The sequence below is a fragment of the Ochotona curzoniae genome, unplaced genomic scaffold (assembly GCF_017591425.1).
Source record: "Ochotona curzoniae isolate NIBS_2020 unplaced genomic scaffold, NIBS_Ocur_1.0 contig_3432, whole genome shotgun sequence".
Taxonomy (NCBI): domain Eukaryota; kingdom Metazoa; phylum Chordata; class Mammalia; order Lagomorpha; family Ochotonidae; genus Ochotona; species Ochotona curzoniae.
In genome coordinates, this window is record NW_024465859.1 from 4,843,209 (window position 1) to 4,915,297 (window position 72,089).

Consider the following 72,089-nt stretch of genomic DNA (forward strand, 5'->3'; position numbering starts at 1 on the left):
AAGGAAAAGATCCTGAAATGTGCACATGAAAAAAATCAGATGACATATAAAGGAATGCCAATTAAACTCACAGGAGATCTCTCACAGGAAACTCTACAGGCAAGAAGAGAATGGAGTGACATATTCAAGATTCTAAAAGAAAAAAATTGTCGGCCTAGGATAACATATCCAGCAAAGCTTTCTTTTGCCTTTGAAAATGAAATCAAATTCTTCCAGCGTAAAGAAAAGTTAAAAGAGTTTGCCTCTTCCAAACCAGCCCTACAAATGATCCTTCAAGATGTTCTCTTGACAGAGAAGAGGAATAGCACCCACCAAAACTAAAGGCAAATGCGAAGAGCATCCCAGTAAAATGACAACAGAAGACTAAACCAATGAACAACCCATTCCTAAAATGACAGGACTAAATTACCACCATACATATTAAACTCTGAATGTAAATGGCTTAAGCTCAATCAAATGTCTTAGATTAGTAGACTGGATTAAAAAACAAAACCCATCTGTTTATTGTCTAGAAGAGACACATTTCACTAACAAACATCAGCAGAAACTGTATCACATGGGTTTTGTTGTTTTCTGTTAGTTTCATCTCTTCAAAACACTTTCTTCTGATTAAATCATTCAATGACTCGTAGATCATACAGCAGCATCATTTTCTTCGAGAAGGTTCTTGATTTTCATTTCTTCAGCTACACGTTAGTTATTTAGTAGCATGTTATTTAACTTCACGGTGTTATCAATTTCTTTTTTCTCCCTGATGTTGATTTTGTCATGTGGCTCCTCATTTAAGGGGATGTATAGTAGCTGTGTAATGGAGACTGTCATATCTAGTAACATGCCATTTAACTTTATGGCATTGCAAATTTCTATTTTTCTTTCTATTGTATTATGACTTTTCATTTAAGGGGATGTACAGTTAGCTTTCAAGTAACAGACAGTACATACTATTGGGATATGGATAAGAAGATCCTACAGAAACTGACAGGTTTTTAAAGATCTTTCTAAAAATGAGTCCTCTGAGATGAGTAGGTGGCAATCTGGCTGACACACCTATTCCTGCGTGACTGCTGTTAAAATATGACAGAATCAGGATGTGAATTTGTACTATGCTTTCCTAGAAGTATACAAATGAGTTACAGAAAGAAGATATACCTAGTATTTAAATGGAGCCATTTTTATCTCGAAATAACAGAAGAGTTGTTCACATGAAGCAGAACCTATTATTTGGGGCACACAAAGAAAATATGCTATTTTAATTGTACAGTTATCTCAGAATTAAGCTGAGGTCCATTCTACTTGGACTTGAGAACATGCAAATAATTATAAATTCATTGAATAGATCCAGAACAAAAGCTTCCATGCAGTCGGCAATCTTGAAATGTCTACAAGAAACTGTTGATGATTAAAAATGTGATTACATTGCATCTAAGGATTAAAAAGCAAAAGCTCAGAATTTATCCCCTTTTTTTCTTATGCTGACTTCAGATGAACTTTTTTTTATTTCAATGAGTAGATCACAATTTTTTTATTCCATATCAGGTATCCATAATAATTAATATATTAGAAATGTAAAGTAGAAAATGAGGAGGTTAACAAGAAGTTTGTTTAAAAAGAGGTAAGAGTGACATTTCAATGGTACAAAATAAAGATAATTCTAATAAGCCAGAACATTCGTAATCTGAAAGATGGACATGTCTTTAATAGTGTGGGGATACATGCAGAGACAGAGATTTTAATGTTGTATTTAGTATGGCTAGAATACAGACTATATGAAGGTGTGTAGTGAGATATGAGACTAGGAAAAGGAGAATTTCTGTGGATTAGTTTATGAAAGGTCATGGAATGTGGGTGAAGGGATGTTGATTAGTCAAAGAGTAAGCAAAAAATTACTTTCATATGATTAAGTGATGTGGGGATCAACCTGATTTCAAGGGCAAAATAGCTTCAAGTCAATTCATGTTGTTCTATAGAATTCACATTTGCAAGATCCTTGTGTCTCAACATAGTCACTGTCTAACAAATTATAATAAGGTTATAAATTTAGAATTTGGAGATTGCAAATCCAGAATTTGAAACTCATAATTTAGGAATATGCATCAAAAGCAGATAAAGTAGCGTGCTCATGAGAAATGGAATAGAAACATTTATAGAATAATTGAATGAAATTGAAATTAATTTAGTACAAAACATTTTGAAGTTTAAGTGGAAATTTTCAAGTATATGCATTTTCCATAAAAGTTAAAGACTCCTGATACAAGCACACAAATATAATGTCTAGAGAATGACAAAGAGCTCAAGAAAAAAAATTCTAACAGAATCCAGGAGGTATTCAAAATGTGAGAACAAGAATTGGATGTTGTGCTGCAGCCAATTAATACAGAAAACAAACAAATCATCACATTCACTTTTGTCAATAAGAGGTTAATGGGAAGCCTACACTTTTACCTCATCTGAGAACTGTTTAAACTTTCACAATCTCAGAGCAGAGAGAAAATATTTCCACTCTCTGATGTTCACATGTACTGTTGTCCACAGTTTCTAGTAATGGGTACATCAGCAGAGTTCCATAAGGAAATCTAATTTCTGACCCCACCTAGTCATGACAAGGATTCCTTCACCATATCAGAAGTCATGAAGACCCTCAGAAGAACATCTACACATAAAAGCAAAAAGAAATAATGTCAATCCCATCTGTCCTGAAAATTTGGGTAGAAACAGCAAAACATAAGGATTAGATAAGATCAAATCCTAGGTCACAACAAACTAAATTAAACATGTTGCACTAAAAATCTCTCATCATACAACATCCATGCGGGCATGTTTTTATAGCCAAAGCATTATACGCATGTCTAAAACCTAATAGAGCTTCAAGAAAATCAGATTGCTTGCTCCCTGAAAAGATTAATAAGGGGTATAAAAATACAAGCTAAAAACAGAAAAATCTGATTAAACTACTGTGTAGAAAAAAATCTGTCAGCAAATCAAAAGTAAATCAACCAGTTTAATTTTAAAAGGAGAAACAAGAATAAATGTTTAAGCAAGATATATAACAATAGAAAATAAGCATATAAAATATATTGAATATATTTACATCATTAATGATGTGCAAATTAAAATGACAAATACATATACCTGCATATGGAAAGGATAAAGGATAAACTTTTTCTAAAGATAACACAAAGATACACTGCCAAAGACAGAGAAAATTGATAATGAATTATCTTTCTGGAAGTATAAAAAACATCACTTAGGAAAGTTCTTTCTTAATTTTTTACATTTTATTTTATTATTCATGATATATTTCCTTAGGTTCAGGCATTTCCCTTCTCCTTCCCCATATCCTTGCCTCTCCCACTAATTTATTACAATATTATAGTCCTTCACAATCAGTCATAAGTCCATCATTCTGCTATTTATGTGTATCCTGACATTGTGATATGGAAAATGGCAGAGTCCAGCATCTTACTGTCCATATATATTTAACCATTTCACTAGCAGGCTTTCTTTGATTTGGAATTAGAGATTCATACTGCATTGTATCTCACATCTGTATGTGATAGCCTCTACTATCCATTGCACAGTTACTATGCATTCCCTTAAGTGAAAAGCCATAAAACAAAGTCAACAACAGGAAGAAAAATAGGAAATCTGTAGAAGCATAACATTAAACAACATGGCAATGATAGACTGATGCGTCACTGAAGCAAATTCTTGAAGCAAATGATGCTACTGTATGACCTATGAGTCAGTGAGAAAATTAATAAGAAAATGAAACTTTAAAAAAAATAACAAAAATACAGAAATTATGAGATGTAACAAAAACAATAATTAAAAAGCTATTGACCATTTTTCATAATGGTTGTCTTATATTAGAGAGAACATATGATTTTTTTTTCTTTTAGGATTGACTTAATTTAATCAGCGTAATGGTCTCTAATTGGGATCATCTGGTTGCAAATGATAGCATTCGATTCTTTTTAATGACTGAGTAGTGTTCCATGGAATAGTTCTACCACAGTTTCTTTATCCACTCCTCCTTCAATGGTCATCTAAGTTATTTCCATGTCTTTGCTATTGTAGATAGTGCTGCTATAATTATAGGATTACAATGACCCAGCGTGATATTGTAGTGGCTAAATTCTCATCTCGCACATCTACAATCCCATATGGGCACTGGTTCATGTCCTAGCTGTCCTGCTTCCCATCCAGCTCCCTGCTTGTGGCTCAGAAAAGCAGTGTAGGCTGGTCCAAAGCTTTGGGACCCTGCATTCACTTGGGAAACCCAGAAGAAGCTCCTCTCTCCTGGCTTTGAATCAGCTCACCTCCAGTCACTGTGGCCACTTTTGTAGTGAGCCAGATGTTAAGAGATCTTTCTCTCTGCCTCTCATCCTGTCTGTATATCTGACTGTCGAGTAAAAATAAACAAATCTGCAAAAGATAGCATTTCATTTCCTTTGGATATATTCCCAGAAGCGGTATAGCTGGGTTAAATAACAAGTCTATTTTCAGGTCTCTTTACATTCTCCATACTGACTTGCATAGTGGTTGTACTTGCATACACTCCCACCGACAGTGAGGGAGGGTACCTTTCGCCACACATCCATGCCATCAGGTGTTGTTAGTGAAGTTCTCAGTGTAGGTCAATCTCACTGGAGCTGGGCAGACTCTTATCACAATTTTCATTTGTATTTTCTTTACAACCAGAGACCCAGAGAATTTTTCGTATGTCTATTAACCATTTAGATTTGTTTTGAAAATAGACTGTTCATTTCCTTCATGCATTCATCACAGGTTGTTGTTTTACTGTCATTGAGTGAAAACCAGACATACAATTGGTAAATCAATCACCTTCCCTAATATTTATTTCAGGGAAATGAAGATTTGAAGATGATAGCTGTTAAAAAAAATGATGATCATAAAGAACCATAGAAACTTTGTGTATAATTGTCAGTAACTTGAAATAACTCAGAAATTGTTCACTGCTTAAATAAACTGTGATATACCTACACCAGTATATGCCACTGAATTTCAAATGGAAAGAACTATTGATACACAATTTGAATAAATATCCAGGACATATATTGGTGAAAAAGACAATCTCAAATGATTACATATTAAGAACTCTATTTCTATGAAATTAATAAACCATAATGTTACAAACTAGACTACCAATTTAGTGGTTGCCAGGTGATAAGCATTAGGAAATGCAAGTTTGGAAAGCAAGGATATGGAAGAACTTCAAAAGGTTTGTGAAAACAGAACATACATATAATTCCGAATTATTTTCTTTTTAAAAAGAAAAGATTTATTTTTGTGATCTCACCACCTTCCTATAGCTCTTAACCCTTAATGACTTAATCAACTATGTAAAAATAATCAAAAATAAAATAATTTAAAAGTGCATTTATGTATTTATTTACTTGAAAGAGAGCAAGAGAGAATATTCTTCATCAAATAAAAGTCTTGCATTAATTAAAAATAAGGGAAAAGGGCCAGGCATGATTGCTCAGTGGCTAAATTCTCACCTTCATGTGTAGGAATGCAATTTGGGCATCAGTTTGTGTCCTAGCTGCCCCACTACCCACTTCTGGGTCCCTGCTTGTGGTCTGGTAAAGTAGTGGATGGTGGCCAAAAGCCTTGGGACACTGTACCAATTTGACAGACCCAGAGGAGACTCATGGCTTCTGGCTTCAAATCACCTCAGCTCTGGTCATTACAACCACTTTGGGAGTAACACTGGTATATACGCATATATATATATCTGCCTTACCAATAAAAAAATCTTAAAAGTGTAACATATGGAAAAAATGGTAAGAATCATGAGGAAGACATTATATGTTCAGGAAAATCTCTATTACCTTTAAATGTACTTTTGCCTTAACTTTGTTTTGAAGTAGTTTTCACATTTTACTTTTGCATTTGTCTGTATAACTGGTGTAAATAATATTTACTGAAGATGTGTTTGTATTTCATTTTATTTTTTTGAAATTTCCAAACAGTATATACTACTTTTAGGGTTGATTTTAGTACGATCTAGTAACATTTTAGAAGCTATTTGGTGTCTGCTGTGGATAGGCAGAAATAACCTGAATGGTTTTCATGATCAGTGCCTATTCTAAATTGAAACTCTCCAGGCTCCAATTTAAGCACATTACCTTTCTATCCTGCCTTGTCCTTTCTTACCACAGCTTCCATCACCAAATTCTGCAATCTCATTGAGGCTTTTTCCCCCTTAGTTCACCAATGTTGTGTAGATTGTCTCTTTCTGACAACACCCAAGTAAGTTTTCTGTTGTTTTTGTCTCTACTTTCAAAAATGTATCTCTTCTATTGTAGGGGGATGTGAGAAATTTAGAGCCTGCCAGATCAGATACTCTGAAAGCCAATGGAGCAGCAAAATTAAATGAAATAAGCCATGCATAAGAAGCAAAGTATTGATGGGAATTGCATTGAGTCTATTTGCAAGGCTAGCATAACTAGTCTTTATCTCTGACTGCATTTTATTATTATGTCATTAGTTGCTACAATATACTTACAAGAAACAGCGATTCCCAAACAACTAAATCAGAGTCTCTGTGACAGCTTCAGGGCATAGCAATTATTCGTAAAATTATTCAGAAAAAGAGATGCACAAGCAGAGTTAAACACAAGTACATGTTCTTAAGCATGAATGAGTATAAAAAGTACTTAAAATTATTTCTAACATTGTTTTCCAGGGGATTTCTAAAGGAATTTTGAAAAAAGTAAATACAAATTATATCACAATCATGAATCCTCATTTTAGCATTCCAGACCAATATTTCAGAAATATTCTTTTAGATAAATGTGCTTATATAATATCTATCATCAGGTGGTAGGCATTACACTACTCTGATATTTTTATGTTTAAAGAGGTAAAAACTTCAGCAAATTTTGTATATTTTAGATGTATAGATGAAGATCTCAGATTAATTGTGATTGTGGTGAGTAGAGTACACATCTAAAAATCTTTATTTTTGCGTTGCATTCTGTAATCACTATATGAGGCTGTCAGGCTAATTGAAGAAAAGCAAAGCTTTTCTAATTTTAGTATCTGTGCTGCCGAAGTGAGCACAAAAAAAAAAAAAGCACAAAATGTATTTTGCCTCACTGAAACACTGATGAAGAGGAAGCAACTAATGAAGTTAGAGGTAGCCTTACAGTTTCAGAATTCAATGACTGTCAGATGCTTCTATATATAAGATATTCCTTTAGGAGACAGGCATAGAGTAGGGCCCTGAAATCTAAAACATCATCAGAAATAAGACTTCTCATACTCTCTTAAAAATGTTTTATACTCAGATTTTAAGAAAATGGGCAATGATTACATACTTCACAATAATGTTATTATTTGTCACAAAAGTCATACAGTAAAAATACAGTAAAACTTCAATATTAAATATTTATGAACCATAGACAAAGGTCTTAATTTAATGTCAGGTGTTTCATTTATTCTGATAAATTTGCTAAGATTCCCCATGATTCCTCTAGCCTCTTTAAAGAATATAAGAATTAGTCTTGGTCTTTTGATTCTTTTAAATAGAAAATTTGAAAGAGATCGTCAAACACTTAGGGAAATATTAAATTTTCACTTTGAAGTATGTTTAAATTACTTTAGAATGACTTGCTATTTTGGTGGTTTAGCTTAACTGATAACACTGAAATTAAATGAAGAAACAAAAGAACATACCTCCCCCCATCCCATTTCCTCTAGCTTGTAAATGTGCCTCATATTATCTAAAAGCATATCTACAATTAAGTAAATAGCCCATTTTATTTTAACTTTGGGATTAAAACTCAGTTCTCACTTTAAATGGATTTTGTGAGGTTTCTTGCTCCTAGAGATAAAAAACAGTTATTTTTTCTTAGTGCACTGAAGAAATAAAAAGCAACAATAGCTTTGACTTAGCCCAGAGAGCTCTGCTCCACTTTCTGTTGTTACACTTGCTTGCTTATCCTTGAAAATGGATGAGTTTCATTCAAAAGAATAGTATTATCTTGGTACAAGGGGACAAAAGAATGTGCAGAAAATGATAAGTTCTGGAGCAGGAAAAGCTTTTTTCTAGATTTTTAAAGTAAAATTGGATTTGTGCATATATCTATAAAATCTTTGTATTTATTTAATTTTATTCTGTTATGATTTGTTTTCATACTTATTGGGTGGCATACATGAAGCCACAATACATTTCCTGCAGAAATAAAAAGAAGACCCTAGACCAGATTCACTTTGGTTCCTTGGGTAGAGATCAGTTACCATCACTACTTGGAGCAACTTTATCTCACTGTCTGGTCAAATTAGTGCCAAAACATTATACTGTTATAATTATCATTTTTCAAGAAATAGCATCAGCTATTAGCTGCAGATACCATAAAGCTGTTATCAGTTTCAAATTCTGTGGTTCCACTGTCTATTGTCTCACTGGATAAAACACCTGAATGTGTAGCATGCCATGATTTTATTCTAATTTTGAATTTATATTAGAATTTATGATTCATTTACTAATTTGAGGACATAGCGTAGGAGATGTACTAAAATGTGTAGGAAACTCCTCTGTTAGGACACAGTCTCTGCAAGTGAGCACAAAGAACCAAGACTAGAAAAATTCCACACCATGCAAGGTTACAGTACTCACTGACATATGAACGCATCAGGTCTGAGTGCAGGCCAGGCTAAGCCAGTTCATAGCACCCACTGGCAGATCTGAGAACCAGGAGGAAGAACAGGCCTGTTGGGCCACAACACAAGCCAGTTCACATTAGGGGTGGGACTAGTAGCAGTGCACCCTTAGAAAGGTTCAAGCATCCACCAGTGTGAGCTGGACCTGGGGGCAAAGCATGCTGGGCCAGGGTGTAGACCCTGCTGGTGATCGTCAGCATGATGCAAGACATTGGTATGGTTGGTAAGATCTGAGAGTAAAGAGAAATATGTAGTTATATTAAAGTGTTTAGCTCCAGTAATGTGAGTTCTGTGCATATTGTTTAACAACACTGTACTCTAAAGTTTTCTGCAGCTGATGATTTATGACAAAGGTACCAAAAATATATACTGGAGAAAAGACATCTTTAATAAATGATGTAGCATCGAATAGATACCAATATGTAGAAGATTGAATTGGATTCTATAACCAGCACAGCATTAAAAAAAAAAAACTCGGATCAATATTCTAAATCAACATATGAAGCTAGAAAAAGAAAGCAAACAGAAAACAGTGCATAATATTGACAAAGGCAGTGGATATCTCAATGAAAGCTAAAAGTAGAAGTAACAAAAGAAAAACAACAAATGATTTTACATTAGAATAATCTACCTCTATATAACAGAAGAAAAATCATCAGGGCAAAGAGACAATTGCCCAAGAAGCAGAAAATATATGCAAACCATTTTTTAAATGGATAATATTTAGATTATAGAGAGAAGCCAGAGAAATCAGCAGTGGGAAGACACATAGTTTGCATAAGAAACAGACAAAAGATTGAGTAGAAATTGAGCAAACAAGAAATACAAGTTATCAATAGATATCATTAGATAGCAAGGAATTTTTTAAAAATTTATTTATTAATTGAGAGTTATGGAGCAGAAACAGAAATCTTCAGTCTGCTAGTTCACTCTCCAAATGGTTATAATGGTCAGTGCTGAGCGATCCTGACAACCTCTTAACAGGAGGTCATATGCACAAAGTAGGAGGGGCCCCTAGCACAGAGCAGGGGGACAAGAGGAGGCTTGTATGCCAACCCTGGGAACTACCGGATCCACACCAAAGACTATCAGTATGAGCACCAAGGACTACATCCCAACTGCCAAGGAGACCATGGGGAACTGGAATGCCTTCGGAGGCCAAGACCTCTGAGGTCATCTACCCCCGTTTGGATCTACCACGTGGGATGGAAGAAGCCCAAACCCTCCCTTGCAGGATGCAAGGTCATCAGAACAGTAAGCTTCCTTCAGTACTAGGGAGAGGAGCTTCCCCTGGTCCTTAGTTTCAACTTTGGATGCTCACCCTATCTTGCAATGACCATCAGGGTCGCTTTGCAGCCCCCCACCCCAAAACACACTATACACACACACACACACACACACACACACACACACACACAAAATGGAATAGACAGAGAACAACAAGGGAAGCTTGGAACCAGACAGGAAATGGTCAGCATGGCCTCACACATGCCTTACTAGGTAGGACACAAAGATTAGTTTCTCCTCACTAAGGTATTGAAGATTTCTCTGCACACCCCTCCTAAAGTTGATCCGCACTGCAACTGTTGACATAAGCCTTGTTAGAGTTATAAGCCAGTTTAGACTATCCCAAAATCTGCCAAGTTCAGCAAAATTAAGCTTCAATACTATAAACTGCTGAATGTTAAATGAAAATAGTCACAATACAGCTGAAGAGTAACCTATACCCATTTTAAGGTGTATAGCAGCCGGTTCTGTGTATAAATTAAAATTGAAATGTCAATGAACTGGTCACAGGATGTGGTTAAGAACTGCATTTTTTAACGTATTTGTTACTCAATACCATGTCGGGCCCGGCGCGGTGGCGCAAGTGGTTAAAGGTCCTCGCCTCGCACGCCCGGGATCCCATATGGGTGCCGGTTCTAATCCCGGCAGCCCCGCTTCCCTTCCAGCTCCCTGCCTGTGGCCTGGGAAAGCAGTCGAGGACCGCCCAAAGCTTTGGGAACCTGCACCCGCGTGGGAGACCCAGAAGAGGCTCCTGGCTTCGGATCGGCATAGCATTGGCCATTGTGCTCACTTGGGGAGTGAATCATCAGACGGAAGATCTTCCTCTCTGTCTCTCCTCTCTGTATATCCACCTTTCCAATGAAAAAATAATAAAAAAATAAATCTTTACTCAATACCATGTCAAATAATTCCATAATATTGTAAATTGATGTTGATGTTATGTTGTGGCTTTTCATTGGACAGGATGATATTGTGCCAGCTCTGCTTTCAGACCAGAGATGGTCTTCCCAAGCAACCGTTGAATTTATCTGAACAATGAGATGCTGGACTCCATGCTTGCAATGAAAGAATTTTGACTGAATTTGAACTGTAATACTGCAATGGGGTAGAGTGATCCACCATCAGTGGAGAGTATGGGAAAGGGTTGGGGAATCCCAGAGCCTATGAGACAGTGTCACATAATGCAATGTAATCAAGAAAAGATAATATTAAAAAATAAAAATAGTAATGGTCAGTGCTGGCCAGCTGGAAACCAGAGTCCAAAACCAGGAGCTCAAATCTTCTCCCCAGTCTCCCAAATGGATTCAAGGTTCCATGCACTTAGGCAATCTTCTATTACTTTCCTAGATGTATTAGCAGGGGGTCAGATTGGAGCATCCAGGACACAAATTAGCTCCCACATGTGATGCTGACAGCATAGGCATGGGCTCTACTAGATAAGTCACAGCGTGGTATCAAGTGAAAGTCTAAGCAAAATCACATGATTTCATCTCAGTTCAGTTACCAAAATTATGGCAACAATGATAGTGAGCATATGAAGAACTCTTACACTTTGTATGTGGCCATGTGACTCAGAGCAATCATAACTGAAAATAGAATAGATATTACTAAAAACGAAACAAAACAAAACAAAACATACCACCATGTAAACCTGTGTTACTGCTCGATATAATCAAAGAGAATGAGACAGTAGATGAAAAACTTCCTGTATTCTTGTGTTCATCATAATACTATTTACAATGACCAAGACATGGAATAACTGTGTATATTAGCATATGAATGGATAAAGAAATATGAGATGTTTATTCATTCATAAAAGGAATTAAATTATGCCATTTGCTGCAAAAATGATAGAACTATATTATTTAAATTAAATAAGCCGGACACAAAAAGAGAAACACCACCTGTTCCCTTTTATCTGCATAATCTAAGAAATATAGAGAGGACCTGCTCTTAGATTAAAAATTATTAGAGGGAGGGTAAAAAGTGTTGTGTGGAGTTGCATGACAGGAACCATAACAGAGCCAATTAGAAGCAGTGTGTCTAAGTTCTCTACATTATTGTGAAGTGACCATAGTTGAAAACAATGTGTTACGTTTTGTACAAAGAAATGGAATAGAGAAGCTAATAGGCTCCAAATCCAAAGAAAGAGTAAGAAAACGGAAAATTAGTTGATTGATTTTATTATCTGATACCATGTGTGCATGTAAAATAAATTACACTGAACCATTTAAAAAATTATGTAGTCTGATATATGGGAAACCTCTTGCAAAATATGAGATCAATTACCCCTTCAATACTGTTTTTACTACATCTCATGAATTTGATTTTTTTTCATTCATTCAACAGAAGTTTCACTTTTGTTATTGATTTCCTCACTGACTCATAGGTCACACAGTAGCATCATTTGCTTCAAGAAGATCTTTGATTTTGTTTTTCATTTCCTTAGTGATATTAGGTGGCACATTAGTTCACTATGTCATAAATTTTCTATTTTTCTCTCTGTTGTTCATGTTGCTTTAAGCCTTTTAAGGGTAATTATAATAACTGTGTAGTAGAGACTATCACACACAGATGTGAAGATACAATACAGTGCACATCTCTGCTTTTAAATCAAGGATGAACTCCCAATGAAACTGTTGAATGTATCTTGACAGTAAGATGCTGAATTCTCTACCATTGTCCATGCCCCACAATGTCAAGATAAACTTAAATAGCAGCATGATGTACTTAGGACTGATTGTGAAGGGCTATGCTATTGTAATGGCATGCGGGACGTTAGTGGGGAAGCAGAGATTTGAGGAAGGAGAAGGGAAATCCTGGGGCCTGTGCAAGTGTACATTGAATGATAACATAAATTAATTAAAATGAAGAGTAAAAATAAATTTGGTGAAAATTATGACGATTATATGCTAAAAATAGGAGAAAATGCGGATATTTAAAAATTTTAAAGTGGGTACATCTTCTATTATATATTTCTATCATATGTATAAAACTTATAATAATGATAAAGGCATAAGTAACAGTAAATTAAAATGAATAATAATAAATTTTGGGGAGGAGTTGATACATATGTTTATGTTATGCTTATTTAGATTAGGTAAAATAGACAAATACAACAAGACCAACCATCACCTCTGCAAAAGTGCTCGTTCAGGCAAGGCTCTTACAACACTGAGAGCCTCTGGCTTATTTAATGCTATTGTCTCTTCAAGGGTGTGCTGACCTCAGTAACTTTAGCTTTGCCTGCTTGAGGTATTACTGTTCTTAGCCTGAACAGATTGCTACCAGTGACCACCTTGCTGTTACACACATATCATGCCTTCTTACGCACTCACTTTAACAATAAAACCCTGTTGTGCCTCCCCCTCGACGCACTATCCTGTGAGGTAGTGACTGCCTTGCTCCATAATAAACTTACATTTTCTTTGAAAGATCAAAGAATTTGCGTTCTGATTCTCAACATACACTTATGGTAATGGTTTCATAGATATGTACTTATCTCCAAACTTATCAAATTGCGTAGGCTAATGTTATTGAGCTTTTGCTATGTTGAAAGCATTGATTTGACAAAGCAGCTAGACAAAGGCAATGTTACAAACAGGGTTAGGAACCATATTAGCAACTCTTATTGATTACAAAGTGAGAAAATAGTTATCCAAAAGTGTCTCTTGGCAATTCAAAATTGGAAAAGGAAAGATGAACTTCTGTTCCAGGCACTCCTATTTGATTATTAGCTTTTTGGCAGACTTTTTGCACAATAGGAACATCTTAAAATGAAGTGATGACAGATCTTGATAGAATTGCATGCTTACTCTGAAGAGGCCTGTGTGATCAAGTCCTTCAGGTTCTGCAGGATCCTGGAAATATTCCTGCACATTTTTCTACATTGCACTTGATTTTGTCAGCTGCAGTGATTCTGTACTGCTCAATTATAACATGGTAAATTCTACTTTCTGCTTTTGCAAAGAAAAAAATAGTGACTGTAAATAGAAACGTGTATGGAAATCTGTTTAAAGATATCAGACAAAGTCAGTGTTTTCTAATATAAAAACTAATGAAAAACAGTTCTCACCACTGCCACTGAATTATTGTGAATTTGTCTGGTTTTATTGAACAAATTCACAGGAAATGTGGCAGATGACTTAAACGATTTTCTCTTGTCTTTTTTACTTCTCCTCTTTTTCCATTCCCTTTCCTTCTGATTCCATATATTGATACAGAGAAGATACTGTTGACATGTTTACAAAACCTAAAAATAATTAATTAATAAACTAACTCATTAAAATATTCACAATTGGGCATGCACAGTGGTGCAGCAAGCTAATTCTCTGTCTGCAGTGGCAGCATCACATATGAGAGCCAGATTATGTGCTGGCAGCTCCACTGTGATCTAGTTCCCTGACTGTGCTGTGGAAAAGCAGCCAAGAGTGACTCAAGTGCTTGGATCCCTGGACTGATGTGAGAGACCTAGAAGAAGTTTCTGGCTCACAGACATTTGGAAAGTGAATCAAGACAGATCCTTTTTTCTTTCTCCACTTCTCTTATAAAAATCTGCTTTTCAAGTAAAAAAATGAAATAAATCTTTTTAAAATGGTCATAAGAAGATTTCCATGAGTTAAGAGAATTGTGACATGGTGTTTTATATGACACATAGTTAGAAAGCCCAAATCTTTTATTTAGAAATAATATTTCATACTTAAAAAGGGTTCCAAATTATCATATATAAAATTAGTACTGCAGTATACAAATAACCAAAACTGAGTTGAACAGACAGTTGCTTTTTGTTTGTTTCTGTGGTCGCTGGATATTTTAACTTCTTTCAAAAAGGATGGGAGGAAGATTGCCTTAAAACACTTTTGCTAAAGAATGATAAAATTAAATGGGAATAGCAAAACTGTCTAGAGGATGTTTAGGGATTATTATCTTCCAAAGTGTTCCTGTGATGTTACCACGTCTTGCCCTATTTCAATCCAATTCTAAAGTAAGTAATTATGAATGGATATTTAATATTTTCTGTCAGCTTCAGAAACACGCATACATCTTATTTAATCATAACAACCCTAAAAGACATGAACTATAATTACCCCTCATTTACCAACAGAACAGAGATTGAGGGCGTAAATAACTTGTCAAGCTCACAAAACTAAACAAAATACTAGAAGCTTCAGACGGGGACAAATCTTTATTTAGATGCTTTGTAAGTTTTTCATTATACTATGCTACAAAGCACATGGTGAGTTAATTTCCTGGCACTTTTATGAAAAAGTTCATGAAAATAAACATCATGAAAAAATTGAAATTCAATAAAAGTCATTAAATTATCATTTTATTAATTTTATGAATTCTTTGAAGTCCTTCAAACAAAGTCTGTACCTCCAAGACCATAAAGACAGAAACATAGCAAGCTCTAAAATCTCACACATATTACTTTAAATAGCAGAGGATATTCATCAGATTTGCAACACTACATTGAAGCATATTAGTTATTTAAACCAATTAAATCACTTCCCAAAGCTCAACCTTTAAATTCCACAATTTAAGATTCTGTTTTCTTCATATTGTTGATCACACACTTTGGGAACTAATTTCCTCATTTTTATATTGTAAAAGTCTATATGGCCAAAGATATTTCCTATGTTAGGTATTAGATATTACCAGCCAAATTATTGTTATATAACTCTCTACGTTGAATCACACATTAGTGTTTGTGTTTAAACTATCCTTAGTAGCTTTCCACTTGCAAATCAGTTCCTTGCTAATTTGCTGGGAAATTAGCACAAGATAACCCACATTCTGAGAACTCTGCCACCTATAGGGGAGGTCGAGAAGGAGTTTCTGAGTTTTGATCAGCCAGACACAGAACTGACCATTGTGGCCATTTGGGGGGAAAAAAATAGTGAAAGTAAGCTTTCTCTATATATTTAAATTTCCCCATATCTCTCTCTCCATGTTACTCTATGAGTCTGCCTTTTAAATATATTTTTAAAATTATAGCAATTATATGCAATTCTAAATTCCCTATAAAACCACAAAGAACATAGAATAACCAGAGCTGTGATGATGATAATGATTACTATTATCATTATCGTTGTTATTAAGTGGAGGAATCTCATCACTATACTTCAAAGGATGCTACAAACATCATGGTACTGGCAAAAAAAACCTGACAGATCAACATAAAGTTATAGAGAGTCCCCAAGTTAATAATTCTCAATCAGCCAACAGATTATGATAGAGGAATCAATAGCATACATTTGAGAAGTGATATCTTGTCAAGAAATGGTGCTGAAAAAACTGGATTCACAAATATAGAGTAAAATGAAACCTCTCACCATAAAAAAAGAACCTCAAATGGTATCAAAAAACCTGAATGTAAGACCAATTTAAATGAAATTGCTACAAGAAAACTTAGAAAAAAATACTTGTGTAACACATACATACCACAAAAGCAAAACCAAACCAATGAGATTATATTAAACACAGGTAAAAAAAATGAAAGAAATCCCAACACTAGAAACAATGAATAAAAAGCCATTCAGCCAAAAGGCAAAGAATATTGTCAGGTTGTTCATCTAACAAAAGATTCATAGTTAGAATATATCTGAAATTTTTAAAAATTAGTAACAATGACAAAATACCTCCACAATCAAAATACCTCCACAATCAATGAGGAAATGAAAATTTAATTAACAGTTCTTTAAGAAATTTAAATGTTTAACAAATACATAAACATTAAGTATCATAAGCAAATTCATTTACTCTTTTTTTTAAAGATTTTTATTTATTTTTATTGGAAAGTCAGATATGCAGAGAGGAGGAAAGACAAAGAGGAAGATCTTCTGTCTGCTGATTCACTCCACAAGTGATCACAACAGTCAAAGCTTAGTTGATCTGAATCCAGGAGCCCAGGAACTTCCTCCAAGTCATCCGCACGAGTGCAGGGTCCCCAAGACTTTGTGCCATTCTTGACTGCTTTCCCAGGACATAAGCAGGGAGCTGGATGGAAAGGGGGGTGGCCAGGACTTGAACCAGTGCCCATACGGGATCTCAGTGCTTGCAAGGCGAGGACTTTAGACTACCGCGCTAGCCCGAATTCATTTACTCTTTTTCTTTTTTTTTTTTTTTAAGATTTTAAAAAATTTATTTGATTCTTATTGGAAAGTCAGATATACAGAGAGGAGGAGAGATAGAAAGATAGATCTGTTGTCAGATGATTCACTCCCCAAGTGAGTGCGATGCCTGATGCTGTGCCGATCCGAAGTGGAACTGCCGGGATTAGAACTGGTGCCCATTTGGGATCCCAGCACATTCAAGATTAAGACTTTAGCCACTAGGCCACGCCACCAGGCCCAAATTCATTTACTCTTCAGAGAGATAATTAGTCTGTGATTTTCATCTGTAATCTCTTTCATGGTATTTAGTATTTTATTGACGTTACAAAATTAGTCTGGAAATGTTATGCTTGTTTCTACTTTTGACTAGTGTTTTAGACATGATAAAAAGGCTCTTAAATATTTGAACCTAGGCTTTCTTTTCATTTTGTTGTGTGTATGTGTTTTTGAAGTTTATCAATCATTGCTTAAATTTATTTTTTATACACTTATTCAGACTTTCTATCTTTATTTCATTTGTGTGTGATTTTGTTCCACAGTATTTTTCAAGAAAGCATCTCATTTCACCTGTTAACAAATTTATTGACGTAACATTTTGGTAACATCGGTAACATTCCTTCTTTACCTTTTTAACTTTGCGATTTCTTTCATTTCTCATAATATTTTATTTCTGATTTAGTAATTCATCTCATTTTTTTATAATTTAACCTTGTAAGAGGATTATCAATATTACTGATATCTTTAAAGATTAAAATTTCATTTTGCAGATTTTTCTTCTTAATTTCTCCTTATCTTCCAGAATCCAAGGGAATATTTTTTCCAATATTCAGTATGATATTTTATTCAAGTTCTTGAAGTCAGTAAATCTCACAGAAGTAGGAGCATCACAGTGACTGGTTACCATAGGAGTTTTAATAGCTAGAGTTATTTACATTAAGCCTTTTGAAATGACTCAGTAATAGCTTACATTTCATTGACTAAGCAGGGGTAAAATCAGAGATTTGTAATTGGGAGATTCTGCTTCAACCAGCAAGGGAGTCTGGTTTGTTTGCTTTTATTTCCTGCTTATTTCATTTTTTGTTGCTTTCCTCTCTCACTCTTTCCAAGGTGAGTGACAATGTCCAAGTTGAGTGATAGTGGAGTGCCCCAGAAACCTACTTATCTCTCAGATCTAAGAAAGGTTGGCTTTGCAGTTGTTTTTGCTGTTTTTACTTATTTAAATGTTTTTAGGATATAGTGATTATTTAGAATTTTTCACATGTTATATCAGAAACAGGTGATTTCTGATAATTTTCTTAATGATTTTTCAAGCAATATAGCTTTGAACTTTTAATCTCTGGTGTTGATAATGGTTTTAAAAGATATTAAAGTTCGAGTTACATTCACTTTGAAAGAAAAATAATGTGGGAGAGAGTTTATATAATCTGGAAAGTCTCAATCTTATCAAAGAGAACATTAAATGTATTTTAAAACAGTGTATTTTGAAACAAATCATGATGGCATAAGAACACACTTCTGTTTCATTCTATCTAGATATGCTGTTCAGAGACAATTTCAGAGCATCTGTTACTAAAACTTAGGTAAGAGATGCATCTCTCTTTAACTATTCCAGGAATGCCAATTCTTGGGTTGCTGAATATGTAATCAACAGGTATTATATCTTGAAAGACTGTTATTTCCCAAGGATTGTTCTGAAAAATATATTCAGCAAAACTGACTATTTGACCTATTTAGCTACGTATTCAGCTATTCTATCTCCTTTCTAAAGTCTTTTAATTTGAGAAAGTATGTAACAAATTTTCAAAGAACTATTTAAAGTCAGAATGGCAGAGAAAGAAGGAGAAACACACAGAGAGAATTCTTCCATCTGTTGGTTCACTTTCCAGATGACCACAAATGCCAATGCTGTTTCAAGTCAAAAAACCAGGAGCCAAGAGATTCATCCAGGTCTCCTACAGTGAGGCAAGGGGCATAAACACTTGGGCCATTTTCTGTTGCTTTTCCAGACCATTAGCAAGGAGCTGGATTGGCAACAGAGCATGCTGCACAGAAACTGTTGTCCACAGGGGTGCTGGCATAACAGGCAATAGCTTTGCCTATATGACAAGTGATGGCCCTATAACAAGTCTTAATGATGTTTTCATTTTACAAGAGGCTTAGGAGTCTTGTCATTGGTATTGCTGACCAATATCCTGAGAAGAATAAGACTCATATCTAAAAATTTACTATGATATTCTAATAAGAACCTAGTATATGGATAAGTAAGCAGAAAGGATCCAAAGGTGTCTACACTGTGAAGAAAGCCTACATGTGACATGGATATTGTGAATAATAGAAACTGAGCACTGAGGTACAAGTGAATTCCTGATAAATTTAGGGTACTTACAAAATAAGAAATCTCACAGAATAATGCTGCCAACAAGCAAAATCTCTGATGAAGCAATATTTATATAACCATTCTGACAATCACGTCAGCATCAGCTCTAAGTGAGTCTACGGAGCCAAGCCAATTTCAGCTAGGAAAACCTTTATATTTATTTAGTTGCTCATCTTCTGACTGAATTACCTGTCTGCAACTGATTCACAGAATTTTATTTCTATACTAATTGGAGGAAAGACTACACCAAGCTCTGCCAGTAACTGAACAAAGACGAGACAGAAAGAGGAGAGAAAGATGGAAAGAAGAGAAAAGGATCACTACCCCTCAAATAGTTTCACTGTCCATGTGACAAAAGTCTCTGTAATATTTTCCTCACCTTAACTAAACTTTAGACAAGCATTTTCCTAGGCCTTTCATATCCTTTGGTTAGCGCATTATTTCAGAAAATTTGACATTGTAAATTCTAGGTCTGCCCCCTTTGAGATGTAAATCTTTTGAAAAGTTCCTTTCAGTTTTACAGGCTAGGGATATCTTTTTCAGTAAAAGATTGACAGCTATCTTTTGGTATGTAATCATCAAGGAAGACAGCACTGCTAACTGCCAGTGTCTGAGAGAGGAAGAGTGACTTTGATGTATAGCTTGCTACAAGTTGTAAAACTTCATGTTGTCTGGAAGATATGAAAACTTTACTTTTCCTCTGGGTAAAATCAGTCAGCAAGTATAGATGAACTTTGATCCTTACAGACCTGTCCTAGAAAATTCCTCTCCTTTATTTCAGCAGATCTGAACCCATGTTGAGTTTGGCTTATCTCCCCAGGTGGAAAAGTTCAGCATCAAATTGGCTCTTCCTGTGCAGTTTTCCATTTCAACTTACAACCATCTTTACACTTATTCAATAGATGCTGCATGAATGCATTAATTAATAATTTCATTGTATTACAGCTTAATACTGCAGGAAATCCAATAAATATTTTATAACTGAATCAGAAAAGTCAGGCACAAAATGTTGCCTTTACATATAAAATATGTAAGAATGACTAAAAATATTTAAAAGGATCTAAATCTTCTATGCTACATTCAAAATATCCCTATCAAAGGGGGTCACTTAATTGTTCATCAGTTCCTGTACATACCTAAACAGTGACTACTTTAAGCCAATTGTGACTAGTTGGATTAATATTGTTTGGCAGACACATTTATGAAGCTGTTATCCAAACAACTGAATTCAAACTATTCAAACTCAGCCAACTGTGAAATAAAAGAAATAATATTAGAACCGATGTCTACTATTAACCTGGTAAAGGATGTCTTACAGAGCTTTTTCTGCTCCTAGATCTAACATTAAATTGAATTAGTAATTTTCAAGATTTATGCTTACAAGTCTCCTCTAAGCAGTCATTGCTGGTTGGCTCATATTCCTCAGGTCATTCAGCAAACTATTGACATCAAAAATAGCATAAAAGTCAGCTAGTCAGAAGGGTAGCTTGAACATATGTCAATCAATCAGAACAGATATTACAAGAATCATGGGTTACCTTACAAATTAGTATTTAGCATTGGTATTTAGTGACCATAAAGTATTTAGTGATCATGAAGTAAGGGCACCATGCAAATTAGCATTGGTATTTAGTGACCATGAAGTAAGGTGGGCCATTGATGACAAGTTTGAATAAAGCAGAGAGTCTACAGAAAACACGACTAAAGCTTGCAGCAACAGTCCTCTGGAGAGGGACAGAGGTGATAACACAGGTCCATCCTGTTTTACTTGACACTCTTGAAGGCCTGGACATTCTGTCAGAACTGTAGCATGATAAAATATTTTCATTCTGTTTTTGATGAATCTTTGTCCCAAATCATCCAAGAATCATATCTTGTTTCTTCAGGAAATTTGCTACTATATAAGCAGAAATTGCGGAAAATTAAAGGGCATTTATTGTTGCTATTACACTGGTTGTATTTTAGAAAAACTTGGTTTATAGTAACTAGCAACCAATAGCAGGAGACCTTCAAACAGAAGTGAAGCTGATACAGAATCCTACAGGGAGTAGTAAGAATTTGTGGACAGGAGCACTCTTGGGTAACAGTGTGGTCACCCCTTCCACCTACAAGCAATAGCAAGAAGTTCAAATGCTAAACAAATGGTCAATATTTCCCCTACTATGACGTCACTTTGTGATTAGAGGCTTGGAGCTTCTTTCTTCTACTTTCTCATGAAATATACAAGGTTATTGTGAACTATATTATCCCCACTAATTTATTAATGCTAGTAATTACTCCAGCCATCTAACTAATTCAATATCCATTATCCAAACTCCCTCTTGGCCCATTCCTCCTCCCACATTGTAATAATCACCATTGTTTCTCAGATTTTCATTTTCTTAGCTTGCACATACGATGGAAAATATGTGATTTTTTTCTTTCTGGATCTATTTTTTCTTAAGCAACACTAATGTGTAAGGCACCAATGAAAGGACATTTCAAATTTCATTGCCCACAAGGGAGGGAGAGAGTGTGAAAGGAAGAAATAGCAAGAGAGAGAAAGAGACAGAGAGACAGAGAGAACTTTCTGTACTATACTAAGAACATTGTCCATCACAGAGATTTGTGACAAATGTCAGGGTAACATATTCAGCCAGAAGGCAGTTGTAACCAAGGTACCAATAGTATCAAGTCAAATACTTATGTTTTATTTATTACCTCATATATTTTTTTTAAATCTGACACCATCAATAATTCAGATTTAATAACTAACTTCCTGATTATAATTTTCTGCAGCTTTGTTTTTTCTATCATGGTTTTGTTTGTTGGTTTGCTTTTATCGATAGATAGATAGATAGATAGATAGATAGATAGATAGATAGATAGAGATATAGATATAGATATATATCTGTGCAATACCTGGAGTTTTGAAAGCACTGGATACTTAGTGCACATCAGCTTAGGAGAAGACATCAACTCTACAGTCAATTTCCAACTAAATCATGAGCATGAGGTTAGTACACAGTCATTCTGTGTTACAAATGTGGTCTTCATTTTTCTTTCCCAAAGTAGTCTGTCATTTGGAAGACATCTTCTGGGTTTGTCAATAACTCCAAAGGAAACAAACACATGTGTCATTTTTTCTATCTTAGTTGCAGTAAAAAAAAAAAAATGTGGTATCACTTTCTCTGATACATCCACAGGTTTCCTTTAACTGAAATGTCTTTAATTCTGCAATTTCCTAAGTATGATGGGCATAAATACAGTTAGTGACAATAGAAAGAAGTGTAAATGTCCAATAATCATATTCATTATGAAGGAAAACTTAAAAACATCATCTCTCCACATTGAAGTATGACTCTTCAGTATCAAGCATCTGTCACCTCTAAATATTAAAGAGTTAATTTTCTCCTGTATTCCTCAAATGATAGCTTCTCTTCTTGTTTTCCTTCCCCTTCTGCTTCTCCAACTTCTCCAATAAATCAGATACCCAAATTTTGGATGAGCAATGACCTGCATTATTCTCCAAATTTTGTTTTAAAGTAACCAGCTCTACATCCTTTCCAACTAAACTGTGAACATGTGATGTGTTTGGAGTCATTTTGTTTTCACACATGTGATCCATACTTATCCATTTCCACTCTTGTACAAAATTCTGAAAAAATCAGTAGGTTCAGTTCCTGTCTGATGTATATTCACTTGAAAGGCTTAATGCCGATGGGCTCATGGTTATATCCTCAAATAAATACCCTCTATATGGGTTGTTCAATTATAACAACACTGGGATTCTAATTACCAGAGTTCAAGGTTTCTCTCACAGCCAAAGACAAGCAGCTACCAGCACACTCTAGACCACAGATTCAGCATTCACCCAGGAGAATTCTCTGAGGGGCTTCCTATCTCTCTGACCATCTGAGAGATCTCATCCAACTTGTCATCCTCTTAGGCTTCAGTGTATACCTTATTAACTTTTCAATTTTTGCAGAAAGTACATGACCCAATGACAAAATGCAGAGTAGGGCAAGAGCTGAACACTTGCTGTCAAATACTCAGGCAGCATAGTGGAGTGTTATTTGTTCCTAAAGGTTTTAATTGTATGAAATCCACTTGTTTATATTTCAAATATATCTATAGTTGATATTCACAGGAAATACAATTTATATTTTATGTTCATATAAAAATAGTGAAAGCAATTGATTTTTAAGTGGTGTACAATTCTATTATGGAAGGAGAAAGTAGCAGATCCTGTACTTTGAATTTCTATCTACTTAAGCCAGAAGGAGGGTAGGTCCGGGGCCCATCCACCACCCTCATTGGGCGGTGAAGGAGATTGGGAAGGGGCTCAACATTGGGCCTGGGAGTTTAAACTTCCTACCGGCTGTGGGTTGGTTCTAGGACAGGGCCTGGGAGCTCTGGGGTTTGGGTTCTTTGAATCGCTGCTTAGGTAGCTCCAGGTTGAACCCACTGTGCTTCTGGGATGTGAGTCAATCCTAAAGATTCCCAATGACAGCAGCTCTTCCTTTGAAGAACTTGTAATCACTTAACAATGCTAAGCACCGAACACCAGTCCATGCAAAAGCTAAGGCTAGGGGCTTGTCCAGCAGGATATGCTATTACCTGACGTGATGATGGATCAGCTGGTGAGTCACACTAGGCAGGGCCATGACATTAACTAGCACTTGAGAACCATATCCGGGGGTGGATTCCGTGGGGAATGTGTGGGCCATACACTGTAGAAATTTTAGCCCCACTGGTTAGCTCAATAGCTTGGGTGGTAATGGACTAAGCTAGGTGTGACCAAGGAGCTTGCCACCAATCACAGGCAAAGGAACCCACAACAGCCTGGACTGGTCAAAGCAGCAGCACCCGAATGTGCATCCTGAATAGGGTGTGGGCTGCAACATTCACCATCTCAAACATGGCCAAATGGAAGGCCAGACTGCGCTGGGCACTGACCTAAAATCCATTGGCATGTATGAGAACTGGGTTGGGGAGTGGATCAAGTGGAAACTCCCCTGGTGAGTCATAGCTCCCACTGGTGAACATGTGGTCTAGACCTGGGGGTTAGACAAGCTGGGCAAAGTAGCTCCAATGGCTGGCCATTATGTAAATTGGTAATGGAGCATGATGTACTGGGCAGGACCGAGCAAGCCTTGGCCTACAAGCAAAACTAGAAACCTGCATGAAACACAGGTCATGCTGAGCTAGGCTCTTGCACCTACTGGTCTATGTCAGTCAGGGACTCTAAGCCACAGTGTCTAAGGCAGAAGCCAGGACAGGTGAGGGACTGAGCTAAACTGAGTCAGACCAACCACTGGCATGCGCATGGTCTATTGCTGGGAACAGGTTGGGGATCTAAGAGGACACCCTAGCTGGGTTGAGGTTCCCACCAAGTCATGCACAAGCTGGAATGAAGGCTGTGTTCTGATCAGGAAACGTTTATAGTCTCCCTTGGCATAAGTGTGGACCGGGACTGGATGCAACAGGCCAGGCCAGACCCCAACACCATCTGGTTTCCTGGAGGACCAGAGTAGATGTGGGATGGACTAGGTTAGGTCTCAACCCCTACTGAGCCACATGTGAGCCATATGTGGGTAGGGATGAGCCATGGCTGGGCTGAAACATCCAACAGCAAGAACGAGATTGGGTTGAAGGACAGTCAGGAAAAGCCACTGTTCCTACTAAGACAGGAGGCGAACTGATTAAGGCTGGCTCATGGAACCCCTGGTATGGGCAAAATCTGGCATTTGGAGGGGTTCTGAGGGAGGAGCCTAGGCAACTCTTCTGGCAGGACACAGTCCCGGCAGGTAAGCGCAAGAATCATGATAGGAAACAGCCCAGAATAAGCCTTGGAAAGTTTCCCACTGGCATACATTTGTCATGGGTTGGGGGAAGACCAGGCTGAATCAGTTCATGTCATCTACTGGCAAATCCAAACACCAGAACAAAGTGTGGGTTGAGCTAGGTTTGGTTGCAACAAAAACCAGTGCACAATATGGAATGCCAAGGTGAGGTTGCCTGTACCGGCTTTGACCACAGCACCCAACCAGCACGCGTGAGAACCAGGAAGGGAGGGGGCAGAGCTGGCAGGGGGAAAAAGGGAGGTCCCCTTGCCGGACAGCTACTCCCACTGGAGAGTGTTAGCAGGGATTGGGGCAGACCAGACTAAGCAGGGCTATAACACCTGTGCTACTCATGTGGACCAGATCAGGGAAAAGCCAGGCTGGGCTGATTATTCTTACTGGTGCAAACAAAATTAGAGTAGGTGAGGGTTGTTTGGGCTTTGCTGAAGCATCAGCTGGCAGAAGCTGGCACTGGGGGCTAATTCTGTCAAGTCAAATGCCAGAATCACCTGAAGAGTGCATAATCCTGGAGTGAGGCAGCCTGGGAGGGAAATAGTGGGCTCCTCCCACTTGGGTTACCACTCCCAAAGGAGGGCACGAAAACTAGGACAGGGGCTGGGGTTGTTTAACAGTGAGGCACTCAATAACATCCATGAGGGCTGGATAGTCAAGCCTGGTTGGATGCAACTAAGCTTCAACACCCATTGACATGTATGAGAGCCAAATGGGATGTGGGGCAGACTGGACTAGTCAGCTACACATACTGGCAAACCAGGGTCGGGGTCGGGCCTGGTAGGGGTTATTGTATGTCGCTCTGACTAGGCTGCAGTTCCCACTGGTTTATGTGAGGGCCAAGTATGTGCTGGGCAGAACCAGGCTGGATTGCAACACCCACTGGTTGTAGTGGAAATCAGGTCTGAAAACAGAACCAACCCAGCAATTGCTACCACCAGCTGATTGGGGCAATCGACTGTGCTGGGCCCTGTGCTTGTTAGAATACACAAGAATCTGCTCTGGGAATACCTCAAACTTTCTTTGGAGATCTCCCCAATCGAAATGCCGGACTCAGAACCCTAACCATCAAAAGACAGAAAAAAGAACAAGTCAATCAAGCACCTCAGCTTTTTGTTGGCAGCGAAATACTGGGCATATGGAGACTCTATGGGGAACTGTGTCAATCAGTGGATACTTCAATGACCTCATCGTGCTTGGAGTGGCGAGATTGGCAGCAATTCATAACTGCTGAACTATCAAAACCACTTGAGCAAGTATCTCAGAGTATGCCCCACATCCAGGACTTGGGGTAGGTGGGAAATTGGGTGGGGTTTCTCCCTCAACATCCCCCTTTACATGAAGGAAACAATATGGAAATAATAGTCTTACCCACTTTCCTATAGCCCTTGTGCCTTTTTACCCTAATTAAGTATGTAAAGATTGTCAAAAATATAATTAAAAAGTTTCTAAAAATCAGAAGGAGCCATAATTACCGCTCCCTGACAACTAGATCATGTTACTTGAAATTCACTGCTCTATGGTAGAAATAATAATGCATTCAGATGTCAGCAATGCTAGACTCCAAATGATAGTATTTACATTTCATATTTATTTATTTCTATATCTACTCATTTATTTATACTTCTATTTGTTTGAAAATTTGAAGAACACAACCAAGAAAATAGAAGCCTCCCAACAATTAGATCATGCTTGCATGCCCACAGCAGTTTGGGGCAAGAAAGGTAAACTCCATGTGCTAGGAACTCAATCCTGACCTTCCACACAGATGATAAGTACGTAACTATCTAATCATCACCCGTTACCTCCTAAAATGCACAGTATTGGAAGCTAGTATATGGATTAGAGTTGAGCCTCAAACCCAGGCATTGCACTGCGTGGTATATGTATCAGAAACGGTACCTTATTCTTAACCACCTTCAAAAAATATACCACGTTGACTATCATCAGCAAGTATTTATCACCCAAATGATTCCAGTTTTATGGAGAGTATATATGCACCTGTCTTGCTAGATGCCTAAAATGGACACTAAAGAATGAATTAAGGAAATTAGAGGTAATTTTTTTTACTATGCAGTACTGTTTTTTCCAACATAAAATAATATTATGGTAAGAATGTGTTTTTGAAAGATATGCTTATTACAGTATTACTCATTCAATTGAGTCACCAAGTTAATTTGAAATGGCCCAGATTACATACTGTGAATGTGTTCACCCTGCCTTCGGTCATGACACCTTTTCACTGTACTTCTTTAGTCTCTCTGCCTGTCTCTCCTATTGAACTGTCAGCTTCAATTATTAATTGGTTAATATTTGCTTAGTGCCTATATGACTTATACTTATGTAGTAAATTCAAGAAAATTTGAAATTTGAAGCTAGTTATTTATTTGTCTGTGTCATGGGCTGGGAAGGTAATGCCTTCAATTTTCAGGCAAAGAGAACACATAGAAAAATTTCCTCACATTTACATTCAGAAATATCCAATTCTGATATCCCAATTCTCTTTTGTTTCATTATAATAGCATTTTTACCTGCCATATATCATGGAAGAGACTAAAGTTGACTTTTGGCACTTTAATAGTTGTGATTATTATGGTTTTCCTCAGGTTTATTGCACAAAACTTGGTAGAGCAAAGTTTCCTAATTTGAGTAACCTTGAACCAGTGTGTCCTCACATTGGCTCCAATTAAAATGATTTGTATTTTAAGACTCAGAGAGGACACAATTTGAGTGGAATCCTACTGCAAAATAAAATAATAAGATATAATTTCTTATTAAAATAAAAGGGAGATGGAGGTATATCATAAAAAGCTACCAACTATTTTGTTTTTAAGACTTACTTGCAGTCTAGGTAACTCGTGAGTTCTAAAGAGGCTGCATCTCAAAGCATTCCATAGTGGTGAGCCAGGAGTGGAAGACCAGATGCCTAATTCTGGAGTCCTAAGCATGCAACATCAAGCTGGTCTAGGAGCAACAACGCAAGGACCTCAGTGGTCCCAGGCAGGTCTCACCTGCGATGCACAAAAGTACCCAGCTGGTAATGACATCCTGGTGGCTGATGCTGGGGCCTTAGACAGACTATATCAACATGCTGCCTGGCAGTGGGCATGTCAGGGGCCTAGTTCTGCACAGGCTGTACCTATGTTGCACCATGGAGTTTGGCCAGGGCCTTGAAGCTGGGGGCCTGCTGGAGGTGGGTGTGGAGGCTGCTGATGGCCTTCGGCAGGCCAGATGCCTGAGGGGTCCTGGATAGACCAAGTCCACTATCAATAAAACACTACTCTGGAAAAAAACAGGTACATCACAGATTCCAGGCAATTACCAGCAGAGAATTGAGGCCGGGGTCTTAGAATTTGGTGCAGGGAGTAGTTTTGGCTTTCAGCATTGCCAAGAAAAACCCAGGCTTTCATGGGACCCTTTAGTCCTAGAAAGTAACAGAAGCCTCAGGCACCACAGATCTGAGACTTCAATATTTCTACTTCTCATAAATTATTTCATCTGATATATTTGAAAGCACAGTTATTCCTTGTAATTATATGGCCATAGATTTCATATAATCTTTAATTTAAAGGACAATTTTTCTGGTAACTCTTGGTCTATCCAGTTAGAGTTTTTATAGGTTGCAATAGTATCGGGATATGTTTGTGACACAAAATTCCAAGATGTAAACTTAATGCACCAACACATTACAGTTATTACGAATCAATTTTCTGAAAAGTGTTTAACACCCCAAACAAACAAGTTTTTGTTAATTAAATTTAAAATGCAAATTTAACAATGATATTTAATGACATCTAGCAGTTTATGAAACTTGTGGAAATTCTACAAGAAATGAAAATTTATTCATAATTTATGTGCAATTGGAAATGTGATTATGCATTCTACTATCGCATTGTCAATGACAGGCATCTGAGGGCCTGAACATAACACTGTAGGTATTGTTGTCCAATAATCGTGTATTGATTCCTAAAGCACATGCTTATTTTTCAGCAGACTTTACATACACAACACAGATTCAGACACGAAATTGCTAAAAATGCCAAGACAGTAGCAGGTCATCTAGTCATGGCTGGGTTCCCTGTGAGAATAGCATCTAAAATTATAAAGCCAATCATGAACTTAACTACAGGATTCAGAAGAATCAAATGATAGCAGATTATTAGAACTCATCAGAAAGTTTAGCAGAGTTGAAAGATGTAAATACATAAAGGTCAACAGTAGCTGAATACTGACAATAATGGTTGAGAAACAGCTTGCAAGCTCAGTACCATTCACACTACTCACAAAATTTTAAATATCTTTGGATGGATTTAACCAAACATGTGAAGATTTCTACAATAAACATTTTTAAATACTAAGGAAAGAAAGAGAAGACATATAAAATGGAAAAAATATGTTCATGGATTAAAAAGATATATATTATTCAAATGTTCATGACATTTACCAAAAGGTGTTTTATGACATGATCTCAATAAAAATGTCAAAGGCATTTTCCTTAAATCTATTTTAAAAATGATGTTAACATTGACATTGAAATGCAATATTCTCCAAATAACTAAAATTATCATAAATAGTAAAAATAAAAAGTTGAAAACATCACAATATTAGATTTTAAGATATATTTCGGGGAAGCTATAGTTAAAGCAACTTGGAACTGGCACAAAAACAGACAAGTAGAAAAATGGAACAGATTAGAAACATATAAGATTTATTCATGTGTCTTCAATGCTCTCTAATCAAAAAATGGGCAAAAATTCACTCTTTCTAGAAAGGATAGTGTCTTTAAAACACTGTGTTAAGAAAATTGTATCTCCATAAATAACAGTATGGAACACGATTCCAGGTCAGGACTGGCTAAGGAGTATTTATTGAAGAACTCAAAGAGGCACATGATTTTCAGGAAAAGATGATTATGCACACAACAAAACAAGAAAGAAACGAATGAAAACTAGCAGTTAACATATAACAATTTGCCAATTTGATTGATACAAGCCATCTATACTGGTGTACCCCATAAAAATGTAGGTATGTCAAGTTAATAGAAAATTTAAGTATATATAATAATGATGAAATAATAATATGTCCCAAGCTGTAGACAACTTCCTAATTTATCTTGTTCCTAGGCATGTATTACACTACTGGGAGTAAAGCAGTCATTCTGCATCTGATTAGTGCCAAATTTGTGTCAACTATACCAATGTGCCAGCACAGATGTGCATTCTGTTTTTTGTTGTTTGTTGGTTGGTTGGTTTTTAAGATATGTGGAGAAGATGAAGAGTGCTGAGCTGACACATACACCCTGGTCCCCAGGCAGGTAAGGTTGAAAATTGCACAGATAAGGGGATCCTGGAACATGTTTTAGCAAGGAGCAGCTGAGGTCATGTTTGACAGAGAAGGAATGACTTTTAGGAACTTCCAATGACAAGGCCACTGCACTTGTAGGTAGGTGAGGGAACTGAAGTGGAGTCATTTTAGAGGAGAAACTGGATGGCAGGTCTGGGTCAGGCCAAAGATCTGCTAACATGAGAGACCTTGGCTAGTCTAAGTAACACCATCTACTGCCCACTGGTGCATGTGAAAGCTGGGGCAGGAAAGCCTGCATGGTAGGGGCCAGGCTACACTCCTTGCCAGGAGGATAGGAGCAGGAGTGGGCCACATCAGGCAGGACTGCTATACCCACCAGAATGTAAGGAATTGGATCTAGAAAAAGGTTCTGTAGGGGACTTATGGAATCACCTCTGTGAGACTGTAGCATCTGTTGGTTTGTCCAAGAGGTGAAGGTGATGATGGGCCAAGCCAGACTGGATTGCAAAATCAACATGTCAGGCTAGATCTCAGTATTTGTGGTAGGTGCAAGATCCAGGACTGGGAGTGGATATGATAAGAGAACAGTAAGTGCTTCTTTGCTGGTCTACAGCTTCTACTGGTGAGCCTGAGAGTTAGTACTGGGGTGGATCAGGCTGAACTAAGCTGTAATCCCCATGAGTGTGAATGAGAGCCAGATGGGATGCAGGAAAGACTGTGCTAGGCCACAGCCAGGGTTGGGGGAGGACTTGAGCAGATTCCTGGGAGTAACCCCAACTAGGCTGTGAAACCTGCTTGTGTGCTTGAAGACTGGGTCTGCGATGGGGTAAGGTAGACTAGGCTGTAGCACTCATCAATTCACATAAGAACGGGAAATAGGGCAGAACTATCCAGGGAGCTATATCCACAGGTATGTGTGTTGGCTGGTGAAGGTGACAGACAGAACCTGACCATGCACTAGCTGATGCATACAAGAGTCAAATCTGAGGTCATCCCAAGTAAGGTTTCTTAAAGCAGTCCCCAATTGGTCAAACTGTGGCCACAGGGAAAATCACAAGATATCTGGGGAACACATGCTGAATCATTTTCAGCAGACAGCATGTCCAGATGCACATGAGGAACATGACATTCAGTTCATCTAGGCCAGCAGAGGATAGCATATGCCTCATCAAAGGATGAAGAAATAACAGCTTCAATAACTCCTCGGGCCAAGCTTTACAACAAGCAGCTCTATCTCTGCATGCACACTGAGGTGGGTTTGGTCAGCCAACAGATCTTGGAAAGACTTTCTTAACCTTGATTTAATGAAGTTGATGGTGTCTCAAAACTATCAAAGCCACTCAAGTAATACACTCAGAACATTATTCTCCACTTTGGGCTCTCTAAGGTGTCAAAAGCCTGTCCCCCATTCTCGGATATTGATCTAACACAAGAAGTGGCACCCTGCCCTCCTCAGTCTCCCCAGGATACCAGGAGAATAAAAAGAAAAGAACTAAACATTTTTCACACCTACCTACCCACCTCCTTATCTCCACTCTCCCCACTCTAATCTTAGGCCTACCTGGGCCTGCATTCGTCTCAACTATGTAAACTATTTTAAAAATAATCTTAAAAACAAGAGAATATTTTGCTGTTTCTTTTCAATAATGGACTAAAGTTTCCACTATAGCAATTACTTAAGAAAAATAATTAAGATAGAACGCTACAGAAGTAGCAAAGAGGAACAGCAGGGAACCGCAGGGAGAGGTCCGTGAAGCTCCCTGGGACAGTGTGGAGCCAAAAAGATCCACACAACTCGGAAGAACAACGAGAACGGAGCAGGGCAAAGGTAGAGAAACCGACATCCCACTCCAGACCTGCTGAGTCACTTTTGAAAACGGCCTGAAGGGAGACGCGGCCAGCTTGGAGACAGGGAAATCGGAGGGATCTTCGCTGGCGGAGAGCAGCAGAGGCAGACTGCAACAGCCGGACTTTTGTTGAGCAAAGGATTAACATAACAGCCTCTGCATTCCTTAACACCTGCTGAGGTTTCAGCCTCCAAGAACTTGGGGCAGGCAGCCTGAAACTGTCGGGTCATGCCTTGGGAACTACGCACAGTGGTGTTAGTGGCTGAGGGGGCCCCGGGAAGGCGCCTCGGATGTTCCTGCGCTGAGGGGGCCGGTGCGTCTCGGTGCGCAGAGGCTGCTGGCGAGGGTCTGGAGACCCCCACACCCTACCTGGTGGGTGCGCGAGAACACCAGAAGGCCTCTGAACACTGCCCCGAGCGGGCTGGGCGGTCCCGCCTGCAGCAGCCGCCTCCACAGCGCAGCTGTCAGGTGCCAGGAGGGCTCTGAGTTTTGGGAAGTGTAGCGCTGTGTGTCCCTGACACGCAGGTACCACTCCCATAGTGTGAACTGCTCACTTCTCGCCTCCCACCCCGCAGTTCTGAGCGTGGGTGACCCACCAGGAGAGCTCTGAAAACTCCTGCACCACACTGACACGGTGTGAACCTGCTGTGAAATCATTATAACAGGGAGCCTGGGCCACTCCTCCGCTAAGGGCCTGTGTGGGGGAGCCACACGGGAGCAGGGGCTCTGAACACCCACACACCACGAGTGGTGGATTCACTGCACAAGAGCCACGCCTGGAAAGTGCCTCACCCACAGTCCCGTGTGTGGGAGACGCACCAGGTGGGCTCTGAAAAACCCTGCAGTCCCTGACACGGAGAACGCAGGGAGAAAGCACATAAGACCTTCTACGCCCTGCGGATTCCCGTGAAGGCGGCACACCGAGAGAGCGCCTCCATCCCTCCACGCCCTGGGGTGTCACACCTGTAGAAGAGGTGCCCAGAGTGTGCCTGGAATCCACTGGGCCCCCAAGGTGGTGCTCTACAGCCCCGGGCCCTGAGAACACACCAACGGTGCCTTGAAAATTACCACGCCCGGCAACACCACGCCTGCAGGCTCCAATCTCTACAGGAAAGCACCTGACAGCCCCTCAACACACGGGTCCATTTGCCTCACCAGAACACACCAACGCAATGGGAAAAACCACCAGAAAGAGTTGTGCTCCAGATGAAAGAGCCAGCACCCCACCAAACAAGGGCCAAAAGCCATTATCAATATCGGCAATACGAGATGAAGACATGGAAGTGTTACCAGCAAAGGAATTGATGAAAATAATGCTAAAATTTCTCAGAGACGTGGACACAAAGCTGGAAGACCTCCAGAACCGCATAATCACCGAAATACAACAAATCAAAACCAAACTGGATGCCCAAGATAATAAGATTGAAAGCCTCATCAACAGAATAAATGCGGCAGAGGAAAGGATCTCTGACACAGAAGACACACAAAATGAAGGTGCCCAGCGAATTAAACAGCTGGAGACAAACCTCAGCAAAACTAATAAAATGATGCAAGAGATGAAGGATTACCTTAGAAAATTGAATATTCGGATCATCGGCCTCCCCGAGGGAGTAGAAAGAGAATCTGGGATGCAAGCAGTGCTTGATGAAATTATACAGGAAAACTTCCAAAACACTTGGAACACGAATCCACCCCGCATACAGGATGGACAGAGAACTCCCAACAGACATGATCCAAAGAGATCTTCACCCAGACACACGGTGCTCAAGTTCTACTCCAATGAAGACAAAGAAGGAATCCTGAGACAAGTACGAAGTAGAGAAAAGATCACATACAGGGGAAAACCCATCAGAATCACTGCTGACTTCTCCGAAGAGACCCTACAAGCAAGGAGAGAATGGACAAAGATCTTCCAAGTCCTGAAACAAAACAACTGTCAACCAAAAATAATCTACCCAGCAAAGATCTCATTTGTATTTGAGAACGAAATCAGATACTTCAATAGCAAAGAAAAACTAGAAGAATATGTCTACACAAAACCAGCCCTGCAAAGTCTCCTTAGAAATGCACTAGTCCTGGACAAAAAGGAGGCAAATCACAAACAAAGTTGGCAAATAAGAAGGTCTCCAAACTAAAGGCCGCACAAACAAGACAATTACATAGGCAACAACACACACACAACACAAACACATGGCAGGGCAAAATTGCAACCTCTCAATTTTAACTCTCAACACAAATGGTCTAAATTCACCAATCAAAAGACAGAGATTAACAGAATGGATCATCAAACAAGACCCAACCATCTGTTGCCTACAAGAAACGCATCTAACCAGAAAGGATGCAAAGAAACTGAAAGTGAAGGGATGGAAAAAGATATTTCACGCTAATGGACGAGAAAAAAAAGCTGGGGTAGCTATCCTAATTTCAGACGAGATAGATTTCATTCTAACTAACATCAAAAGAGACAGGGAAGGCCATTTTATACTGATGAAAGGAATGATCCATCAAGAAGCAATCACCATCATTAATGTTTATGCACCGAATCTTAATGCACCTAGTTACGTAAAGCAATTACTTACAGACTTAATGGAAGACATAGACACCCGCACAATTCTTGTAGGCGATCTCAACACACCTCTAACAACAATGGACCAGTCTACGAAACAAAAACTCAACAAAGAAACAACAGAGCTCACACAAACAATAGAACAACTGGACTTAGTAGACATATATAGAACTTTTTATCCTAAGGCCACAGACTATACATTCTTCTCAGCGGTGCATGGCACCTTCTCCAGAATTGACCACATGATAGGACATAAAGCGAATCTAAACAACTTCCAAAACATTAGTATCATACCATGTACCCTCTCAGACCACCATGGGATGAAACTGGAAATCAACAACTCAAAACTCCCCAGGAAGTATAGGCACTCTTGGAAATTGAACAATATGCTATTAAACGAACATTGGGTCAGAGAAGAAATCAAAGATGAGATCAAAAAATTTATGGAAACCAATGAAAACTCTGATACAACATTCCAAAACTTGTGGGACACTGCCAAAGCAGTGCTACGAGGTAGATTCATCGCAATCGGAGCGCATGTCAAGGCCCAAGAAAGACGCCAAATACAGGAACTAACCTCACACCTCCAGGATCTGGAAAAACAGCAGCAGAAGAGTCCCACGCACAATAGGAAACAAGAAATCATCAAAACAAGGGAGGAGATAAACCAAATAGAAATCAAAAAAACTATACATAAAATCAACAAATCAAAAAGTTGGTTTTTTGAGAAAATAAACAAAATAGACACTCCACTGGCCCGATTGACCAAAAAAAAAAACAAGAGAAAGTGAGAATTAATAGCATTAAAGATGAAAAAGGCAACATAACAACAGACACTGCAATCATTAAGAAAATAATTAGAAATTACTACAAAGAACTGTACTCCCACAAATTTGAGGACCACCAAGAAATAGAAAAGTTCTTGGACTCCCACCACTTACCAAAACTCAGTCCGGAGGCAACTGCAGAATTAAATAAACCCATAACCGAGGTAGAGATTGAAACAGTCATCAAGGATCTCCCAACGAAAAAAAGCCCAGGCCCAGACGGCTTCACTACAGAATTCTACAAAACATTCCGAACAGAACTAACCCCAATCCTCTACAAGCTCTTCAAAACAATAGAGGAGGAAGCAACCCTCCCAAACTCATTCTATGAAGCCAACATCACCTTAATCCCAAAACCGGACAGAGAACCATCAGAGAAGGAAAACTACAGACCTATTTCTCTGATGAACATTGATGCTAAAATTCTCAACAAAATCCTAGCCAATAGAATTCAAAAAATCATCAGACAGATCATTCATCCGGACCAAGTAGGATTCATCCCTGGAATGCAGGGATGGTTCAACATTCGGAAATCCATAAATGTTATAAACCATATCCAAAAACAGCAAAACAAGAACCACATAATAGTTTCAATAGATGCAGAAAAAGCTTTCGACAAAATCCAACACCTCTTCATGCTAAAAACTCTAGCCAAAGTAGGCATAGATGGGAAAATCCACAACATAATCAAAGCAATTTATGAAAAACCCAACGCCAGTATCATACTGAATGGAGAAAAGCTAGAACCCTTCCCACTGAGATCTGGAACAAGACAAGGGTGCCCGCTATCACCACTGCTATTCAACATAGTCCTAGAGGTACTTGCAGAGGCCATAAGACAAGAAAAAGAAATCAAAGGCATACGTATAGGAAACGAAGAAGTCAAGCTTTCACTATATGCAGATGACATAATCCTATACATAGAAAAACCAGGAGACTCAATACAGAAACTGCTAGAACTTATACGAGAGTTTGGCAGAGTGGCGGGGTACAAAATTAACGAACGAAAATCAACAGCCATAGTGTACGCAAATAACACCAAGATGGAAGAAGATCTAACCAACAGGATACCATTCAAAATAGCAGAGAGAAGTATGAAGTATTTGGGAATAAATCTAACCAAAAGCGTAGGAGACCTATTCAAAGAAAACTACAAACTATTTAAAAAGGAAATTGAACAAAACCTCAAAAGATGGAATAACATCCTGTGCTCCTGGATAGGCAAAATCAATATCATTAAAATGTCTAAACTACCACAAGCAATATACATTTTCAACGCAATTCCAATCAAATTGCCCAAAACATTCTTCACGGAACTGGATACAATGATTCAAAAGTTCATCTGGAAACACAAAAAACCACGAATACCTAGAAACATCCTGAAAAATAAGAAGTTAGCAGGGGGAATCACAATCCTGGACCTCTGGACATACTATAGAGCAGTGGTTATCAAAACAGCCTGGTACTGGCACAAAGACAGAAAGGAAGATCAATGGAATAGAATAGAAGCACCAAAAGGGAACCCACACAAATACAGCCAATTAATCTTTGACAAAAAGACCAATGACAGCTCAAGCAAGTGGGAAGGCCTCTTTAGTAAATGTTGTTGGGACAACTGGCTGATAGCCTGTAGAAACAAAAAAATAGACCCACATCTATCACCATACACTAAGATCCAATCTACATGGATAAAAGACCTAAACCTACATCCAGAAACCTTCAAACTCTTGCAAGAAAATGTAGGAAATACCCTGCAAGACCTAGGAGTAGGTCCCGACTTTCTAAGAAGGACACCAAAAGCAATAGCAGTTGAGAACAGAATAAACAAATGGGACCTCATCAAACTAAGAAGCTTCTGTACAGCAAGGGAAACAATCAGCAAAGTAAAAAAGCAACCCACAGAGTGGGAGAAGATCTTTGCACACGATATAGGCGATAGGGGGCTAATTTCCAGGATATACAAAGAACTTCAAAACAACCAAAAAACCAAAGCAAACAAACCATTCAAGAAATGGGCACGGGAAATGGGCAAACATTTCACAAAGGAACAAGTCCAAATGGCAAACAAACATACGAAAAAATGTTCCAGCTCCCTAGCAATAAGGGAAATCCAAATTAAAACATCGATGAGGTACCACCTAACACCAGTAAGATTGGCCCACATAAACAAGAACACCAACTACGCTTGCTGGCGAGGATGCGGGGAAAAGGGAACCCTACTCCACTGCTGGTGGAGCTGCAAATTGGTACAGCCTTTATGGAAATCAGTATGGAGAACACTCAAACAACTCAAAATCTGCATACCATATGACCCAGCAATAGCACTCCTAGGAATATATCCAAAACACCTGTTTTACGACAAACCAACATGCATCCCTATGTTCATTGCAGCACAATCAGTAATTGCAAAAACATGGAAGCAACCGAAATGCCCATCAGCAGAAGATTGGATAAGAAAGCTTTGGTTCATCTACTCCATGGAATACTACTCGGCTATTAAAAAAAACAAAATGCAGTTCTTTGTGGCTAAATGGGCACAACTGGAAACTATAATGCTAAGGGAAATGAGCGAATCCCAAAAGATTAGATACCACATGTTTGCCTTGATTTAACCTGTAATTTTTTGTTTGGTTGTTTGTTATTTTTTGAACCTGTCATTGATACTGTCTCAACCCAGATGTTTCGAAGAAGGGAACTTGCATTATTTTTAACATATTGTTTACCCAATACTATGTCAATTAATTCCATAATGTTGTATATTGATACTGAGGCCTTGTTGGGGCTTTTAACTGACCGGATCTTTACTCTGTTAGACCTATCTTCAGACAATAGAAAGTCTCCCCAAGAGGCCACTGGACTTATCTGGACAATAAGACGCTGAACTTTATGCTAGGCATGTGTTTGCAAGCAATGAATCTCAACTGAACTTGAACTATGGTTATGCAACAAGGTGGAGGAATCCACCATGGGGGGAGGGGTATGGGAGGGGTGGGGGGAATCCCCAGCGCCTATAAAACTGTACTACATAATACAATGTAAGCAACAATAAAAAAAAAAAAAGAAAAATAATTAAAAAAAAAAAGGCTGCAAAAGAAAGAATAAATCACATGTGTTTACAACAACATTGTCTTATATAAAGCAAATCTTAAGGAAAACAAAGTAAATTAATGTAGCAAAATGCTTGTGTGATACAAGATAAATACTCAGGATTGGGCCCGGCGCAGTGGCGCAAGTGGTTAAAGGTCCTCACCTTGCACGCCCGGGATCCCATATGGGCGCCGGTTCTAATCCCAGCAGCCCTGCTTCCCTTCCAGCTCCCTGCCTGTGGCCCGGGAAAGCAGTCTAGGACAGCCCAAAGCTTTGGGACCCTGCACCCGCGTGGGAGACCCGGAAGAGTCTCCTGGCTTCAGATTGGCATAGCATCAGCCGTTGCGCTCACTTGGGGAGTGAATCATCGGACGGAAGATCTTCCTCTCTGTCTCTCCTCTCTGTATATCCGCCTTTCCAATAAAAAAAATAATAAAAATAAATCTTTAAAAAAAAAGACTCAGGATTCTATTTCTATACCCTACCAGTTAAAAATCAAAATAATCGAAATTATAAAGCATTTTTCTTTTCAATAGAATAGCATTAAAATAATTATATCATAAATTTATCAATGGAGATATTATCATTAAAAATGGATCAAACAATTGATATAAGTTAACAAATACATAAATTAATGAAAAGTCCCCCTTTTCATGAAAATACTCTCTAAATTGAGCTCAATTTACATATATTTAACTGGTATCACAATGATAGTTTATTTTTATACAGTAGCTGGCAAGCTTACCCTAAAATAGATATGACAGGAATACGATACTCAGACCAGTTCAAATAACAAAGGGAGATTCAATATTCATAATTTTTTCTGATTAATTTTTACATTTTTAATTTTTATTCATTTTCAACATATTCAGTGTGCTTTGTAGACATAATTCCAAGAAAATATTTCTTCCATCCTTCCCTTTCTTATTCTCTAGCCTCCTTCTTTCCCCTTTCTCTCTATTTTAGCTTTTGTGTTAAAATATTTTACCTTTACATGACATTAAAAGAACATACTATTTCATCAAATAAGAAGTTCAACAAGAAAGAAACCTTCATTTAGTGAACTGTAGATAAAAACTAATCAAAATAATTGAATGGATTAGCCAGATCCATTTGCTCCTTACATGTGGAAGATAAAATTTAAAAAGCAAATACAAAGAAAAAAGAAGGTAAAACAATTAAATAAGTTTATAAATATTGATGAAAACATAGTTTTGTAAAACTTTGTTCTCATACTTCTCTCAAATCAGTGGTTAAAAATATTATGCTAAGGGACTACTGCTGTGGCTCAATGTGCCTGGTTGCCTGTTCTATCAGCATCCCCTGCCTGAATGATGTTCCACAAACTCTGTTTCCAAAGAAGCATCCCATTAATCACCTAGAAAAACAATGGGGAATAGGCCAATGGTATGGGTCTCTGCACACAAGTCAGAGATCTCACCTGCTATGGCTCAGTTCTGGCAACTATGGCCATTTGGGGAGGTGAATTGGTGGATGGAAGATCTCTTGTCTATCTCTTTGTGATTCAATCTATCAAATAAATAAAAATCCATCCCTCTCATTTTATTTTAAAGAAACCTACAAAAGTGTGATATTACATAGTTTTAATGATCAGTGATTAAGATTCACTGTTTTGTGTGAAATGATCCCACTTCTTGATATGGATTATACACATGCACAAATTAATTAAGCATCATAAAATTTCAAGAATTGTCTCATGATAAACCACTAACAAAAAGTAAAAATAGGGCCCGGTGCAGTGACCTAGCAGCTAACATCCTCTCCTTGAATGCCCGCCCTGGGATCCCATATGGGCTCCGGTTCTAATCCCAGCAGCTCCACTTCCCATCCAGCTCCCTGCTTGTGGCCCAGGAAAGCAGTCAAAGACAGCCCAAAGCCTTGGGACCCTGCACCCGTGTGGGAGACCTGGAGGAAGACCCTGGCTCCTGGCTCTGGATCAGCACAGTACCGGCTGTTGCGCTCACTTGGGCAGTGAATCATGGAACAGAAGATCTTTCTCTCTGTCTCTCCTTCTCTCTGTATATCTGATCTTCCAATATAAATAAATAAAATATTTTTATTTAAGTATAAATATAACCTGCAAGATGGAGGAAAATATTTTCATTTGTATGCATCTGTTAAGGGATTTATTTATAGAATAGAGTTGCTAAAATTCCTTCAAAATAAATGCACATGCAAACACAAACAACACAATACAAAACTGGATGAAAGATCTTGGTAAAAAAAAAAATTCTTTCTCAAGTGATATGCAAAGGACAATAAGATGCTGAGAAGGAGTTAGCATTCAGAGAGAGAATTTGGCTTCGCCAACACTGCCTGGAATCCTACAGGCCCTGTAATCTTCCCCAGGCAACAGCTCTGCTTACACTGTCCAAATCAGCCCTTTCCCTAGACCCCATTTCCAGACAAACACTGCCCCAACCTCCTTCCATACTCTGATCAAGCTCCATTACTTGACCCCTCTGTGTAGCAGAAAATGGCTACTTTCATGTTTTCACTGCTTAGAATCCATATCAGTCCAAGATATCCAATATTGCTGCAAACTGATCCAGGCAATGACCTTTACATCATTATGATGTCAGTGCAATAAAATGAACAGGCCCACTCTGCCTGTGTCTCTATGCTCCTGCACCACGACACTTCCAAGATTTCCAACAAAGGGCAACAACATGACAGTATTCCAGCTGGATCCCAAACTTCATTCATTTTTGATATATTTTTAAGCACTCTTCTACACAATAGTCCATGTGCTTGCAAAGAAAATGAAGGGCTATTCAAGAACTTTGGTAAGTGTGGCTTTCTGAGGTGCCTGCAAGCATTGATTACTGAGTATAAGTTTTGTTCTGCATGGAAATAAGCCATGTTTCTGTGCTTTGCCTATGTTTTTTTCCCTGAATTACTTTTTTGTAAGGGAGGAAAGAAATTGGACCTGGCCAGCCCATAACTTAAAGGTGTATGAAAAAAAAAAAGTTTAACCATGTTAGTTATCATAAAAGGGAAAATCAAAGCTATGTTGCTATGCCATTTCATACCCACTATTGTAACTAAAGTAAAAAGAGCACAGACATTAGCAAGTGTTGGTAAGGATGCGAATGAACACATTAAACCCTGCTTACATTGCTGATCAGAATGTAAACTGCTGCAGCCAGTTAGGACAACATTGTGACAGTTTACGTATGATTATACATAGTTAGCATACAGATCTGTATTTCCAATGCCAAGTATGTGCATAAGATAAATGAAACCACATCCACATAAAAGTTTATGCATGAAGGGAGCACAATAGCATGATTCAAAATAATCAAACAAATGTTGAGCAACTGAGAAATGGATGGAGAAATGTAGTTGTTACAATGTAGTATTATTCCTTTTGAAACGTGAAACACTGTTAGATGCTGCAAAATTGCTAATCCTTGAAAATTTTGTAAATGAAAGAAGTTTTCATCAAAGACTGCACATTTTGTGACTCTTTTATCTGAAATATTCAATATACATAATAATTCTGTGGAAACAGAAAATAGACTACCGGTTGCCAGCAACTAGAAGGATGAAGGAAGGGCCAAGGATGAAAAAACTTCTTTGTGAGACAAAGAAAATATTTTATAATAAGATAGTAATATTGAGTGTAAAATCTTTGAATACATAAAAATGCAGTTTTTTAAACATTATAAACTACAAAGATAAATAAAAAATAAATCATGCTTCAGTAAATGTGTATGTACATCGTGTGTGTTTAATTGGTTGATTTTAGATATATGGTGTTAAACTATTGAACGACCTTGTAAAATTTTGTGGCACACTCAATGCAGCAGAGTCATTATAACTTAGAAAATATAACACAATTGCTGGTTATATAGTCAAGTGAGCAGTATAAAGCAAATATGGTGAATTTTGAGTGTGCTATTCTAGTCTTATTTTCTGAATGTTTTAATGAATGTAAAATTAATCAAGTGGAATCTTACAACATTTTTTCTCCTATTCTTTCTGATTTATGTTCTTTTTGCATAAAGTTATTAAATAAAACAGTAAAACAAATTGTTGAATAATCTTTGGCTCACATTAAAAGAAATTAAGATTTTTTATAATGAAAAATGATCTGTAAAAAGATTGTATCTTACTAGTTAATCACTAGGATTATGTGTGTTCACAAAATCTGAAAAAAATTTGAAAAACTAAAATATTTTTCCACACTTAATATGAATAGGAATCACAAGACTTGACACTAACAAAAATACTTTATTTCTTTCCAAATGTGAAGTTTCAGAATGTTGCTTCCCAGATCTACTTACTCTAATAACATCTCCTTGTGAAAACATAATTAACAGTAATCTTGGAATACCCTATGCACTGACCACATCGCATTCCTGCTTCCTAATATTCATTTCTCATTATGACTGTTTCTTATAGCCCATGTCTGCTTACTCTTCAAGCTCAGAAAGGTCTAAACTATAACCTGATTTACACTGAAATTTTCTATGGTCTTATTTCAGTACTTTGATGGAAATCATGAAGTACCCTTTCATTTTGGTGATCACAGAAGTGAGAAAGTGCAGTTGCAGTTCACCCTGGAGGGTGAATATCTTCTTAGAGTTAAATGTATAATTGCTTGCTATTTTCTGATTGCTATTGTAAGCAAATCTTAAATGAAAAAAAAAATACGATTTCCAGAGAGATTTCTACCAGCCCAACAATAGCAAACATCTTTAAAGTAGAAGAATTCACTTTTGACCTAGTCTTGTAACGTTTATTTAATTTTGAGGGTGTATTTGCACCCTTAGGTGTGAACAAACAATGTTTGTTATAATCAACCCAGCAGTGTAAGTATTCTAATTGTCTTCCAATAGTAGATTCAGTAATGTACCTGGATTCTCCCATTAGTCAGAAAGAATTTGGTTTTCTTGACTTCTTAGAGAATGTTAGCATTTAAGCTATTTTAGTATATTCCAATTAAAATACAAAGTGGAACTCTATTTTCAAAAAGGGTAAAAAGCTCTGCACTTACATTGTTAAAAATGTGTAATGGTTCAACAAATAGTTAAGGTCTTAATGGATTAGGCAACCTCTGAGAACACTGCAATGTTTATGTATATTTTCCAAGAAATTGTTTGTTGCACATAGTGTACAGATTCTGAAAATATCAGTGTGTTTCACTATCCCCAACTGGGAATCACTCTCAGAGAGCATTCTGATACATTACACTTGTGGATAAGTTGGTGGTGGTGATTTTCCTAAGAAATATTTCTGAACATGGTTTATTCTGTTGAAAGTCTACTGATTATGACTTTTACACATCAAAAAAAAAGACGGAAATATTGGATAGTAACAAGCAGAATAACTCACACCAATTATATACTGTAGTTTCAAGCAAAGGCAAATCACTTTAGTGAGCCATAAACTTCACGTCCATAAGAGGAGTTTGTAATGCTTGCTTCCAGAGTCATTTTGTGAAGGTATATTTTCATAGCAAATGCTCAACAAGACCATGAGTTCTGAGAAATAATTGCTTTTTCACATAGTATCATGTGTTAGAAGAATTCTTACAGTACTGAGCAATTGACAGTATGTGAAAACAATTTTAGCACACTTGGCACTTACAGTGGACAAGCTACGCTATTTGTGTTTTATCTAAGAGTGTCCCAGAAGAGAGAATTTCATAAAAAAAGTTGTTGACATTTTTATTTTAATATTTATTGGAAACTAAAAGAATGCTAATAATAATTACTATTTCCTTAGGTCACAGTAAATGGAGCATTCACACAAAATTGGGTACCTTGCAAATTGGACTAGACAAACACAGAATGGTTTTCACAGGCAGATAATGAGATAACACTAAAATGAGCCTCTGAGACATAAGAATTTCAAAAAATCTGTTTGATTTATGTAAATAAAGAGTATGAATATGATGACATATGTAAATAAAATTGTATAGTAATGTCTATGGCTACTATCATTAAAAAGTGTTATAAATACATCTGATGAGAAAATCAGTTACTTAGAAAATTGTCTATTTTATCTAGCAATTTGCATCAATAGATATTGAAAGTGAAAATTTGAATATTGAATGTGGAAATATTCTGGTGACCATTCTCATTGAACGCCATGCTGGTTTTTTTCCATGTCTGAAGTAGTTGATCCATATTAACATCTATATGGCTCCTTGGTTTTTGCCTTATTTGATTTTCACCAATAGAGGGCATCAACAATTACCAGAAAAAGCATAAAGTATGCAGTGTTTCTACAACTTTCTGGCTGTGAATCCACCTGGAAAACTGAATCAAAACCTGATAACCCTTTAATGAATGACCATGGCATCTTTCATATGCCCTTCCACAAGTATCAGTCTTTCTGTTCACATAGTTCCTTTCTTTAACCATGTATATATTAACCTATTATTATATCATATTATAATATTAACCATATAATATATATATATATATATATATACACACACACACACAATTTCCTCATATTAAGGACCCCTTGGTGTTGCACTGTCACCAGGGTGTATGTATAAATTGCCTACCTTGTTGCTAACTGTTCATTTGTCATAAATCCTGAATATCCCACAATTATACTACTATAACAGTGGTAGGCTTCTACCTTTACCTTATGCTTTGTTTAATTCTGAAACAGATTTCATTGAGTTAACCATGCTCCTCCTTCCCTTTTACTTGTCCTGAGTATTGCCACACCTATATTCTGTCTTAATGTAATCAAAATCTGTCTTAATGTAATCAAAATCTGTTACTGGAAGTCAATAAAATTTTGTAACTGTCTCCTAATACCTAAAACCTCATGACAAAAATACATTTTTCATGATCCGTTCTAGAATTTTAATTGCCTGAAAAAATAAGCAATCAATGAATATTTATTAATTGAATCAGAATCATATAAATATCTATTTGTAGTTCCATACAATGTTCTCAAGACATAAGACAGAAATTCATTGGTTTGTATTTCCAGAGATAAGTCGTCCGCATTTGCATGGCAGATAGTGGACAGGAGAGGGTTTTTGCTATGGTGACAAAGGACTAAAACACAGATACTGGTGAGTCCGTCAAAATCCAACTGTGAAAGAACTGAGTGTTAGAAGCTCCAATAAGAATAACTTACATATAATATTGAAGCCACTAAATCAGTTTTGTCTGAAGGTTAAATGATTAGTCATTTTTATAAATAAGGAATATCCAACTGTATAGAAAATAGCTTCTCATAGCTTTCTGCTAATGCACTCTGTGCCAAAATGCATGTTTTCTTTTAAATGTTGCAGATCTGGTTACTAAAATAAATTTTTTTTTAACAAGAACTGTCCTTTAATGTATCCTGGTGATTGTTGCTGCCTCATCAATTCTAACCCAAGCAAACCAATAGGTACCGTGGCCCAGCCCAGGTAATGTACCACAGACCTGGCCCTTATTCAAAACAGCTGGAACTGCAGCCTAATTAGGGCTAGCCCAATAACACCCACCATGCCTGCTCCTGACCCCAGTTTCTGCCCATGCCAGTATGTGCAGCAGACTGGTCTGGTCCTTGTTACATCCCAATCAGGCTCTTGTATACACCCATTGGCGTTATATCTTAGCTTAACCCACCCTAGCCCATGTTCCAGTCCACATATATGCTGATAGGTGCTGCTTCCTTGTCCAGCATTGACTACCTACAGATTAGGTTCACATACACACTAACAGGAGCTACAACCCAGCAGAGGAGTGTTCACAGTTTTTCTATTAGGCCAAGTCCCAGTCCTGGAATTTATACTTTCCAGAGAGTTCTGCAGTCTAGCCTAACACACCTTGCACCCTGCCCCAGTACTTCTAGCATATACTGCGGCAAAACCCAGTCAGTAAATATGTATCATGTCCAATGCATGTGCCAACAGATGCAGGGGCCTGGCCTAGCTCAGCGCACCCCCAAACTCACACACAGGATGATGGTTGCATCCCTGCCCCGTCCTGTGCACCTCCAATTCCAGCTCTCATGCTCACTAATGGGAGCAGTGGCCCAAAAGGGAAGTCCTTCACAGTCCCCCACCTTCTCCGATGAATCAAATTTGCTCCCAAGTGGGATCTTGCATATGCCAATGCTTGCTGAAGCCCAGACTGGCATAGCTCACTTTGTCTCTGCCCAGTCTACTTCCAGTCACAATTCATGCTGAGGGGTACTGCAGCCTACCCCACCCAGGCCAGTCCATGATCCTAACACTAAAGTGAATGGGCATTTTATCCCAATCCAATCTGGCGTGACTCTTACACATGACAATGGGTGTTGCAGACTGACCAGGTCACCAGTGCCCAGATGTGATCCACAAGTATGTTTATGGGTACTGTAGCCCAGCCTAACCTACACTGCTCCAACCTTGGTTCCTGCACTCACCTGCAGGGGCTGCATCTTAACGGGAGTTCCCCAAGCTCCCCTGTCAGACCGGTACCCTGTCATGGGTCTTGCACACTAGTGATATTTTCTCTCAATCTGGGTGGGCCCACCTTCATTCCTGACATTCACCAGTGAGTGGGTACTGTGACCCCAACAGACCATCCCACACCCATCCTGGCTCATCAATTTGTGTTTGGTTTAGCCTGACTTGGAACATCTTCTTTCCCTACTTTCACTGGCAGGTACTCTGGCCTTGTCAGGTAAAACCACACTTGTTATGGCTCTCACTGGTGCCAGCCTGGCACGATCTATTCCCTGTCTTGTTCCTCGTCATTGGATGATGCAGCCTGGCGTCCACTACAATCCCAACACGAGGTGGTAGGTGCTGTAGCCTAGTTTTACAGAGCCTGCCCCCATCTCTGGCTCTCATGTTAACCAATGGGTGTGATAACCTTGAGATTTACCAACTTTTTTTAAGATTTTAATATTATAAATAGTTCTAAGTTCTTGTTTTAGCTTTAAGTTTTTTTTTTTTTAAAGATGTATTTATTTTTTTTTTACTGGAAAATCAGATATACAGAGACTAGAAGAGACAGAAAGGAAGATCTCCCATCCATTTATTCACTCCCAAAGCAGCCGCAACAGGTATGGCTGAGCCATTTGAAGCCAGGAGCCCAGGTCCTCTTTCAGGTCTCCCACAGGGATGCACGGTCCCAAGGCTTTGTGCAGTCCTCATTGCTTCCCAGGCCACAAGCAGGGAGCTGGATGGGAAGCAGGGCCACTCGGATTAGAACCAGTTCCCATATAGGATCCTGGCGCATTCAAGATAAGGACTTTAGCCGCTAGGCTGTGGTGCTGGGCCCTAGCTCTGTTTTTAAATGACATCTTTGAACAAACATTTTTGCCTTGACCCTATGGTGTTACAGAGCCATGATCAGTATAAAATGTTGAAAAACTCTTTTCTAAAAAGAAATAATATTCACCCTAGAGCATCAGAGCTTATCCCATATTAATTGCCGAATGTATACAGTTTATTTAGCTGTATAAAATAGAACTATCTCTTGTACATCAGTTTGCAGAATATTTACTTCTGTTCTACTTGAATATACTAAAACTGAGAAAAAGATTTTTTGTAAGCTCTCTGCTTTAAGAGCCTGACCAAGGCTGAATGCTGTGAGATCAGGAGTAATCACTTCCCACGCATAAACAATTCGCTGTCAATTCCAGAATGTATTTTTCTTTATTACATGATTTCAAAGAAAATATTACTAGCCATCAACAAAACAGCTCAAATCACAGACTGAATTAAAATTAGATTTTATAATTTGTTTCAAGTTAAAAGTTTACCAAATTTGTGACAGAATTACTCACTTTCTTCTGATTTAAATAATAAAAAAAAGAGGCTGGCTGACAAATTCTTTGCTCATTTGAACAGAGAGGGAGTGACTTTTAATTAAACCCTACAATCTATCTTTCCAAACATATATCGAGCATGCATTTCAAGTTGAAATAAATTTTAGTAGAGTGCTTATCTGATTACTCTGCATGTACCCGACAAGAAAACTTAATGAATTTAAGCTTTTATTTCTTCACTGTCCTATCCTTAGTCCTCCTTCTGCAAGCTGCCTTGAACATTGTTCTTTGTAAAATTCTTATTTGGAAAACAATCTGTTTCATGCTCTGAAACTTTCACTAGGAATGATTTTAATGTTTTTTTTTATTGTTGCTTACATTGTATTATGTAGTACAGTTTTATAGGCGCTGGGGATTCCCCCCACCCCTCCCATACCCCTCCCCCCATGGTGGATTCCTCCACCTTGTTGCATAACCATAGTTCAAGTTCAGTTGAGATTCATTGCTTGCAAACACATGCCTAGCATAAAGTTCAGCGTCTTATTGTCCAGATAAGTTCAGTGGCCTCTTGGGGAGACCTTCTATGGTCTGAAGATAGGTCTAACAGAGTAAAGATCCGGTCAGTTAAAAGCCCCAACAAGGCCTCAGTATCAATATACAACATTATGGAATTAATTGACATAGTATTGGGTAAATAATATGTTAAAAATTTTAATGTTTTTTGTTGTTGTTGCTGTACCCTTGAAAGAAAGTGAAGTCTTCTGGGGATAAGTGAAGTGATATAGCAAGCCGATCCCCAGCCTTTAGAATTCACCACCCACATGGGTGCCAGTTTGTGCCCCATTGTACCATCTTTCATCCAGCTCCCTGCTAAGGGATTTAGAAAGCAGTTAAAACTGCCCAAGTGTTTGGACCCCCATATCCATGTGGGAGATCTGGAAGAAGCTCCAGGCTTCTGGCCATTACAGCAATTTTGGGAATATCAAGAAGATGGAAGATTCTCTCTCTCTCTCTCTGTAAAATCTACCTTTCAAATAAAAATAACTGCATCTTTAAAATTAAAAACATAATTGAAATGTCTTCATAAATAAGATTTACTAACATAAAACTTACAGATAATATTTTAATAAAATTTAATTTTTAATGTTGTTTACATAGTTAAGAAGAATACATGCACATGTGAGCCACTGATTAATATGGGGAGGGTAGAAGTACAGAGTAGTTTAGTGAGAGAAATGCTTCCTTTTATTTATTATTCCCTTTTTCACCTGTATCTACACAGGGACTCTGGGGAGGAGCCTCTCCTTGCTGCCAAATCACATCAGCAATCAAGAATGGGGAACAACAACTTGATGACATCTTAGAGACCCTGATGTGGGTAAAAATTTTCCTAGAGTGTTACTTGAATGATTCTGATAATTCTGAGACTTTGTTTATTTCACTGCCACAGGGTAGAGAAGTTTTCCAAGATCTATTGGTTGATTAAGTCCATCTTACTGCAATCACACCATCTGGCAACTCTGGCAAATGGTAGGCCAGATTAGTTGTCCAACCTGCTCTGCTCTCCATCCTCTAACAAGGCATTTGACATCCTCTGCTTGCCTAGATGAGCTGTGTGTAATGTCATCCATGTGCCTCTGTACATGTTGTCCACTGTACAGGCATCAGCAACAGAGAAACCCAGTCCCTACACATGCATTTCAAGTTCAGACCACATATTTTATTATTTTCCCTATGGCCCAAATTTGAGTCCAGTGGTCTAATTGGTGAGTCCCTCAAGAATTCACACATGGGGTAATCTCAGCTCTAATGCTTGTGTGTCACCTCGTGTGGTCCATTTCAGTATGACACTGACATTAGCCAACAAACACATACTGTTGAATGCAGTCTTGTGTTCAGTACTACCCCGGTCCCCATCCCTCCTGAGAACTGATGGGTGATGTGGTTAGTCAAATTTGGCCCACCACAAACCAGCGACAATTGTGGCTTTAGTTGGAGTAATCCCCAACAACCCTAACAGGTCAATGCCTAATCCCCATTTCTGTGCATGCCAGCACATGCAGGATGTACCAATGGGAACTGTGCCCTAGTTGGGGTGATCTCCAACAGCCCCCCAAAAGACTGTACCCAGCCACCATTTTTGCACATGCCAGCATATACAGATACCAGTCCAGCCCTTCCTGCATTCCACCTCAATGTTGTGCATACCCATGGGTGCTATGGCTTGGCTCAGCCCTACCCACTCATATTCTGACAGGTACTAGTACCTTGTCTACTTGGCCTCCCCCGAGGCTTTTATGAGACTTTTATGCTCACACTTGTGCTTTTATGCTCATCAGTGGGAGCTACAGTTTAACAAGAGTGTAAAGTATCCCTACTGGATCTTCTCTCAGTCCTGGATCTTGCACTCAGGAGATACTGCACTCTAGTCCATCATGACTTGGACCCACTCCTGGCACTTGTCAATTAATGCTGTAGCAAAGCCCAATCAACATGCGCTTATTTTGGTACTTACATTTGCCAGTGGATATGGTGTGTGTATGTTCATATATATGTATATGTAAATGTGAATATATATATGTAATGTTTATATATTGTTTATAACAACAGAAAACATGAAAGCAAAAAATAATTGGGCTCAACTTTTATAGGGATATTGTAAAATACATCATCTAGTTTGCAACAAACAGAATTTTTGAATCCCAAATTGGAATGCATGAGGTGATCAATCAATCTTTTAAAATAAAGGCTGCAGATTTATATTGATCCTCCTAAGTAAGTCCACATCATAGCAGCTTTAGTACACAATGTAGGTATTGATTAAGGAAAGGTTGCAGCTGAAATGATGCTGAAGTATTTATAAGTGCTTACTTAAAAAAAGAAAAAGCCTGAGATCAATATTTATTGAGAATAAAGGGACATAAAGAGTCTCTCCAGAAGTAGAAAGATGAATCAGTCTTTAAGGTACTTCTGCCATCTCCTTGAAAAATATACCCTTTATAGAAGAACAATTCAAGAAGACATACATTTCTTCCAGCAAGGTGCTATTTGTTAGAGATCGTGAATTCATTTTTGTTGTTGTCATTTGTTTGTTTGTTTTCTGTAGAACTTCTGTTTCTCTCTCTCTTTTTTAAAACATTTTATTATTCTCCATGTGAAATTTTTATTGATAAAAAATTTTGCTCCTTCCTCCTTCATTTGGCTTCCTCATTTCCAATAATAATGCCTTTAATTTGTTTTCCTTGCCTAATAGATCTAGTGAGAACTTCTTACACTATATTGAATAGCAGTGTTTAAAGTGGATATATTTGTCTAAACTCCATATCTTACTGTGAGACCTTCCATTCTTTCCCCATTCTGTATGATGCTAGCACTCAGTTGTCCATAAATTGCACTGGTTGTGTGGTAGAATATTCCTTCTACACCTGCACTTTTTTAGGGTTTTTAGCAAGAACTGCTATTGGATTTTTTTAATTGTATAAATTTTATTTTTGATAATTTTCACAAATTGGATTAAGATGCAAAGGGTCACAGGCTAGAGGAATGTGAGCCAAACCATTGTTTTGACATTTTCTTTTTTTCCTTCCTGTATCTGGAGGGAGGGGAGAGATAAGGGAGGAGCCACACCCAGCCTCCCAACCACTGCTAGGTCCCCACTGTGGAGCATGCTCTGAGGGTCCTGCTCAAGTGGTTTTGATAGTTAAACAATTCTGTGTTGCTTTCAGTCTTGACACTTCAATCACAGTGAAATCCCTTCAAACTCCATTGGCTCACATAGACCAACTTAGAGTCTCCGTTTGCCCAGGTATTCACTGCCAACTCAGCTGGGGTAGTTGATCTATTTGTTCTGTCCTCTGTTCTCTGTTGCAGTGCCAGGTGTCTTCTGCAGGGTCTAGTATACTGCCATATCATCCATGTGCATCTGGATATGTTGTCCATTGCTTCATCTAAGCCACTAAGGAGGTCCAGCTCTGATGCATGCATTCCATCCTTGGTTATAAATTCCGAAATCTGTTTTTATGGTAGCTTTCTGACATCTCATGGTCTTCTTTCAAGCCACAAATCACTTTCTGGCTCTTCCTCAGTGTACCACTTCTTTTTTTTAAATATTTTTATTTTGAATTTTGAATTATGTGGTACATTTTTGTATAGGCTGGGATTCTCCCCCAAACTCCTATTAAACAGCAAGTCACTGCTGCTGTTTCTCAGCGTACCACTCATGCTATTCTCTAAGCTTTCTTTAATTGCTTATTTTTGGAGTGCTCTCCTCTCATACACGACCTCCTTTACATTTGTCCTTTGGAATTCTACTAAAATATTGCTTTGCCACTGAAAATTTACCTTACTTTGTTATTTAAAATTGGAACTCTACTCCCAAAATTACATACTTATTCTCTCTCATTCTGTGTAAAGATGCATTTATTATGTGTGAAATTCAGTTATAGAGAGAGGGCACACACACACACACACACACAAAGAATAAGAGAGAAAGAGAGATTAATGACTTCCCAGATGGCTGAAACAGAGACAAACTAGGCCAGGCTAAAGCATTGAGCCTCAAGCTTCATTGGTATCTCCCACTTCGATAGCAGGGTCCTAGACAATGAGGCCATTTTCTATTGGTTTTCCCAGGCCATTAACAGGAACTTACATCGAAAATGGAAAAAACAAGAACACAAACACTTCCCTTTATGTTATGCTGGTATCACAAGTGGTGGCCTAGAAGGCTGGACATTCCATAATCATTCTTTGAGTTGTTTCTTTTCAATAGCATATTTAGCCATTTAAAAATATTTTGTGTGTTTATTCAACATTATTTTTTGCTTATATTTTCCTAGAATCTTGGTACAAACTACATTCTCTGATTTGTAAATTGAAATAGCCTCATTATTCCTAACACAGAGTATCAGATCCTACCTCAACCTGGCTGAAGGAGATTTTCAGGTGAGCAATGCCTGGAATTCGCACAAAGGCTAATGTGTTTGCTTATTTCTTTTATCAGTGCAACACATATTAAAGTTATATTTAATCATTAGCCTTAATAACTTGTAATTATTACTAAGCTTCACGTTGTACCAAAATGAAAACAGATTTTGAGGACCAAAAATGGGTAATATGAGGCTACAATTACTGACACAGACCTTTGTCCAAGTTTGATGTGGCTTTACCTTTTATACTTTAATGGAAAAATCAAAAGTACATTTTAACAATTCGTATAAACATTGTTTCATTTTTGCCAACTGCATATCCTCCCTCCATGAAACATCTAAGATCATTGAAGTACCTCAATGAAACTAATCATTAAAAGAGAGAACAAGTTAAATATAGGGAAAAAATCCCATACAAATACAAATGTCTGGAAGGTCAAAGGAAATTAACATGGCAAAACAAACAAAATTAAGAAAAAAAAGAACAAAAAAGTAAAGAAATATATTGTTAGCTTTGGGGGGCATTAATTGTTTATATATTAAAAAATGAGCCTAACTATAACTTAATAATATTCAAAATTTTAAATACTAGTAGTAACTGTATTAAGCTAGTAATGAAGTCATTGAAACAGATCCCATTGAAATTATTAAATATACCTATCGGGTTAGTTTCCAAAGTACAAAATTTAAACTTGCACAATTTAGATAGCAAAATTTCCATGCTCTACTGGAGTTATTTTACATATCTCAATCAAATTTACTAATTTTAACCTGCTTATAATATGGGAAGGATTTTGCTGACAACCTTGAAATTGTATTTGCACTTGATATTAAGCAGTAAAATCTACTCACTAGTTTAACACTGATTTTTGGTTGGTTAAATTGTCATCTCTTACAAGGTGAGTGAACAATGGTCTTAAAATGAATTGATCTAAAATTGTTAAGAATAAATAAAATGAGTTTTGCCAACTTTTTATATCATTCAAAATTATAAGCTTTTTTAAACCACAGGAGAAATAAACTGTGAAAAACAATTTAAGCTAGAAATTTTGTTGATTGTGGCTATTCACTGTAGCAGAGGGAAACAGAGAAAACTGATGTCATTGATGCCAAATCTTTCAAATGTGCTGCGATTTGAAATGTGTATAATAGTCCTTTTAGTGTTTATGTCATCCAGAATAACAATATGACCTAGAAAAAAATTAAAATTCAAAAAGGGTAGCACCAGTTCCTGAAGTATTGCCAAAAGAAATCCAAGAATTTGAGGGGATTAAAGTAGAGCTAATAAAAGGGGGGAAAAAAGACTACCAAATAATGGATAAGCATACTTAATAGAGAGAAACAAAATCTTGAAATGCTGAAGATTGATGGCAACATGTCTGGTCTACATTGAGAAAACTGGAGACTGTATTTCTTTTCTGCAAGTTATTTTTGCATAAACATCACATTGCCTGTGCTCTTTCACATTAAGGTTCTGATTGAATTAATCCCTATGGGGGGTATGAGCGGCTATCTTCAGGCTTCCTGTTCATGACTGAGAATAAACGTGTCTGTAGAAAGCTAGAGCACAACCTCTCAGTTACACTTAGACCTTTCTCTTCACACTGTGTTCTGACCACGTGGTCTTTCTGAGGTTCTGCAGAATGTCAAGTTCAGGTGTATGAAGGATTTCAAGCTAAAATACTTGGTCTCAGGATTTCTTACAATTTGCTTTCACTTTACCTATCTTAAAAGAAATCTTGTAATCAAATTGCCTGCAATAAACATGTTTTACAGATTATACTATAATTCTATACATCATGGATTTCTTTTCTAGAACTCATAATGTACCATTAATTTAGTCATTGACCCATTCATTTCTTTTTCACACAAAATATATACTTTTAACTCAGGATCTTGATATTGCTCATTCTGTTATTACCAGCACTTTGACAGTACCTGACATTCTGTAATCATTCTACATGAATATTATGAACAATTTATTTGCCTTTATTGAAAATAATTAGTTTCTTAAGTCTTTTTAAATCTCTGAGAGACTGCTAAATTTTAACCATTTTCCTCATTCACAAAACAGAAAAATAAATACATACAATGGATTTCTGTGATAATATATGCAGAAGTAATTGAATAATGAAGCAAGTTTTTCTTTCTCATGGTATTCTCCAAAGGGTCCAAAATAACAGCAAAAATAGTCATAGAATATAAAGCTCCAAGAATTCTATTAATCCACTTTTTATGTATCTAAAAGTTGACTTCTTTAAACATAAATACCAATTAATTTTGGCATTGTTAATGATAAATGCAATTCAAATCTTCTCAAATTTAGAAATAAGAAAAAAACAGCCAAACCTCCATCATTTTCCTTGAAGTATACTATCTTTCTGTTTTTTTATTATAGAAAACACATCTTTATTTTAACAGTAAATAATACATTTATTTTCCCACTAGACATTTGTCAAACTACATAGATTACTAACTGATTCAGTATGAAATAAAATTTCCATTTGATTACTCACAGAATTTTTTCACAGTTGTTATTAGCGCCATTAATGCTTCTAATTCACTTAATAAATAGCATTTGCTATAACATTTAGAGGTAGCCATATATAACTTATCTTCAATTTGTAATTAGTGAAAGCAGAAATTGCCATGTAACAAATTATTGATCATTTGATTATATAAATTTTTAATCTTTTCTTAGCCTTTGCTTTTTACACAATATAGTTTGTGGTAAGATTTATTTAATTATATTTTATTTTGTATATAATAATGTTACAAAGGGAGGTATGCAATGTAATAATTAAAATAATGCATCCCACATTGAAGGGTCTGAGTATTGTGTTCTGACTCAACGTTTTATACAACTTCCTGCCAATGCATCAAGTAAGATCGTGGTAATGATTCCTTCACCTGAGTCCACACCAACCATGTGGGTGGTCTGAATTGACTACTTGGCTTCCAGTATCCACTAAACTAAGTACAAGTCATCCCAAGTATTTAAGAGGAGGGTGACCCGGTAAACTAAAACTGTCTCTCTGTGTCTGGCCTGCCCTGGCTCTTTCTTTTTCAAATGAAATGAATATATATATATATATATGATGTCACCATATTCATATATATGAATATATATTCATATATATGATGTCATCATATTCATATATATATGAATATATATATGATGTCATCATCAGTGCATGTGATTGGCCAAAGTAAATAACCAAATCCAGTGGAAATGTAAAAAAAGAGAGAGAGAGAGAGAGAGAGAGAGAGAATTAAATGCCATCTGTAAAGTAGAAGGAATGTCAAATAATTTTATTATCTTTATAATCATCAAAAGCAATGAATTTTGCAATGACTCTCCTGGTTTCTTTTAATCATTTGCTATAGCATTCCTACTATGATCTATTTACAAAATAACCTACCATTTTCTAAATGAGAAATTACTCAAAGAGAAGCATGAGATGTCAGTGACTTTAGCAGAAAACAGCAACAACAACCAAAAAATCTTGGCATAGACATTTTGGTATGCACTGAAGCCCACCCTTGAAGAAAACGGACACAAAGAAATGACAACTGATCACATTTGCAATCAATCATGTTTTGAAAGGGAAGGATTGCAAAAGCCATCAGGCTGCCACATGCCAGAGTGTTTATATTCCTGTTCTCAGAATGTATTGGATTAGAACACAATGTATGATACATTGATATCCCAAATTTTAATGTTATGCATATGATGATGGAATGTATGTGGAAGAAATTATATGCCAATATGTTCAGCCTTGACAATCTGTCCTTCATATCCCACAGTTACACACATGTGTAGACATATTTTAAACTACAGGCCATTTCAGAACCTTAAAGACTTGATGCTAAACTGAATTGGGTTTGATTGAGTGAAGAATGCTACACTCAAATAGCCTTCTATTCAGACTACTTTACTAATCATTCTCAATAAATTCCTAAAATGCAAATGGAATTATTCTGTACACCTTGCTGCTCTTTAAGACACAAGATGAAAAAAGAAGAAAGTGTGCTGAAGAAACTGACAAAGGGAAAAGACTAGCATAGTGTTAAGTCATTTACAATTGTTGTGGAGTATCTTTGAGCAGTCAATACTTTCTAATATTGAGAATCCTTTTATACAAACAATTATTTATGCATAAAGATGTTTTAGTGTTGGGCATACATATATGGTGGTTAAATGTGAATAGTAAAGGTGTTAGAAGACAAATTGATACTAGTTTTGATAATAATATGATTACTGCTTTAAAAGAAATAACCACAGAATGACTAGAAAGTCAAAGATGGGACATAATAACTTAGGACTAAGGAAAATTCTGTTAATTATTTTTGTTTTTGCTGAACATTAAATGAAGAAAGAAAGATAAATAGACTTTCCTACCAAGATGAAGTAGCATGCATTAAAGGCAAGGATGGAATGATTAACGTAGTTAACTTAGGTAGCACTGAGATCATTAATCATGAAGCATTAATGATGTATGCAGTGAGAAAGAGATAAATATTTCTTAAATTCCTATGTTCTGTTTATTAGATGTTTATGTGTATAAATTCCCTTAGTCTTCACAGTCTAATTTTTTAGAGGTTGGAACTATAAGCATTTTACAAATGATACAGTTAGAAATAACCAAGAAATGTAACTAAGAAACAGGAAACTAACATTTATACCTGTGCTTATTTAACTTCAAAATCTGTACCCTTTCCATTAGTGAATCAATCTAAATAAATACAATATTAGTAGTTTAGATACAGTATATCTAACACCCTACGATAATTCTGTTTTGTACAAAAGGCATAATTTATTAATTTGCTACCTTTTCCTCACTGTAGATAGGTGTGTGTGTGTGTGTGTGTGTGTGTGTGTGTGTGTGTGTTTTATTGTGGATAGATTTAACCTTAATTTCCTGGTTTAGAATATAGCTCAAGTAGTACATCAAAAAAATGTCAAAATCCAGGGATTTGGTATAGTGGCTTAAGTCATTGCTTGGGACACCAATATTCCAAAAAGGACTCCCTGGCTGAAGCTCCATGCTCCACTTCTGATTAAGCTTCTGTGTAGCCTAGGAAGCAGAAAATCATGACTACAATATGTGGGTCCTTGCCACCTGTGCCGGAAACCCAGGATTCTTGGCTTAAGTGTGACTCAAATCTAGATGTTAGAGTCATTGAGGGAGTTTATCAGATGAAAACACATTCTCTGTTTTTACCTGTCTCTCTTACCTGTCGAATTAAAACAAATAGATCAATAATTCTTAGCTTTTGAAATTCTAAGGTTATCTCACCTAGGAGCTGGTTATTAATAACAAATCAATTAAAATAAATGTTAAGATTATAATATATTTAAAAGGAAAACAATTGCTTCAAAGTAAATCATTTTTTTCAGAAAATATTAATGACCTAGTATAAATTGAATCATGTAATTTATGTATGTTTAAGTAAATGTGATATATCCACACAACAGAAATGTATTAATCATAAGATGAAATTAATTACTGAAATATGCTATAATATGAATAGGTTTTGAAAATGAAATAACCAGACACAAAAGACAATCTGTCATGATGTTATTAATATTAAATGTCCAGAATAATCAAAACACATAGATAGGAAATAGATTTGTGGTTGCTAGCAGATTGGGAAAAGTGAGAAACTACAAGGCAATTCTTTTGAAATAATGGAAATATTTAGATGCAAAGAAAAATGGAAATAATTAGATGATGGTGACAATCATAAAGCATTGCAAAAATACTACAGTATAGCTCAAACTGATTGCAATTATATAACAAACATTATGTGTTTCTTATATGAATAAAATTTATTTTAAAAATTATATTACATGAGATCAAGTATCTTTTGCATAAATTAGAAATACCCTCTTGTATGCCCTGACAGACATCACCAATATATCCAATTTCCATCTTCAAAGCCCAAGAAGACTTCAAAGTGCTTTTAGTGCAGTTGTCCAGGCATGACAATGGATCATTACATATATATCTATATATATATATATATATAGTGTGTCCTTTAACTCTAGAAAGTTCAAGGGTATAAATTCATATTAAGAGTTTTCAAATACATTTACATACACATACAACAATTGTTAAGATTATTTTATTGTGTCAGGCAATATTAGGTAATGAATGCTTTCCCTGGAGCTGGAATTTCCAGTATAACATTAAAGATCTCAAACTAGTAACATTACAAATATAAGCGAACTTTACCACCTTCCTTGAACTTTTGTTTCTTGCAATTTTTTCAAGAAACTCTTTCAAATTCACTAATTTTATTGTGTGTATGCATTATTTCTAATTTCTCTTTTCAATTAGCCACATTTTTCCAAATATATGCAAGATAAATACAGCATATAATCTTAAGTAGTATTATGGAGATAGCACTAATTTAACACACATTTTTGGATTTTAAAAAATACTGTTGCACAGGCAGAGTGGCAATGAACAAAAGAGACAGAAAAAATTTACCCTCTCTGGTAATTGCACACATGGTCATAGCAGTTAGGGTTGGGCTAGGATGAGGGTAATAAGTCAATGTGCTTCTCTCATGTTAATGAAGATGATTTACTTGAACCATTATCTTTTATTTTCTAGGTGAATTAGCAGGCAAGAAGCTGGATCAAAAATATAATACCTGGAAATTAGGGCCCAATACAGTAACCTAATGGCTGAAGTCCTTGTTTAGAATGCACCAGGATCCTAAATGTGCACTGTTTCTAATCCTTGGAGCCCCACTTCCTATTCACCTCCCGGTTTGTGGCTTGGGAAATCAGTAAAGTATGGCCCAAAGCCTTGGGACCCTGCACCCACTTGAGAGACCCAGAAGAGGCTCCAGACTCCTGTCTTCAGATCTGCACAGCTCCGGCCATTGAGGCCGCTTGGGCAGTGAATCATTGGATGAAAGATCTTTCCCTCTGTCTCTCCTCCTCTCTGTATATTTGATTTTGAAATAAAAAAAAAAAACAAAAAAAATATATTTTCTGAAAATTAAACCAGCCCACCAATATGTATGCAGACATACCAAATGGGACTTAAACCTCTGCACTATGATACCAGCTCTCATACATACTCAGTGAATTCTTATAGTGACCCATCAAATTTCATATGTTATTAAATACATACACTTTCTTGCTACTAACATGTGCTTTCTTCTAGTGGATCATGACTGGTTACAGCCAATCAAGACAATTATTCTCATAAAAGCTAGTATATTTTGAAGCTAGAGGTTGATCACAGGTCTATATCCTGCCCAACAAAACCAAAAGGAAAACTCCTGGCTGGCCTGAGAAATCTGAGTACACAAACGCTTTCCACAGGGGGAAAAAGAAAAAGAAAGAGGAAAAAACATCTAAGTATGACAGCATCTCTCCTTCTCCACCTTCTTTCAGCAAACCTAAAAATAAGTGTGCAATGGCAGTAGTCACCTTGTCCTTATATATCTAAAAATCCAACCCAGTGAAAATGACAGTAGGAATACAAAAACTTCAACTCCATTTGCATCAAAAAGCAGCTGAATCCATAGATGTAAGGTATTACTTTAAAAATTTTTGAGGGCTAATCCATTTATGTGAATAAATAATTGTTCATGTTAAAATAAATTTTAATTAATATATTGATTCTTGATAATTTCATGTAGAGTAAAAGATTAAGGTACAGGGAATCCACCTTTCCTCTGGAAGCAGGGATGCATGTTCCATTATACCCACCTATCTAGATATGGTAGACCCCAGTACTCAATCACTATACATTTCCATAATTGGGAATACATGAAACAAGGTCAATTGGTATAAGTTAGAACAACAACAACAACACTAACATCAAATTACAGCACCATGAAAAAATGCACCAATGAGTAACCACATATGGGTGACTAAAAAGAAACACGAAAGTCTTTTGGAAAAAAATGATGCCACCATGTAATCCATGAGGCAGCAATGAATTTGGCAAGAGAAAATAAATTATTTACAATAAATAAAACTGAAATAAAAAACATCAAAACACATGGGATACACCCAAACAAACAAAAAGCAGTATGTATCAGATTACTGAAGTCATACTTTCCATGCTGATTTCCTTATATAAGAGAGAACATATGGTATTTGTTCTTTTGTGATTGACTCATTTCACTGAACATAATGGTCTCCTTGTTATAAATAGTATAATCTCATTCTTCTTAATAACTGAATAATATTTCATGGGGTAGATGTACCACAATGGGATGCTAGATTCTCTGACATTGTCTATACCAGAAATGTAGGGGTACACTTAAATAACAGATTGATAGAATAATGATTCCTTATGAAGAACTACACCATTGTAGTAAAATGAGGAAAATCTGTCGGGGGTGAGAGTCATGCGGGGAAATCCCAGCCTATATGAAATTGTACCACATAATTCAAAATTCAAAATAAAAATACATTAAAAATTAGAAAATAGTAAGTATAGACAACTCAAAAGTTTTTTTTTTTAACTCAAAAGTTTTAGAATAAATGGGGGAGCTCAGGCTTTTGCCAAAACCAATATCCAGACTTATTCCAGGATATAGAAAATACCATTAAGAGCAAGAGCTCACAATTCACCCAGGCATAAAAGAATTCAGAGACATATGTTAACAAGCCTGTCCTGTGAGACTTTGGTACCAGTTATAATAGGAAAATCATGGACACTCAGAGACACAGTCTTGTCTAGAAATGTATGAAAATAAAAGAAGCACAAATGAAATATTGGGAAAGAAGTTACAAAATGTTATATCTAGCCATACCTTTACATATGTCAATTTTTTTTAACAAAATCTAAATTTTCCTTTGATTACTAAATATTTCTACCCCATTTTGTATAAGCTATGGTTACAAAATCAGCCTCTGTAACTATTATCTTCTTTGTGTCTTCTCTTAAGCTGATTAAAGACTTGTTGACATTTCAGAGAGAGCCTTTGTGGGGTGAGCACTGATGTATTGCTGACTATGCGTGCTAACTGCCTTTTTTATCCTGTGTCCATATTGTCCAATGCTGCAAACTGAACAGCCCGAGAAGACTGTGAAGTGGAGTACTATCTTCAACACTGATCTAAAGAAGGGATTGTTTAACATCAGTGGCCATTCTCGAACGTGTGGATTTGTGATTTTCTCTTAATTTATATTCTGATGGTGTAATTGTTGAAAACTCTATTTTGAATAAGTCAGTTTTCTTTCATTTTCACAGCCTTGCAAGATTTCTCACTTCTATTCCTTTCTGCAGAGACTATTCTTTTTTCTTTGTTTAGTCTCCTGATGACAAATGAGGCTATTTCTCACATTTTTCACTTTAAAACCTTCCAACAAATTGAATCTTTCGATTAGTAGTTTCGTGTGCATGTCTTTTCTTTTCTTTTTTTTTTAAGTTTTACAATAATTTGAAAGGCAGAGAAACATGGAGGAAAACAGCTCTCATCTGTTTCTTTCTTTACCAAATACTATGACAGTCAGTGAGTGCTGCACCAGCTTCAAGCAGCAAGCTGGGGAACCTGTCCCAGACAGAGGGTATGAAGTCTATACATCATCAGGTACTTTTCCTCAGTTTCACATTAGCAGATAGTTGGAATCGATAACGAAGCTGACACTCTTCTCAAGGCACTTTGACATGATGTGCAGCTTGCATAGCTTCAAGGCCAAACACCTGATCTACTAATGCCTTTAACCGTGTTTTATGCAATAACTTGAAGGCAGATTTTAAAAATAAAAACATTTCTGTATAATATTAGTAGCTTCACAATGTAAATTAGAAAACAAAAAACACTGATTGATACACACATATATACACATCTGTTATGTCTCTCTGGAGAACACTTATATAACCCTGAATGCCAAGGTCTTATAAACTTATAGGGAGCCAGGCTCCTAGGTGGTTGAGTCAGTCATCAAGTCCAGAATTCACTCTGCTGAAGTGAAATCAAATATTTTTTGAAACTGATAATTAATGAAGTTTGTGGTAGAGAAATACAAAATACATATGACCTTCTCATGACAGGATGTTTTTAATCAATATACATCTAAGACTAAGAGTCTGTCACATATTATCCAAAAAAAAAATGGACTTTTCTCATGGGAGTCCAAAATCTCCTGAACTATTTTGACAAGTTTGTTACAAAGTACAAATAAAAATACTCCTGAATTATTTTCATAAGTTTATATACAAGTGCAAATATCCAAGACAAAGACTATAATTTTGAAATTATTAGATAAGAATGCCAAGTGAATGATTATTACAACAATCCCACTGAAATATTGTGTGAAGAATTTGTAGATTATATAATCACAACATAGATGGAATCCTGGGAAAACGGAGACAAGGGGATGTTGGCTATTATTGCAAAAGTGCACACCCAGTTCATAGTGTGCTTGCAACCGCCAAGGTATGAATGATGAAATAAAGAAGTCCATTAATAATGATAAATTGCAAATGCCAAGCATTTTAAATCGTGGGACAACACGAGAGCTAGTAAAAAGGATTGGTCTGTCTTCTTACACCAAGGTTTAGGTAGGTAGGTGGGTGGATGTGACATAGATATTGTTGGACACTCCTCTAAGACTAGGAAACCTGAAGAGGCCACAAAAACTAAGAAAAAATGTGTTTTTCATTTGAGGAGATGTACAGTAGCTGTGAAATGGAAACTAACATCCAGATGTGAGGATACAATGTAGTATGCATTTCTACGTCCAGACAAAGATGGGCTTACAATGAAACTGTTCACTATATCTTAGTGATATAGTCCACAATAAGATGCTGGACTCTCTGCCATTGTCCATGCCCGCAATGATGGACATATGACTGTGTATGAAGAACTATATTTCAATAATGATATAGAGAAACTAGGTGGGTGGGAGGGAATTGGAGAGGGGATAAGGGAAATGCCAGGAGCCTATGGAATTGTATCATAAAATGATAATTATAATAATAAATGTAAAAAAGAAAAAGAAAAAAATGTGCTTTTCAAAAAGGTAGTGACTCTTGTGCATAGCTAATTTACTTTGTTCACAGGAGGCCAAGAGGCCATTGCCTATGGTGTCACATTTTATTCCTGCTACCCACATTGATATCAAGGCGAAAGATTGTATTTCTAGATTTTTATATTTGTCAGTGCCATTGCCAAGTAGTGCATTCTCCCAGTTCAAAGGGCACAGAAGCATCTAACAGCACACTATTTTCTTTCAAAATCTGGTTTACACAAAGGGCAATGGTTTGTACCTGCACTTGAACATGTGCTGCCAAATAATGCAGTAAACCCTGAACAGGTCAAGTGCTCCTGCCTGCAGATGTTTCTTCAATAATTATAACACAGCCCACAGTCTCTTTTTTTCCTACCACCAGGGAACCAGAGTGAAGTTTGTTTTTGAAGGCTTCCTTCAATAGGCCATTATATAGCTCAGCCATTTTGGCTTCTTGTAATGGTATGAAACATATAATTTACAATAGATGGCAAGACTTTTAGTTTATCCTTACATGCCCAAGACCACAAAAAGAGTCCACAGTCTTCTCAATAATGTGCCATATTTTTCATAACATTATACACTTTGTTTCCAAGGCATTCAGGACTGCTTGCTCATCAAACTACCTAATGGAAATGAGATTAACAATCCCATGAACAGTGTCTTCACAAGTAACAGCATACTCATGCTCATTAGATTAGGGCAAAAGTCTGATAAAAAAAATCATTTTTCATGTTTCAAAGAGCACTTGTCCCTTCATTACAGTTCCGGTGGGAACTACACTCAATGGGGGGGGGGGTCCTGGCAACAAATATCACAGCTTTTGCAAGTCTCTTGAACCTCATGGTAGATTACAGATTATTATTATTATTATTATTATTATTATAAAAGAAGTAAAATTTTAAAATATGCTGATGATTATCTGATTTCCACAAAATTGTTTTGGAAGACATGAAGGTTACAATGGCCCACTGACTCTAATATTTTCTAGATCCAGTACTGCACAATGATCAGGATTGACACATTTTAGAACAGACTATATACCAATTCCACAATGCAAGGTGCCCTGGGTTGCAGACTATCGGATGAATAAGCCATAACACCCTCAGATTTTCTTGTAATACAAGCTGTGATGAGTTTATAATGCCTCATTGTTTCAGATAGGCTTTCTCTTTTCTCCAATGAGCACATCTATGCAGCTCTACTATGTGCTTTTGTTGTGGTCTAGCTTTGAGTCCAATATTTATTTTCTAGTTTCTAGACTCCTATTTAAAAAGCATTTTAAGCACAGGCACTGGTATGGCTTAAGTAGTAAGGTTTGTTCAGAGGGCAAGAAACACACTTACATGGGCCATGTTAAGGGAGAGTGGGCCAGAAAAAGAAAAGGGTAAGAGGAATTGCTGCCTTCCAACCAGAGTCCATCCATGGGGAGCAAGAGAGCAAGAAGGCATGTGAAAGGCTGAGAGTCCAAGTTCACCAGAGATGGATAGAGTTCAAGCATGGCAATAAGGAATGCAACATGTAGAGCACAGGAAAGAGCCAGGGACCTCTCCTCTACATGGGCTTTAAGGGCATTGAGAAGGGGAGTGATTATGTAATAATGCAAAATCGTTTGCCCCATTTCAGGTTTAAATAATGATAGGTGAAGGTCATTTTATTCACAGGTGGGCAAAAGGGATTACATAGGCAGGGAACATGTGACTTCCAAATTTGTGACAATGAGCTCCCTAAGACCATATCACTTTCACTGCCCTTTTATCCAAACAATTAAGAGGGTAAGAGGAGCACACAGCAACGGAAGTGATTCCTAATGTGCTTTTTTTTGTTTTGCAGAACAAAGAAGTATGTTCTGAAGAAAGCTATTTTTGATCAGTGAATACTAAACATCCTCATTTTCATAATTTGCACCAAAACCCTAAGGGTTGTCTTAATGTCATGTGCCGTCACCTAATCATCTACAATAATGCATACACCAAATTCACACGGGCAGATTATATCAAACATATTAAAGACATGGAGACCTGTACATTTTGCTTGACTGCTGTGAAGACTACTTGATCTTGCTCACCACTCTCTGATCTGATACTCTTTTTTGTACTAGGTAATCCAGGTCCTGAAATTTGGTGTCCAATATAGGAATAACAGTCTCCAATATCCCCAAATTTCCACAAGCTCCTACAACTATTTGCAGTCATTGCGAGGAGGAGAGCATGATTTTGGCCTTTTAACAGGCTCAGGCATGGCCTTTGATTTATTCAAACAACTACCAAGAAATTGACAGAATTCTATTTGGGACAAATTGCTCAACCATATGACCATGAATGCTTAGTAAAGGAGGAATATCAACCTCACAGTCTTCAAGAGAGTCATTTTTGTAATGGAACTCATGCAGTCACTGGTATTGATCACTGTACTAAGTCTGCTCCTATTTAAAGCAAGACATAAGGCAGGACTAGATGCACAGCATAGTGGATTCCCAGCAAAGGTGTGTTGCCAATCACTTCAGGTGAGGGTGAACTATTCTCAACTTTCGGGTGAAATATCAATAGAGAAGTAGGCACCAACTGAAACTCAAACAAGATAGGTGCCAATTAATGGCTGAGGCAATCTATAATGTAACATATTCACCAAACTTTGTACTTTTTTTAAAGTATATAATACATTCTATTTGAAAGACAGAGTTGCAGAGAGAAAAAGAGAATCTTCCACCCACTGTTTCATTCTCCAAATGGCTGCAATGGTCAGAGCTGGTCTGGTCTGAAGAAAGAAGCCAGAACTTTGTGAGTCTCCTACATGAGTGCAAGGGTCCAATGCCAAGGGCCATCCTCTGCTGCTTTCCAAGGTCATTAACAGAACTAGATCAAAAGTGGAGCAGTTGGAACTTGAACTAGTGTGCATATGAAACACTGGTCCTACATGCATAGGATTAGCTTGCTAGGTAAGCTATGATGGTTCAAGAGCCACTGTGACATTAAAGAGAGAGAGATAACTTTTTTTAAGATCTTGGTAATCTACCATCATCTACAAACCTCCATTTGACTTTGTAAGAGAAAACATTGCTGAATTAAAAGGGTAGGTGTGAGTCTAACAAAAGCCTCTCATTTGCCATTACAGATTGGTCCTGGTACATTCCCAATGAATCAACTGCCTTAAATAGTGCTTATCTTCTTTCTTTTCTCTAGTTGTAGGTTTCATCCATTTTCAGTAATCACGGCTTTAGCCTCCTCCAAATCAGTCTTAATATTAATAACTGCATCAATATGTTATTTCATGCAAGACAGTAATATCACCTTTAGAGGCAGAGAGAATAGTCTACAGCATTAGAGCACATATTACCACATTAATAAATGTTTTCTTCCACCCAATGAGTACCAACATTGTAGAAGCATTTTACATGTCAAATCTTACAACATTTCAGTATGCATCATCCACTTGCTAATGACACCAGGAAAGTTTCCAGCTTTAGGCTATTCCATATGGCTTCCCACCATAATGAATTCTAGAAGAAAATTATTTCCTTCTGTATGGCAAGCAGTCTGAAGTTGCTACAGCATGGCTGGATGCCAGGTGAAGGATGTAATTTTTTCCATTTTAAGTTCAAGGGGAAGATTCTGTCCAGCCTCTTATTCCAATCCATAATCAGCACAGTGAATGGGCAGCACACTGAATGCTCTTCCATCTGTTTGGAAGATGGGGACTACAGCCACCCATGAGGAATCTTCTGTTGCTGGGTCTTTGTCTTTTTGGTGACTACTAGATGGTCCTTGATGAGTACTTGAGGTTCACCATTGGATTCAATCACAAAAGTCATCTCAGGATTCAATTACTACAACTAACAGGTGTAGCTCTGGTGCAGCTTGAACGGTAGTGGCATCTGTTTCTGGGGCATGAATGGCATTTTCCCTTGCCTTCCTATTTATTTTCCTCCTCTAAGGCACACTGTGAATCTCATTTCTAGGCAGTAGTTTCAGCCTAGGATGGAGGGAGAAAGACCACACCCCTGCTGCTGCTCAGTATCTTTATTATTAAAATTCTCTCTGATTGCATGCAACAGCTTTTCTACACTAATGAGTGAGCCATCCACTTTGCCCACTCCTGGCGATACCCAAGGAGATTAAACCATAGCTACAGAGTATCAGATACTACAATGTGGTGGCTCCATGCTGATCTGAGATGAGTTCTATCAGCCACATGAAATGTAATGCAGGAGTTCAATTCCAGAAAGATCAGAGCCAGATTCGGACAGCAAAAAGAATTGTGGCAATTATTAGAGATTCATCCCTCTTTATTTTAGCACTGGTATACAAGAACACACAGAAGAACATACTTTATTCTTGCAGCAATGGGAAATTACACAGATTACACAGTGTATGCACACTTCACTGTTCCCCCAGCATATTGTATATGCTTACTGATCATAGTGGCAGGCAAAGAGCATCACACCAGAATTCCATCAGCTTCTAAACTTGCTGGTTTGTAAAAAAGTATCAAAATTTGAGCTTGGGAGTAAGGGAGACTTCACTATCACAACTCATATCAATACAATTCAAAGAAACTTGCTATAATATTGGGGATAACTTCAGAACATTTGTTTCTTTACAATTATGACATTTTCAGGATAATAGATAAAATGCCATGAATCAGATCACACAGGTCCTAGTTTTGTGTGCAGTTCTTTTTGCATGTGATTTTGGACAAACTGTGTTTTCTGAGTCTTGTTTTTAGATACCTGTCATATTCCAAATTTAATTGTTATATTTCCAAACAGTATATTTATTATAATTATGTGAGAAGCAGTACAGATGGAGATGGATACCAGAAGTTTTCCTTCTGCTGGTTCATTCCCCAGATGACCAGAACAGCCAAGTTAAAGCCAGCCCAAAGCCAGTGACCAGCACCCTGGAACCAGCAGTAAAGAATTGGGAGCCAATAACTTCTTCTGGGTATTCTATGGATGGCATTTTTGCAAGGTCATGGACCATATTCTGCTATTTTCTAAGGCACATTAAAGGAGAGCTGGATTGGAATTGGAACAGCCAATATTCAAAACAGGACCCATATAAGATACCAGTGTTACAGGTTGTGGCTTAACCTGTTATGCCAAAACTCTAGCCCCAGTGTTAATTATAAACCCAACATTCTAAATCTTTTTAAATTACAAAAAGTAAATTTGACCTTCACAATTTTCCACTTGCAGCATTCTCAACTTTCTCTAGGAGCTATTTTCATGAAGGTGAGCGGGGCCAGTTGGTGAGCATTTGCAGATAACTGATTTATTGATAGTTATTTATTAATGGCATTTAATCTCCCAGAAATCTAATTGACTTAGTTTTATTATTCTTTAAGATGCAAAAATTGATTTCTAAAAGAAAATTTTTTAAAATGATTAACTGAATCAACTTATTTAGCTTCCAAAATTCCCTTGTATATGATCAAATCCAGCACCTATTTCTACTTTGCTCAATCAATATGTCTTTAGGTCCATTGACTGTATACAGCTCTCTTGTAAAATGAAATGATCAGGTGTTCTATTCTATAATTTCACTAAAATGCTAATTAAGCATTTTATCTAAGAACATAAACATATGGATTATAAGTTGTCTATATTATTGTGATTAATGATAATATCATCTATACTAAATTTAATTTAAAAAAAGAGGTGGTACCAGCCATCAGCAAGATATTGAGGATTACTAACAAATTAATGTGATCCTTAATTACAGTTGTCTGTATATTAGGGAAATGTGTTACCCATAGGGTCTCAAGGCATTGCTTGATAGGTTGACAAATCATAACAAAAGTTCATTATCGAAAAGATTAGCTTTATGGAGAGAGATATCTATTTCCTCTTTTTGATGGAATTTATCATTATGGAGTAAAATCTCTTTGCCATTTTTAGCCCTCCGTTGCCTACCCTTACTCACGCAACTGTATACAGAATGTTCAAATCAAATACATAGGACAAGGTGAAAAAAAAGAAGATTCTGCATTAAATGTATATTCTATTTTTTATTTCCCTCTGTTCAAACTCGCCTCTCTCCATAAAGACAAAGTTTATACAGTTTTATTGCTCACTATTGGAATTTTTTTTTCTGTTGAAGTTACATGAAAACAACACTGGTCCCAAGAAGAAAGCAGTAGTTACTTATGTTAGAAAAGATGTTTATGATGTATACTAGCTCTGACTTGAACAGTAAAACCATCAGGTTTGTAAAGGAATGCAAGGAAGACAGAGTCAGCTCCTATTGTGAGCATGATAAATGCTGGCTAAGATAATAACAAGTTATAAAGTTCCTTTAGTAGCAGGGATGTGAACACGTAATTTCCAGAACAAATGGGCCTGTGTTGCAGAGTTGAGTAGCGGGTTAACCTATAGCTTGTGATGCTTGCATCTCCCATCACCGCCGATCCTGTTCTGTCTACTCTTCCTCTTATCTGGCTTTCTCTTTCTGCATGTTGGGAAATAGAGAAAACTAGCCCAAGCCACTGGACCCCTGCCACCCATGCAGGAGATCCAAATGAATTCCAGACTCCTGGGCATAGAAAATAAAGATTTTTGCAACTCGGATCTAGTTGGCATTTAGGCAAATACATATGTATTTGTTTATAAGGCACAGCAATAGCGAAAATGGAAGGCAATGTGAATGGGAGAGTGAGAGACAGAGAGAGAGAGAGAGAGTGTTGAAATCCTCAAATGCAAAAGAAGCGAGGAAGGCTACAATAATAGTAATGTTAGATCAACACATGCTTAAAAAGCCACAGTGAAATATTCTGGATTTTATCGTAGTGGTAATTTGTTATTCGTTAACAGAGTGAAAGATAAAAGTCATACTTATTTTAATATGTAATTAAATGTGCCTTTTTATTTATCTAAGACAAAGATAGAGACAGAGACAAAGACTGAGACACATACAAAAAGAAATAAAAGCTCAATCAGGAGTCAATTGTCCAGAAGTTCACATGAAAATGTTAAAATTTGAAAGAGAAGGAATTTTAGTTGAATTTAGAACACTAAGTAAAAACTAAGAAATAACAAGATCACTATGTTAGGAGATCAATAGGAAAGCACAAGCAAGATTAAGTATCAGTTATAAAACCATTGACTTGAAAGGTAGGTATCACAAATGTAGGAATTGGGCCTGATATGATAGCCTAGTGGCTAAATCCTCACCTTATATGTGCCAGAATCCTATTTAGTGCCAGTTCATGTCCTGGCTGTTCCAATTCCCAGCCAGCTCCCTGTTTATGGCATTGGAAAGCAGTAGGGGATGGTCCAAAGTTGGGACCCTGGAAGAAGTTCCTGACTCCTGGCTTCGGATTGTTTCAACTCTGGCCATTACAACCACTGGAGGAGAATTGAAATATAGAAGATCTTTCTCTTTGTCTCTCCTTCTCTGTGTATTTACATTTAAAAATAAGTAAATCTTAAAAAAATGTGGGAATCTACAAAGATGAGAGCAGCTGAATGTTTGGTATGGGTGAT